Genomic DNA, 72089 nt, shown 5'->3' on the forward strand with positions numbered 1-72089 from the left:
CACCTCGGCATAGAGTCACCTTGGCATAAAGTCACCTCGGCCTAGAGTCACCTCGGCATAAAGCCACCTTGGCCTAGAGTCACCTCGGCATAGAGTCACCTCGGCACAGAATCACCTCGGCGTTGGGGCACCTTGGCATTCAATCCAGTTCGGGACTAAAGAAACGAAGTATCAGCTTGGAGCTACTAACCCGAACCGCCACGTAACGACTCCAGAAGTTTCTCCAATAGACTCCAAACCTCACGGGATCACGCCGCGTAATGGCAGGCTTAATCTTCTCCTCACCCAGACCGGGCGGAATTGATAAACTGTATTAATTGATTTGTTACTCCCCAATTAAAGCGGAAACGGATCCCCTCAGGACAAAGATCCCGAAACCGATCCGCGAAACCCGCGAGAGCTCAACTATATAAAGGCACCAACCCCAATGACATAAGGCATGCGTAATTTCTCTACTCTCTAGTTCTCCAGTTCTCAAATTCTCAAAGCATTCAGCTCACACCATAGTATACTAACTTAAGCATTTGAGCGATCTCGCCGGGTTAGCCACCCCGTGTTCTTTGATCCGCTGTCTTGCAGATTCACCTAGCTCGCTGCTTGACTGAAAACCAGATCATCCTCTAACAGGGAGTAGTCAGATCGCACTACATCAGTTTACAACCAAAGAAACTCAATTTCTAGTGTTGAATAAAGTCAATGTTAACATCTACTATATTTGGAAAGCAGGTAATGGAATATTTTTTCACATCGAAAAACCAGATCTACTATAACTTATGAATAAGTTGCCTCTTCTTTGCCTAGCATAAATGCTTTTGCCTTACCCCATTTAAATTTACCAAATATCACAAAGATTGTATCATAAGTCTTAGTTTGGGAAGATTGTAGATACAAATATGTATAATGAGAATATAAGGTTTAGAAATGCCATATAAAAAATTTTGCACTTAACATATTCGTATTTGCAATCTTCCCTAACTTACAAAACTACATATAGATGGCTCCTTTGATTTTAACATGGATAAACGTGAGATACACTTTCATCATTCATGTCCATCAATCGAGATTGTCAAAGGTAGTGGATGAAGGTGTGGGGTAAAAGGCAATTACGATATTGAAGCTTGAACACTAATGGTAGGGATTGAAATAGGGGTGATCATGGGCTGGGCTTTTCACTTATGATAAGGGCTATACTTTAGGCCCGGGCTCGGCCCGGCCAAGGGTTTCAAACTTGTAACATAAGCCTTATCCCAGGTTTACACAGTCCCGAGTTGGGCCAGGCCTGATTCTGGGCCAATGTATATAATATTTTATATTAAATGACATAATATGCATATGAATTTTTATTTTATATATTATATAATATAAAATATTACATATAATATAAATTATACATGTCATGTTATAATATTTATATATAAAATATATAATATAATGTAAAATAACATGTATACATTATACATAAAATGTATAAGTTTAAATATTTGCAGGCTGAGGCCGGGCTTGAAGTATTAAGCCCAAGCCCAGCTCTAAAATTTGCAGGCCTGATATGGGCCCGGGATCGGGTTGGTATTGAACACAAAACCTAGGCCTATGCCCGGAATTTCCGGGCCAGGCCAGGCTGGGCCTGGTTGGGCTAAAATGATCACCCCTAGATTGAAGTAGCTACATCTATAAACATAAAGTAGATACATTGGCTACTTTGATTCTACTAATTAATTTTTTTATCAAGAATAACAAAGTTCACTTGTGGATAAAATCAATCCACTAGAGTCATATTGAAAGCTTCTTAAATATTTTGACTATATACATTTTGTATATTGAAGTAATCAATTGTTTCGCCTTTTTTTGCTTTTTTTTTTTCGTTTGTAAAGATCAATTAGAAATCTTACAATGGGCCGACTCTAAATGTTCTATACTTTTGTCTATTCTAATGAAGGTAACTACTCTAATAAACACTTTGCACAATGCTTTTCTTGAAAAATGAGAAAAGTTGTTCAAAAATATTTATTATCATTTTTTGCCAATATATGAAAAACACCTTATCATTGGAAGAAACCCTAATGGATAGCTCTCAAATAATCCAGGAAAAAAATATCTTTATAAACAACTTAATCAAACAAATTTTCTGGCTTTATTAGGGGGAATACCTATTTTGCGCTAAGTTCACATTGATTATTTCAATTATTGTATTAAAATTTGAGAAAGTGAAATGTTTTAAAGCACAACACAATGCACAATAGCTTATTACAATTTAAAATGCGCAATTGCCTCTAGGCACCATATATGACAATCAAGACAGGAAAAAAAAAACATTTTTCCTGACATCTCCTTATGCATAACTCAATGTAGAAAGTGGTACAAACATTTTAATTTAACCTATGGATTTAGTAAATACATAATATTCATATATGTTTGATAGGTTGGATCCATTTTCATTCTAATTATAAATGGATAAGATCCATTCAATTTCAAATTTGAATAAAATGGAACCTATTTTGTACTTTGTGGTATGAATGGCAACAAGACAGGTTCAGAACGGGGATCATACTCCCATTCCCAACCTTAAAGGAAATTGTCTAAAAATCACAATGACTTTTCAACATTTCTCTTAAACTCACCATAAATTTTCAAAACGTTCAAAAACCCTATGCCAGTAATTTGACATTAAACAGACTTAATGAATGTTAGTAGGTTACCATTTTACCCTTTTTATATTTACCCATGTCAATAACATCATCGTCTTCATCAGGGAGGAAGAGAAAAATGATGACCGATTGTTCGGTTGTTCTCTCGATGGTGAGACATTGCAGCGATGTAGAACAGAAACAACTGCAAGGTTCAACTTGAATAGAAACATTTGCAAAGTAAATAAATACCAAACATAATAGAAGAGGAAGGAAGAGGAAAGAACAAAGACAACTAAGTAGCAAGAGACAAGAAGACATGAATGATGAAAAGTTATGAAACATGTAAAAGAGTTTAGGGTTTAGGTTACTTGTTGATGACGTACACAGAAGAAAATTGCCACAAATTTATAGTTCGTTGTTCTTTATTCGTATGGAAGCAGAGTGAGAGAGATTTTGAAATTGTGAAGGGGTTCGGATCCACTACACTTTTGTGTATGAATTTATAGTTCAACTGTTTTCTCAATGGTGAGACATTGTAGCGATGTGGCATGGCCGAAACTGTGGCAGCAAGAGATGAAAGCAATCCATCTTGACTGAAATGTTGCCTTTGCGATGCCGTTTCCGTCGTTGTTTAGTAGCATTGGGTTCCTTGACTATCTCTTTCTCTCTATTTGTCCGCTCCATTCCCTGCTACCCGATTCCTCGCCTGAGAAGCTCAGCTGCGTCCCACTGTGACGATTGCCCGTGGTCAGAGCCCCTTCTTTGTTCCAAGGGGTGGTGATGTCCATGCAGTCAGAGCCCCTTCTCTATTTGTCCACTCCGTTCCTCTTCCTCTTCGAAACCTCCTCTTCTCCTTTGTCTCACCATCCTCTTATTCTTCTTTGAAACCCCGCCTCCTCTCTCTTTGTCAAGGAACTCACCTTGAGCTTTGTTCCGATGGTAGATAAGACGACAAGGAGGAGTGCCATTAAAGCAATCTGCAACCAACCCTCCATATGAGACCCGACAAGACGACAAGGAAGACATTCGATAAAGAGACCTTTCCACGAAGATTATGGTTTTTCAGCATCATCCTATTCTAGTCTACAGGGTCACAGAGAATGGCCAACACTACTCAATGGAGGCAGCTTCTGTGCTCTCTACAATTTTGAAATATTTTTATCAAATTTTCTCTTTTCTTTTAATTTTGTTTTTAGTTGAAACCTGACTGAAATATATAATTTTGAAATATTGTTTTTAGATTTTTTAGTTTTGAAATTGGTATGATTTTCTACATTTTCTGCAATTATTGTTTGTAGATTTTTTTTAGTTGAAACACATAATTTTTGAATTAGTTTTTTATAATTTTATGTATTTTCTATATTTTCTGATTTTTTTGGTTGAAACATATTTGCGAATTTTTATTTTTTGTACCGGTTTTCTGCAAGGTTTTGCTTTTTTAGTTGAAATTCGTATTTTTATTTTTTTATCATTTTATCATTTTATGCATTTTTCTGCAATTTTTTTATTTTTGGCTGGAAATATATTTGTGATTTTTTGTGCAATTTTTAATGTTTTTACAGTTTTCTTTTATATTTTTATTTAATTATTTTATTATTTTCTAAGTTTTTTCTACAATTTCTAATGTTTTACATTAAATGTGCAAGGCAGTTAGGCACATAAGGGCATTTTAGTCATAAAAATATGTTTAATAGGGCTGAATCCTCGTTTAAGGGCAGTTTGTCATAAAAATTGTTTTTATGCTGACATGGACAACTTATGTCAATAAACACTAATGGTCTTCTAACTGATGGTGAGTTTTGGAAAATAAAAGTTTATTGACATGTGGTTTTTGGAAGTTTTAAGAAGTTATGGCGAATTTAAGAGAAATGCTAAAAGTCACGGTGAGATTTAGACAATTTCCCAAAAATAAAAAACTAAAAATATTTAGGAATTGATAATGGGCTATGCCATGACGTGTTTGTGTTTTATTGGTTGTCGCAGGAAAGTGCTGTGAGAGGTGAATTCCCTTGCATCACTTATTGACACTTGTCACTTAACTGTCGCTCTAATACCAGATTCCAATCCAACGACTAGATAACTTTTCTGCTTGCACTCAAGGCAGTCTTCACTCTTGGCTTGGTAGAGACGACCAAGGTCCGAGGGAGAGAAAGCTTCATTCGTCAAAGGCTAGCCAAGCTTACAGACTTTCAGAGGTGAGACTTGAGAGGTGGATCACGAAAAGAATGGCCGACGCCGACCATCCCCGTCTCATTCTCCACGATTTCCTCTCCCCCGGTATCTGCAAGGTTTCTTCTCTCTCTCTCTCTCTCTCTCTCTTCCTGGTTTCTATTTTCAATGCCTTGGATTTGAGTGTCTCAGGAGCTCCAGTTTATATACAAGAGCTGCAGCACTGTTGGATACAGACCCAACGTTTTCTCTACTACTCTCTCTCACCTGATCGCCACAAACTGTGGCCATCTCATCTTGCCTTTCATCTCCGTCAGAGGTATCTGTCATTGCATTAATCAAACGCTTCTACTCTTTAGCGTGCATATTAGTATTTTAGTTGATTTAAGATCTTTGAATTTTATTATCCATTTGTGGCAGAGATGCTGAAAGAGAAAGTGGAGGAGTTCTTCGGGTGTGAGTACCAGCTCTTCATTGAATTCACCGGTTTGATCAGGTTCTGGTTCTTCATCATGTTCCCTTTTTCGTTCATTTTGTTACAACTTCCAACGAGAAAACCCTAGAATCCTTGGAAATAATAAAGTAACAAACTTCTGGAGAAGCAATCGCACAAAATGAATTCATTCGATACAAATATTTGGAGGAATACATGAGAAGCCGACCTGGCCAATTTCTCCTCGTGAACAAAACAAACTATAAGAGACTTACAACTAACTCTGTTATTTATTGCCCCCCCTCAAGTTGGAGCATGTAGAGGACAGATGCCCAACTTGCGAGTTAAAGAGGAGAATTGATCAACACCCAATTCTTTTTGAGAAGATCAGCAGGCTGGTCTTTGCTTGGAAGATGATGAGTGGCAATGTCCTTCTTGGTAATATATTCTTGTATAAAATTGCAGTCTATCTCGATGTGTTTGGTACGCTTGTGATAGACTGGGTTATTGGCAATATGCAAGACCGCCTAGCTATCACAGTAGAGATGCATTGGAGTGTTAACAGAAATAGTGAGATCAGAGAGTACTCACTTTGACCATATAAATTCTGCAGTTGCAACAGCCATGGCATGGTATTCTGCATCAGCAGAAGACCGAAAAACTGTATTTTGCTTCTTAGTCTTTCATGAGAGTAGAGAATTTCCTAACATGGTGAGTGAACCCATAGTGGAATGCCTAGTTAAAGGACAAGTGGCCTACTTCAAATTGCAGAAAGCTTTGATAACCAAGTCATTTGTAGAGGAGAGGAAGATGCCATGAGATGGTGTTGCTTTAAGATAACGTAACACTCAGAAATCAGCATCCATATGTTCTTGAGTGGGTTTCTGGAAGTGTTGGCTAAGAAGGTGGAAAGAATAACTGAGTCTGGGTCTTGTGACAGTGAGATACACAAGGCAACCCACAAGCCTTCGATACTCTGTAGGATCATCCAAGAGAGGGCTAGAAGAATCACAAAACTGACTTTGTTGTTCCATAGGTGTAGAGCTGGGTCGGCATTTAGCCATTCCAGTATCCCGTAAGAGGTCAAAAAGGTACCTATGTCAACACAAGAAAATGCCAAATGGGGTATAGTAGAGAGACTGTACCTAACCTGGATATGATCCTTGGTGAGTCATGAAGAGAGGAAACTTGGCTTTTTACTCAGTTCTCTCCTGATTAGAAGAAATAACATGGCATGTATATTAGTTTTTTCTAGCTCCCAAACAAAAAGGGAAGAAGGATTTTATGAAGATTCACTAATGCTATGAGTGCAAAGAATTTGGGCATGTAGCATCTCACTACAAGAAGAAGAATTTTTGCACCTACTACAAACAGCAAGGACATATTATTGTTGAAGTTAGGATGATGGTGAGCTCCTCTCAGATGCTACTTTGTATCGACAACTTGTGAGTAGTCTTATCTACCTAACTATGACTCGGACGAATATCTCTTATGCAATTCAGCTTGTTAGCCAATTTGTTTATCCTCCTCGTCAGCCCCACTTTTCAGCTATCATTCAGATAATTCATTATGTTAAGGGAACAATATCTCATGGGTTGTTTTTGTCATCCTCTTCCTTTTTTTCTCAAAGCCTATGTTGATGCTGGTTAGTCGGGTTCTCTAATTTCTTGGAAATGCAAGAAGCAACAAGTTGTTTTCAACTCTTCAAGTTGTCTACTGAAATGGAGTATCGAGCAATGTCCTTTGTATGTAGTGAGATAGTTTGGCTCAAGGCTCTACTTCATGATATGGATATTGATCATTCATCCTCCATTCCTTTCTTTGCTGATAACATGAATGCCATGAAGATTGCGTCCAACCTTGTCTTCCATGAGCACACAAAACATATTTTGGTGGACTGCCATTTCATTAGAGACCTGCTTGCTGACCACATCTCTCTCCTAAATGTCTCATCTTCCTTGCAATTTGCAAATTTCTTTACCAAATTTATGATTGGGGCTTGACATGATTTTTTCATGGACAAATTGATGCTTGTTCCTTGACATTAGTTTGAGGGGGAGTGTAGAGAAGGGGTAGTTTTGTCTTTTTATCTTCTTTGTGTGTATATTATTAGGCGTGCATATTAGTGTAGAACCATGTACAACTCTGAATTTTGTTCTTTTGTAAGGACAATCTTGTCCATTGCCAACATTTGTCTTTCACCCCATGTTTGTAGTCTCTGCTTGGGTTCTGGTGGTCCTTTTTGACCCATTTTTTTTTTCAGGCAATCAAAGAAGCGCGGAAGGGTCATGTGGAGAGCTACAAGGGTAGCTATATTTTGGTCACTTTGGGAGGAAAGAAGCAATAGAATTTTTAAGAATGAGTAAAGATCCAAGGAGGAAATTGTAGAAAGTATAACGATTAAGGTGATTCATTGGCTGAAAACACTGGATCTGTTTACGAATGTCTTAACTGATGGCATATACAGGAATTGAGGTGCTGTGGCAGGTACTTCACCTTTCAAGCCGGGTAGTATAGGAAGTGTGGACTCCGCCAACACAACAAAGGGTGAAGCTGAACTTTGATGGAAGCTCTATAGGTAATCTGGGTCCTTCAGGTATAGGGGGTGTATTTAGAGATGGGGAAGGTAGAATAATTGCTATGTACTTGGGCCCAATAGGAGTGGGAGATTCTTTGAGTGCAGAGGTCATGGCTTTGCTTCAAGGGGTAAGATTTGCTAAACAATTAAGGCTACACCAAATTTAAATAGAAGGGGATTCGAAATTGGTAATTGGATGGATGCAATCAGGATGTTTGGGAGCCTGGATACATAGACAACTCGTAAGGGAAATATACAGTTTAACAAGGGAGGTGGATGCTTGCTTTAAGTGGATAAAAAGATCGGCTAATGGGCTAGCAGATACTTTAGCATAATAGGGGGCAGTTAGGGAGAATATGTTTTGGGCAGCTTTGTAATTCATCTTGTATTGGTTCAACACCCTATACTAGGGGTTGATGTCTTTGTTTTAAAAATCTCATTAATGAAGTTATCATTTCCAATAAAAAGATCTTATCAATTGCCAACTAATGGTGGCTCAACTGACTTGTTGGAATAGAGACCTAGAATCAAATCCCACTACCACTAGGGTTGGGGGTTAAAGGGAGGGGGATGGGCTATCCCTGTTGTGTAGCCCCATGAAGCAAAAAAAAAAAAAAAAGAATAATCTTGTCCATTCATTTTTTAACATAAATACATTTTTTCTGGGTTGGATCGACACATGTGATCAACCCTAACAACCTTGGAGTCTTCTTGTTTCTCTGTTCTCTCTATCTCTCTCTATCTGTCTGTCTGTTTCTCTCTCTCTTTTTCTCTATTTCTAGGTTAGTAGATTTATCAAGATGTATCGGTATACACTACACTCTCATGTAATTCTTTGGCCTAGGGGTGCAATTGAGCCAAGCTTAGCTGAACTTTTGCATGTCTTGGCTCGGTTTAACTAAAATACTCTTAGGCTTGAGCTTAAGTTCGAGTTCAATTCTAACTTTATTTCCTAGTTCGAGCTCAGTTTGATTTAGGGCCTGTTTGGCGCGTCTTTCCGCGTGGTCTTTCGGCTATTTACAAGCAGGGAAGACTGAAAATCGGTTTATTTCCGTTTGGCACGTGGAAGATCTAGCTGCCAAAAGACGGGACGCTGAAAAGACGCGAGAAGCCCATTTGGGCTGATTTCAGGAAGCTCCAAATGAAGCTTCTCGCATCTTTTGCGTTTTAATCTCGTGCGGAAAGACCTGAAACGACACACAGAAAGATGCGCGTCTGCCAAGCGGTCTTCGGGCTGCCCAGATCTTATGTCAAAAGCTCAATGCGTCTTTTGACTGTTAGAGCTACAAGAAGATCTTCTCAAAAAGACTTGCCAAACGGGCCCTTAATATTTAATGAGCTTGAGTGTAGCTCGAAAGCTGGAAAACGAATATTTTTTTGTATTTTATAAGTATAGTTGATATATCTTTTATAATATAGTATATTCTTATATTATATATGGAATATAAAATATATTTTGCATAAAAATATATTATAAATTATATTTTTATATTCTATAAGACAAACAAGCAACACAAGTATGAGGAAGTTCAATCAAATTATTAATGATCTTCAGAGGAAGGAGTTGCTACTTTCATACTATAAGTTCATTTGGTCCAACCTCTAGTACAATTTGTTCCAAAATTGACAGATTTTTGTTCACTTTGGATTGGGAAGAGCATTGGGGAAATCTAGTCTCAAGAGCCTTGCCTAGGGTGACTTTGGACCATTGGCCTATTTCTATTGCCAAGGAAGAGCTTAGAGGTAGAGGTCCTGCCCCATTTAGATTTGAGAATATGTAGCTTTTGTTATAATGGCTTTGTGGATAAAGTGAAGGAGTGGTGGGAAGAAAGCCATCTAAGGGTTAAGTGGAAAGGCATGTGATTCCATAGGAAACTGAAGTATTTGAAAGCCAAAATAAAAGAGTGGAACATCTAACAATTCAGGAGACTTGAAGAGAGGAAGCAAGTGCTTATTAGCCAAATTGAGGAGTTGGATTTTAAAGAAGGAAATGGGGATTTTGAACTGGGAGAGAAGGAATTGAGATGGTTTCTAAGGAAGCAATTGGAGGATGTGATATTTAAGGAGGAGATTAGTTGGAGACAAAAATCTAGACATAAGCGGATAAAGGAAGGAGACAATAATACAATTTTTTTTTTCATGCTTTGGCAAATGGTCGGAAAAGGAAGAATTTCATTTCAAGGTTGGAGGTAAATGATGCCATTATTACCCAACAAAGTGAGATTGCCAAGGCTTTGGTGGATCATTTCAAGCATATCTTCAAGAGGTCTCTAAGTGGTAGGGTGTGGCTTGATGGGCTGGAGGGGCCAAGGTTATCAGGAGATTTTAAAGTTTGGTTGGAGAGGAGTTTTGAATGGGAACAAATCAAAGAAGCTATTTTTTCTATGGATAGATCTAAAGCTCCTAAGCCTAATGGATTCACGATGGATTTTTATCAAGATTGTTGGGAAATCTTAAAAAATGATATTCAGGGAGTTTTCAATGAATTTTGTAGGAGAGGTGTGATTAATCATGGGCTAAATTCCACTTTCATTACCTTGATTTCAGAGAAGGCTGAAGTGGTTCATCCTAGAGATTTCAGACCCATTAGCATGGTTAATAGCCTGTATAAAATCATTGCAAAGGTAGGTATTATCTCGAATGATAAGGATTGTTCTTCCCACCATTGTTTCCCCAAATCAACGAGCATTTGTGAAAGACAGACAAATCATTGATCAAATCCTTATTGCTAATGAAAGTGTCGAGGAAATGAAAAAGGTGGGTAAGAAAGGCTTTGTGTGAAAGCTAAACTTGGAGAAGGCTTATGACTTGGTCGATTGGGATTGGCTAATGGTGGTTTTGAGAAATTTTAGTTTTGGTGATAGATGGTGTAAATGGATTAAGGGTTGCATCAAGACTTGTCATTACTCTATTTTGGTGAATGAGACATTTGTTGACCATTTTTCCTACCCTTAGAGGAATTAGACAAGGGGACGCACTATCACTACTTATAGTTTGTTGATGACACTATTTAGTTCTATGAAGGGGGTGACACTAGGTGGACCTGAAACTTGAAATTGGTGGTTCAATTGTTTGAGAAAATAACAAACTTAAAGGTGAATTGAATCTTGACAAGAGCTGTATTGCGGGGATTAATATGGATAAGAGGGAGATATCAGAAAGTGCTGTAGTCCTTGGGTGTGTGGTGTGTCAATTGCCTTTGACTTATTTGGGGTTACCTTTGGGTGATAATCTGAGGAGTGCTAGTTTTTGGAATCCTGTGGTTGAAAGATTTATTAAACGATTGCCTCTTGGAAGAAAAGCTATTTGTCCTTGGGGGGTAGGATCACATTGATAAAAAAAAAAAAAAAATTTGCTGCTTGCCGGTCTATTACTTATCAGTGTTCAAAATCCTTGAAGGTGAGTAGAAGTTTGGAAAAATTGACGAGGGATTTTCTATGGGAGCTAGGAGAGGAGAAGAAGGATCATAGGATTTGATGGGAGGTGGTGAATAAAGACTAGAAATTCAGTGGTTTGCCTGGGATGTTGGACTGCTGACAATAGCAACAAGAGCTTCACCCTGGAAATCCATTCATAATGTTCTTCTTGTATTCCTTCCTTACTTCAGATATAACTTGTGCTCTGGGAACTTGTTAAATTTTGGGAACATGTGTGGTTGGGTAACTCTCCATTGAAGAAACAATTTCAATCTCTTTATATTTTGTCTAACTTTAAGGATGAGCTTGTGTCTTCCTTCTTGCTGCCTCCTAGCTCGAGTTCAGGTTTGGCATGGAATTTGGGGTTTAGAAGGGGGCATAGAGATGTTGAACTTAGAAAAAAAATGTTTTTGTCTTATTGCAGTGCTTGGATGGGGTGTTCATGAACCCTTTTGAGTCTGATAGTAGGATTTGGTGTTTGGATTCTTTTGGCTCTTTTTATTGTGCTTCATTCTTTTCAGCCCTGACCCAACCCTCAGACACTTCTTTAATGCCATTTTTGGTTGAGGAGGTTTGGAACAATCCTATTCCCCTAGGGTGAGTGGTTTTTGTTGGGAAGTTTTCTTGTAAAGAATCAATACTTGTGATCTTCTCCAAAGAGACAAAAGTGGTGCCCTTCCCCTAATTGGTGTATCCTTTGTAAGGCAAATGGTGAGACTTGCTACCACTTATTAATATTCTTCCCTTTCGTTTCTATCATTTGGAAATGGTTTCCCTCTTTATTTGGGTGTAGGTGGAGCCCCCCGCCAAATGTACAAGGCTTGTTCGAGTCTACCTTTCTTAACTGGAGGAAGAGAAGGGGGAGAATTCTGTGCAGGTGTACAAGGGCAGTTGTGTGTTGGACGGTTTGGAAAGAAAGGAACCAAAGAGTCTTCTTAGATAAGGAAAGGAGTAGTGAAGCAATAATTGAGACCATTACCATAAGAGCGATTCAATGGGCAAAGACTTTGAGCAGTTTTGAAGGTGTTTCTACTGATGACTTGCTTGGAAAGTGGAAAGAGGTAGCTGATTCCTTTCTTTCAGAAGCTGTCATCAGGCTGACTTGGCTTCCACCTCCATATGGGTTTATCAAGTTGAACTTTTATGGTGGTAGTGAGGGGAATCTGGGTTTTCATGCATTGGAGGTATGTTTTGGAATGAGGAGGGAAGAATTATTACTTTCTACTCGGGCCCAATAGGCATGGGTGCATTTAGGGCTGAAATCATGGTTGTAATGGAAGGAATTCAAAGTTAGTAGTAGTAAGCTGGCTACAAAAAGATGAGAGTGGTTGGTGGAATTTTGCTAATGAAAAAAGAAAGTTTAAGTGTATTACAGAAAATATGGAAGTTAAGCTGCAGTGGGTAAAAAGAAGTGAAAATGCTTTTGTTGGTGTTATGACTAGGCAAGGGGTGGGAAGGGATTGACTTTTTTGGACTGTGTTGTAATTTGTAATTTGAGTGGTCATCTTGGAGTGAGTTAAGAGAGCTTATCTGTCTCTGTGGTGCTTCTTTGTACTTGTTTCCATAATTAATGAACTTCTTCTGTTATTGATAAAAAAATGTGTGCATTTTTGTATTTTTATATTCTATAATACATGTTAATTGAGCCAGGCTCGTGAGCTTTCGAGATGAATTTTTATTTGCCGAGCTCTAGTTCAAATAACTAATTGAGCTTACCTCAAGATTTGAACTCAATGAGATTCAAACTCGAGTCGAGCCTAATTGAACTTGAACCCAGACTTTTTTTTTTTTGTTTTTGATCAGCAAAGGAGAATTTTATTTGAAATTAGAGTTAAAAAGTTTTACAACTTTGTGTATGGCACTAGAGCTCCTACACTATTACATATTTCTGTCCCTTTTTACATTGCAGCCCAAAACAATTGTTGCCTCAAAGCCCCTTGTTTAGCAAGATAATCAACTAGCCCATTTGCATTCCTTCTAACCCATTTGAATTCAGCCTCTACCTCCCTTGCAACCTTTTCCACTTCCCTTATCACTTGTTTGAAAGTCCACGGAGTAGTTCTAGCCCAAGAGATGATCACCTTGGAGTCCCCTTCAACCTCAATATGCCTCATTCCTAGTTGCTTAGCTATCTTCAATCCTTGTAGCAGTGCCATTAACTCAGCTCTTAGAGAGTTTCCCATGCTTGAACCCGAACTATTTGATTAGAGCTTGGTTCAATTGCAGCTCCATTCTGGCCACTGAGTTGAAGAGGCAGGCTATGACCATTGAATTGCATTTGAGCCATGCCGTGATTTCAGGAGATACTGGATTTAGTCAAGGAAGTGTGCCGTCAATGAAGGCCTATTTTTTGCCTGTAAAGCATTCTGCATGGCCCTTTCCCATGTTGGATTATTTTCTCCTGCAAGTGGACAGCAAACAAAGGATGGCACCTAGATTATCTGATGATTACAGGTAATATGACGATGAAGGATCATTCTCTGCCAGCATCACCGATCTTGTAACTCTGTCGGTGGAGGAACTGCTGTGCTTTCCCTCAGAAGCCATTCTGGGAGGAAGACGAGAGAAGCAAGGGATCACCAAAAAGGGAGCACAAGAAAAAGGGATTGCTGGAAGTTTAGTATGTCTCTGATACCATAACAAACTTCTGGAGAAGCAATCACAAGAAATGAATTCATTCAATACAAATATATAGAGGAATACATAAGAAGCTCCTGTGGCCGATTTCTCCACATGAACAAAACAAACTATAACAACTATGTTATTTATTAATAAGTGCTGTTTTGGATTCGAGATTTAGGAAAACACATCAAAATTGAGTTAGGTTTTCTATGGACCTGTTAATACTATGGAAATTGTCTGCCTAAGTTTCAATATTGATGTATTTTTTTTGGGATCCAAGTTGTGAGTACAACATCATGATTGAGCAATAATGTCAACCTAATACAAGGCGAGATACCATAATGTCAAGCTAGGCACATCATGATCGAGCAATCATGCTCTCAGCCATAAACAAGAAGATAGTAGCATAAATTACAGAACACTCGTACAGCCAGAAACCAAATCATCAGAATGGCTTCACTAAAACAATTTGTTCAGGAATCAAAACACAATATTTCATTCTACAGAAAATTTCCCAAAAAATCCACTAGTAAGATTGGATTCTGATTATCACTTGTTGAATTGGAAGGTATGGCCCATAAGTGGAAGCAAAAAGAAAAAAGAACCTAGAATGGAACACAACAATCTGTCATTTAACCTTAAGGTAATAATAGATTTCAGTATAAGCAATTGAAATATGCATACTTGCAACCATGACTCGAACCTACATGCTTCGTTCCTTTCTCCTTTTATGTCTAGGTATTATAACTGAATCTTCTCTTGGTTCTTTATAATGTGACTATGAGGATCCTCTTTGTGAGAGTTTATATATAAGTGCCAAGAGTAAACTTAAGGCAATGCTAAGAAATGATTGGCATAGATTGTTCACCCATCAAAAACAATATGATTCTAGGCCTATGCAGTTGAACCAATCAAAATCCCATACTAACTTTTTATCTATAGATTAGACTTGTTTATCAAACTTTGTTATAGAAGATGATTGGTCATTGTAAATCATACATCATTTAATCTATGGTTGATTGACATGCAAATGTTTTCTACTTGGGTTTTAAGTCTAGTAACCTAGCAATATGAAATTATATTATAAAAAAGAATTGAAATTATACTGCTAAAGAAATTATTGAGGGAATAAAAGGCTAATTTGTTGGATCCACTACAGCCTTGATTATGACTTATGAGCTTATTTATCCATTTTTTTTTTATTTATAATTTTTGATCCTAGTATTGGAGTACATCAGTTCATTTTTTCTTGATCAGTAACTGTGCAACATTTTATTAATAATTAGAAAAATTGTACATTACAACCATTTCCTCGGATAGGGCTGCAAATGGTATCTGATTGTCCTGTTTGAATTAGGATTTAATCCTATTAAAGGTGATCTGAATTTGATCCATTTTTAATTGGATCAAATATGGATCCGCCCCTATTCAATCTGAAGTAATCCAATTAAATTCTATTACAATATATATACTCATATATACTTAAAAATTAAAATTTATATTATATCTATTAGTAAAGTTGGTCTGAATGTTGTATTTTCTTTAAATTATCATAGGTTCAATTTTCATAGAAGTCATTTTTAACTTATTTTGTTTATAAAATATAATGAAGTCATTTTTAGTTCCTTTTATTAATAATATATAGTATTTTGATCATTTTTAATATAATTTATTTATACTATTTAATATCCGATTATAATTCAAATTTGATTCGAATCTGATAGATATCCGATGGATATGGCTTGATTCAAATTTGAATATAAATGAATCAAATCTACCTATATCTGATTCAATCTGATCCTTTTGCAGCCTTATCCTTGGATAAGTAGTGAGTGCTACCTCTTCCAAAGATATAATAATGATTATAGATTATAGTAGAGCCCAATGCAAAGAATCCCCATTGACTCCATGTTTGGCGAAAGAATTAGCCAGACATTTAGCTGATCATTGCACCCATTGTATTGTTACAACATGTTCCTAGTCAACCATTTGATTTTTTTTTTTGGCTCATTTCTGTACTGGAGTACATTACTTCTTTCCAAAAATGTCTGGCACTATCAATTTCAGGAACAGTGTTTGAAATTGGAAGATGATTTTTGGTTTGTGCTATGTCTTGTCTTCTCAAATCTTTGGGATATTTGTGGTAAATTATAAAATAAATGAACATAAAAAGTAGGGGGTTAATGACTTGATAGACCAACATGAGTTCGAGGAGGAAAGACAAAAAAAGAGAGAATTGAATCTCATTTGACTATATTGATAAAAAAAATCTCATTTGACTATTTTGGGATGAAGAAGAATTTTGAAAATCAGGTGAAGGAAAAGGTAAGGTGAACAATCAAGGAAATTAGAAAGCTATTACAAAGGAAGGCGAAGATTCTTTTCTACTGTTACAAGATGCTAGGACATTTCAAGATGGATTGTTCTTAGGTGCACGAAGTTGTTGAGCCAAGAAAAGTTAAGGATGTGTATGTTTTGAAGACACCATAGAAGGAAAAGCCATTGAATATTAGGGTCATAATTTTGGCAGATTAATTGGTTTATTTTGATATTAATGTAGAGGCTTGATGTAAAGGAAGTTTCATCTTTTACTCTTGTTACTAGGGTGTTCTTTCACTAAGGTGCAAACTTTATTTAGAGTGTGCAGTGACGTATGACTGTTTCTTTCTTCCTCAGTTGATCTGTTCTATCCTTTCCCTTTTCTCTGTTTTCTGTCCAATCTTCTAATTATTCTGTATGCTGTTAATTTTCCAAGTTGGTATAATAGCACCTGATCCTCTCCATCCACTTATAATGATTTATAGAAGATGAACAGTATCTGTTGATGTTAGCAGGCTAAGAGATGACATCAACAGGGTTGTAGAAGGCCTCTAACAAATGGGAAAAAGAATCCTAGCATCTGCCCACTTGATTGCAAATAAGTGCATCATAGAAGACTGTGAATTGACTTATTGACTATTTTTGCACTCTTTCAACAATCTTTCAAGTTAACCATTTTTTCCCACTTAAATGCATGTTACTGTGAAAATTTTAAGAAATTCTCATGCAACATAATTCACTCAATCAGATGATTGAGTTATTATTGTTTTTTTGGTAAGGCCCATTCAGGGAATCATATAGATCATCATCATCGTCACCATCATCATCATCCATGCCTTAAGCTTAATTCAGGGAATCTTGTAGATTGTTTCCCTTAATTACATCCCTGTAAGAAAGCAGAGAACACCTTTTGATTTTGACTTAGAGAAATGAATGTATGGAACAAAAAAGAAAAGAGAACTCTTGAAAAGAAAATTCCATTTGCATTTCTTTACATACTTCAAGTATACAAAAATGAGAAATAAAGAGATACAATCGAGAAACTTAATAACATTACATTTCTCTCTCTTTTTTGATACAAAGAGAATTTCTTTCTCACTCCTTTCTTCTTCACAATAAGCTGTAAAAAAATCAGACAAAAGTCTGATTGTAGACAGACTTAATATTTTGGATTTTGCATACGAGAAGGGAACTGTAGTCAGTCAAATTGAATATTTGACTGTAGACAATTTTTATCCCCTTTCTTCAGCTACATTTGAAGGGAACCATAATCAACCTTTGGGAATAAGACTGTAGATGGCTTAATCCCTAACCTGTCTTGACAAGACCATAATCAACCAAGTAGAAGCACATAGTTGTAGATGGTTTCTTTTCCTCTACTTCCTTTCTTTGAAGTAAAACAAAAGAGAGTAGGGGTGCAAGTTGGGTGGGTTGGGCCAGGTTTTAGCTCAACCTAGGTCCAACCCTAAGATTTAGGCCTAAAGACCAAGCCTGGCCCGAGCTTGAGTTTAGCTCAAATTATCTAACCCGATCCCAGCCTGCACTAAAATTTGGTGCACTCAAGTTGGGCTCAGGCCCAGGCCTGGCTTGGGTTGGTCAATCAACTCACACTAAAAATTGATATACATGTATGAATATATGCATGTGTATATGGTTTATTAAAAACATTATGCATATATGCATGTATGCATGTATGCATGCAAATATGTGTCTGTAATCTATATATGCATACATACATGTATATAACTGGGCCAGGCTTGGGCTGGGTTTGGTCTACCTAAGGGATAGGCCTGAGCCCAGCCTGAAAAATTAAAAGCTTGAATTTTTGGGCCCAAGCCATGCCCAAGGACTGAAAATCCAAGCCCAACCTGTGTAAAATTGCGGGCTAGATTGGTACAGGCTTGGGTTGGGCTTACTCAAGTTGCACCCCTAAAAGAGAGGAGAAGGATATATATTATGAATGTAGAAGACACATATAGGAGGTCTTTGCAGAGAGGACTTCCCTTCACTTACTTGTGTTAGTGAGATTTCCCTTTCTCTTTCCTGTCTTCCCCTTCTTTTTTTACAAGAACTTTTTTCTTCTCTCTTTACTTTAGCTTTTCTTAAGAATCTCTAGGAGTGGTATGCTTTGAGACACAATTTTCTGAAAAGACCTTTGGTTTCCCTCTAAGGAGCTTAAATAGGGAGTGTGTTTAGTTATGCAACTACCTCCTCCCCCTAGCTAAAGGACACTTGGCCTTCCCACTTAAAGAGAGGGATCCCCCATATGGGGCACCTCATTTAGTCTTGACGATTTTAGCTAGCACACTATCCAACCCACTTATTTGGGTTATAAACTATTTTAGCTAGCCTCTACTTGCTAGATGCTTCTTCCTCTTAGATGTCTTCTTCAAGTGGTCTTATTAGTTAGAGTTAGAATCTTAGCATTGTCAAGGTGCATCTATGAAATGTTAGGCTTGGTCATTTCAATTTTTAGTCATTGGAGATATATATTTTTTTTCTAGAGTTTTCTTCATCAGTGCCTATGATGATTTTATAACATGATGTTTGTCAATTATCCAAACATAGTTGAACATCTTTCTTACCAAGTAATAAACAAAAAGCTTTTCTTCTTTTCTAAAGTGCACATTTACCAAGTAAGAGTATAAGCGTTTCTCCTTTTTCTATTGTTAATTTTGACGTTTGTGGTCTCTCTCCGTTGTGTTTAGTCATTGGAGATATATTTTTTTTTCTAGAGTTTTCTTCATCAGTGTCTATGATGATTTTATAACATGATGTTTGTCGATTATCCAAACATAGTAGAACATCTTCCTTACCAAGTAATAGAAAAAGGTTTTCCTTCTTTCCTAAAGTGCACATTTACCAAGTAAATGTGGAGATTATAAAAAACTTTTATGCTATGATTCACAATCAATTTGATTCAACAATGGAACCAAATACTTTGCTAAGCAAGGAGTTCACAAGGAACAACTGTTTTGGGCAAAACTGTAAGATGGGCTAGGAACAAATGAATGGGTTGCTGGCTTTTTTTTTTGATCAATAACACTTTCATTAATTCATCAATAGAAGATTTACAAAAGGAAGACAAACATGCTTATCTTCCAAGAGCAACAAAGAACCTCAAGAAAAGGAAAAAAGAAAGAGAAAAGAAAGAAAACACACTAAAGTTACAGCTTGGCCCAAAAAAGTGAATCCCTTTCTGCCCCTTGTTTAGCTAAACCGTCAGCTAGGGAATTAGCCGATCTTTTAACCCAACGTATCTTAACTTCCATCGCCCGCACCAGCCACTTGAATTTCCTCCTCTCATTATTGTACTTCCATAAGCCATTGTGATCTTTAAGCAGCCACCCTATCACCACCTCTGAATTCCCTTCAATTAAGAGTTTCCTGATGTTCAATTCCTTAGCTTTTTTTGGACTCCTTCCATAACTGCAAAGATCTCAGCTCTAAGGGAGTCACCCACTCCAATTGGGCCTGAGAACATGGCAGAAATGACCCCATTTCCATCCCTAAAAACACCCCCAATCCCCGATTGTCCCGGATTTCCCTTGCTACACCCATCAAAGTTTAGTTTCATGAATCCACTAGGTGGAGGGGTCCAAGCCACACTCATTACTGACTTAGTTTGTGTGCAACTTGCAATTTCACCCCACTTCCTCAACATGTCATCCACAGTGTAATCTGTGAAAAGCTCCAAAGATTTCAGCCACTGTACCGCCCTAATATGAATGATAGCCCTCAGATCTACTACTCCTCTCTGAGCTTCTGAGAATATCCTGGAGTTTCTTTCTTCCCAAAGTGTCCAACATACTGCAGCCCTTAGTCCTCTCCACATTGTCCTTCCCCTTTTTATCTGCCACCTGAAAAAAGAAGGGGAAAAAAGGCCTTGCAAGTCTGATGGGGGGGTTCCAGCAACAACCAAATAGGGACAAAGCCCATTCCCAATTTGACCTCGCAAAATGGCAAGACACCAGTAGGTGAAGACCAGTCTCCCCATCCGCTTTACAGAGAACACACCACTGAGGTGACAAACAAGTAATGGGTTGCTGACTTTAACCAGCTTTGCTTTGTACATTTTAATTTTATAAATGAAAGAAACTTCTAATTGCTGATCCAAAAAAAAAAGTAACCAAATGCTTTGAAAATGATCTTAGCAGTTTTTTTTAATAACAACATGGTGTTCTCTATCCCCCAATTCCGGACAGCCCTGGGTTACCTAGGCTGCTGCCATCAAAGTTTAATTTAATAACACCTCCAGGAGGCTTCCACTCCACCAAAGGCTTAGATCTCACAGCAGAACTTTTGGCAATTTTCTCCCAATTCCTTTATAGATCATCAAAGGTAAAAGGTTGAAACAGGTCCAGTGACTTTGCCCAACTTATAGCCTTATATTTTGGTCCTATTGGTTTGGGAGATTCAGTTAATGTAGAAATCCAAGCTGCTCTAAAAGGAGTAGAGATTTCTAAGGAGCTGGGGATGGAACACTTAATCATTGAAGGTGACTAAAAGAGCCAGAGGCTGCAGCCTGGTTCTACAGAGGGACTTTGAGAAGGTTCAGATGGTTAACATCAAACATATCGGTCACAGCTCAGTGGGAAAGAAGATCGGCAGATGGGTTGGTAGATTCTTTAGCTAAATAAGGGGTACATAGGAATCAGCTTTTTTGGGCTCAGCTGTAAGCTTTATGATATAGTTTAGAGGTGGCACCTCACACCTCTTTGTGGGATTTTGTAATGTATCCTTTGCATTCTTTTTAAAAAAATCATTATTGTCTATAAAAAAAACATGGTGTTATCTATCATAGTTCTCTATGTTTAGTAGAATGTAAGAACTGGTATTATATGGTAGTCATTCATGGTTTGCTTTTTCTATGAAGGTTCCTCATTACTATCAGGTATAATAGGTACTTATTATAAGTTTATAACTTAATTAACCAAATCCCATCTATTGTTTATCAACTTCAAGTTACTTGTTTCTTTAAGTTTTCCTTTTTTTTGATCAGCATTAAATTTTTGTAATTATCATCCCATTTCTGTTCCTCTTCAGGTATTATGGCCTATGTGTTTTATACATGTTGGGGCCCTTATCCTTATTTATTGAAGTTGTACCCCAAAGCCATTAGGGTGTCTCCTTGGGATATGCTTTAACTAGAAAAGCTACCCAAAAAAAAACTAGAAAAGCTACAAATTTCTAGATCTTGGCTACTAGGAAACATTATGTTACCATGAATATACTTTCTTTGAACAATTGTTCTCTAGGGCTTCTCTTTAGCACTGTTACCCAAGGTTCAAAATTTCATCATGTATTGGGGTGTATTGGGTTTATCGTATTGTACTGGCCACACCCCAATATAATAGGTGTTTGGGTTTTTTGATTTTTTAGGGGGTAGGCAATCCTAAGACCGACCTTGTGAGGTTTTGGAAAAAAACCTAAAAAAGGGGATCATGTGGTCCAAAGTATTGGGGTGTCTTGATACTTTGAACATTGCTGTTACCTTGATATGGCAAGGATACGGCTGGATATGGTATTGATTATGAAGTTAACTCTAAGATTTGAAGTATTTGACACAATATGACAACCTTATGGGGTATCCAGGTGTCATAGTTCTTTAGAGGAGAATGGTTTGGAAGTGTCACCCTATCCCTGTTTCTCTTCTTGTTCCTCACTTTGTTTCTGTCTCTTCTGGTAGTTATAGTTCTCCTGAAATTCAATCTCCTCAAGAGTTGAAGGTGTATACTAGGCACTTCAAGAAGGGAAAGGAAGTGGCAGCCATATCTTGTCTTCCTTAGCAGTTAGCAGTTGAAGTCTTTGTGCCAAATCCTACCCCATCGATCCTTTTAGTGTTGAGCTTCTTGATTTAGATATTGTTATTGCTCTTAAGAAAGCATATAGGAAATGTACTAGGCATCTTATTTCTCAGTTTATTTTATGTTCTCGTTTGTTTCCATATTGGGCTTTCATTACTTATATTTTTATCAAGGCTCTCGCTGAACTTGAATGGAAGGTAGCTATTATAGATGATATTACAACTCTAGTGAAGAATAAGTGAACAACACATGAGAGCTGGTAGAGATCCCCAAAGGATAGGAATTAGTAGGGTGCAAGTAGGCCTTTCATAGTGAAATATAAAAGTTGATGGTCCATATATATATATATAAGCAAGGCTGGTAGATTGATCTCCACTTTACACTTGTTGCTGATGTTCTTAGTAGATTGATTTCCAAAGCAGATGTGGAGGGCCAAATAAAGGGTTGGAGAATAGGGAGGAGAGGCATTTCAGTAACTCACCTTCAGTTTGCTGATGATATTGTTATTTTCTGTGAAGGGAATGATTTAAGCAAGGCTGACAACCTTAATAATTTAATAAGAGCCTTTGAGCTTGCCTCCAACTTGAGGATAAACTTTGATAAAATTTGTGTGGCTAGAGTAAATATGGAGGATTGGGAGATAGAATCCATTGTAGGGTGTTTAGGTTGCACCACCTCTTCTTGTCCTTTGACTTACTTAGTTCTCTCCTTAGGAGCTAACCCTAAAGAAAGTAGTTTCTGGGCTCCTATTGTGGAGAAATTTGATAAATGCTTGGCGGTCTGGAAAAAGAACTACATCTCAATAGGGGGTAGGGTGACTGATTAGGGCCACACTTGCCACACTTGCCAACCTACTTCCTTTTAGTTTTCAGGATTCCCCCAAGGGAGGCTAAGAAACTGGAAAAGGTAATGGGGGACTTTTTGTGGGAACCAAGAGAGGTGAAAAAGGACCATCTAGTTAGATGGGAGATAGTTAATAAACCTAAGGAACAAAGGGGCCTAGGGATAGGGAACATAGTGCAGAAGAATGAAGCCCTCCTAGGGAAGTGGTTATGGAGATGGATGACCTCGGGAGAGAGAGAGATTATGGCATGAGGTGGTGTCTAGTATTCATGGCTGCTGAGTAAATGGTTGGGATGCCGGGATATCTCGTCGAGCTACCCTTACAACACCTTGGAAGGCTATACATGGTATTCTCCCTCGCTTCCTTAGGTTTATCAAGTATGATGCTTGCTCTGGTGATTCTATTTGGTTTTGGGAGGATGTTTGGGTGGGTAATCAACCCCTCAAAGATCAGTTCCCCTTGCTTTACTCTTTCTCTCTCCGTTAACAAAAATGAGCCAATTGCAAATTTTCTTTTGAACCCATTTATTCCCATGTCTTTAAACTGGACTTTGGATTTCGTAGGGGATTAAGGGATGGTGAGTTGATTTGTGTCACTGAGCTACTTCATTTACTTGAGTCAGTCTTTTTGGACTCCACACCTTTTGATCAAAGAGTTTGGACTCCTCTTCCAAAAGGTACCTTTACTTGTGCTTCTTTTCTAAAATCCCTCAGTTCCAACCCTAATTCTCGAGTGTTCCCCTTTAACGAAGTTTGGGCGCAACCTATTCCTCCGAAAATTGCTGTATTCTGCTGGGAAGTCTACTACGGGAAAATCAATACTTTGGAAAACTTGCAGAAAAAGAGACCCTTTCTTTGTCTTTCCCCGAATTGGTGTTCCTTGTGTAAGGCCCAAAATGAGGACTGTTTCTATTTACTGATCTCCTGCTCCTTTGCTACAGCCTTATGGAGTTGGAGCCTTAGTTTATTTGGAGGTAGGTGGTCTCCGTCATCTGATGTGAGTTTGTTATTTAACCCATCTATTTTTGTATGGCACACTAGAGGAGGCAAGTTCATGTGGAAATGTATCAGGGCAGCCACCTTATGGACTCTCTGGGAGGAAAGGAATGCAAGAGTCTTCTTAGAGAAGGAAAGAAGCTTGGATGAAGTGAAGGACTGTATTCTAACAAGAGCAATACATTGGCTGAAAACCTTGGATATATTTGCTGATTTCTCTTTTGATGACCTGTCGAAGAATTGGTTAGTAATAGCTAATACTTCTACAAAGAAGAATAGAAGTTTGTTAGAATGGGATCCGCCTCCAGAAGGTGTCATCAAGTTAAATTTTGATGGGAGCAGCCAAGGTAACCTTGGGCCTTCAGGTATAGGGGGTGTCTTGAGGAATAAGGGTAGCAACATCATCTTCTTATTCTTAGGACTGGTGGGAGTGGGGGGCTCTACAAGGGCAGAAATACTAGCTGCTGTACAAGGAATTCAGATCGCTAACCAGCTTGGGGTGGAACATCTCCTAGTTGAAGGGGACTCTCAGGTGGTAACAAGGTGGCTTCTAAACCCGGATGCTACTATTTGGGGCTACAAAGACATCATCAAAAAAGTAAGGTGGTTAACCAGTAATATGAGAGTTGAGGTAAAATGGGTAACCAGGTCAGCTAATACTATGGCTGATTCTTTGGCCAAACAAGGGGTTTCCAGGGAGGATCTTTTTTGTGCTACATTGTAACTTGTTCTAGTATATTGGAAAGTTGTACTTAACTAGCTTGGAGAGGTTGCATCTTGTGCCTCTCCTTGGGGACATTGTACTATTTATCATTGATGATTAATAAATTTCTTTCAATTATAAAAAAAAAGCAAGGCTGGTAGTAAATGGATACACTCAAATGTATTGGATTGATTATACAAAGACTTTCATGCCAGTGGCAAAGATTAGCTTTGTATGGGTATTACTTTCTATTGTTGCTAATCAGTCTTGGTCTTTGTATCAATTAGATGTTAAGAATGCTTTTTACATGGGACTTGCAAGAAGTGTATATGTTGCTCCCAATAAAAAAGTTGACATGTTGCTTCCTCTTTGTCTTATACCTCGAGAACATGAAGGCAAGGTGTATGCTATATACTTAAAGGGGATGTTTGGTATCATTACCATTTTCTTAGACAATGACCAAACCTTGGAATTTCGTAAAGTAACTTTGGGTTCTGTGCATATTCTATATTCCTATTTGGTGCCAGCTAGACACCATTAGGTGCCACATAGGCAAAAAGGTGAAAACGTTGTTTCCATTGCGAAAAATGTCAAAATGATGCTTTCTCCAAAAAATTGCTTTCACAGAATCCAAGGCATTCAATGTTGCTTGAAATGGCTTGAAAACACTCAACCAAACAAGAAAAAGTGAGGGAGAGAGCAAAATGCCTACATGGTGCTTACATAGCGGAAATGCCTTGGAAAAATGACTTTGGTGCCAAACACCTTTGAAATCTATGGGCTGAAATAATTATCCAGAGCTTGGATAATTGGAAAGAATCTGTTTGCATACTAATTGGTTGTAGGGTTTGTTTAACACGATTCTTGTATTGTTTTGGGAAATACATTCTTGAGTGCTTTGATATAGAAATGGGCTAGTAATTCATAAGAGAGTTTGTCTTTCCATTTAGATATTTGTTGGGTTGTTAAATCCAAGTTTTGATTGCTTTTCTTGATATAGATTTTTGGACTTTGTGATTAATATAGGCAAATGTGGTTTTCAAACTTAGAGTGGCGACTTGACTCAAACTTTCCTTACCTAACCAAATTTTGTTTTCTTTCATATATATATAGACACACACACACATACATACATATAAATCAAACTGATAACCAAGTGGCAGTTTGTTGGATGCATTTACAGTTTAATTTCAAATCGTTATATTATAGGATTTAAAACCCGGGGTTAAAGATATTTTCGAGTGATGATTGAAAGCAGGTCAAATGATATATAATTATATATCATATATAGTGAGCCTAAAACCATTCAATTATTCATAAAAAGCACCAAACTGACCAAACCACCCAAATCGGCCTGACTTAAGCTGATATGGTCGGTTTCCAAAGTTTTTCGGTCGGTTTTTGTTCATTAATATCCATTAACCAACTGGTTGGTCTGGTTTCACTTCATAAGTATATAAACTGACAATAATCTGAACCAGATCAATTATATTTAGTGTATTAATAGTCTAGTATTAGTAGACAAAAAGTAGCATGCCAGGGAAAGCGTAAAGCTGTATCAACAATAATAGTCTTGGTATTAGTAGGCAAAAAGTAGTATTAGTAGTTGACAACAGTGTTTTAAAACGTGGAGGCGTGATGCAAGGCGTTCCACTACCTAGAGGCACGAGGCATAGTTCAGAATGTAAGAGGCGTAAGCCTCCTGAACACTAGGAGGCGTAAGCCTCCTTAAGGTGTGCATGAGATGCATGAGGCATACACCTCTTGAAAAAAACGTATGAGGCACACGCCTCTTTCACCTGAGGCTTATGCCTCAGAGGTGTTAGCGCCTCTGGCATGCGCCTCAGGGCATTTTGGGGGTGCCTTGCCATGAGGCGCACCTCCAGGCGTACACCTCTCATGCCTTTTAAAACACTGGTCAACAGTCAAAAATTATTCTTCAACCAAAAATAAAAAAGCTGTAGCATGTGAGGGAGAAAAAGAAATTCAAATTGTCAAATGTCATTCCTATTTCATTTAAAGTGTAAAGCTTAGCATAGGCATAGACTGTTAGTGTCAATAGTCAATAGGTTACAGGCTGTTAGGCTCATTTTTCCAGTCAATAAGCTTTGTCAACAGTTGGTTGGGTTTAAACCGACCAAACCAAGAAACTGGCTACTCATTTTTCAAGTCAGTTTTTATGTTGGATTTTGATTATTTTAACCGTGTACTACTGGGATTAGATTGTTTTTGATGGGTGAACAATCTTGGCTGTCTATTTCTTAGAGTTGTCCTAAGTTCACTTGTTGGCACTTTTATATAAGCTGTTATGAAGACAAGATCTACATTATCACATTTAAAGGAGCTAAGAGAGGGTCTGGGTATAATCCCTAGATACAGAAAAAGGAGAAAGGTTCAAAGCATGTGCCATTCAATCATGGCTGTAGTTTGCATCTTTTGTTTGCTTGTAATTGATTCTATCATTACCATTGAGGTTAAATAAGAGGTTGCTGTGATTTGTTCTAGGTTTTTTTTTTGTTATTGCTTTGTTTGCAGATCATGGCTTCAGATCCAACAATTTGAATCTGGGTTTTATGACAACTTCGTTTAGAGGTACTCTTCCTGTGATAATGTGTACTTTGATTTGAACTTACCATTTAAGGTTTTGTACTATTACCTGGTTTCTGGGCCTGTGTTACTTGCAATCTTATATTACATTCTACTGTGAATCAGTTGGACTAAAGGAGCGAGCATTGGGTGGCACAGTGATGATAATAGGCCTTATCTAAAACAACGTGACTTTGCGGTGTGTACATAAATTTTTGAAGATATTTCACATGCTAGAGCTGCTTAGTTTTGTGTTTTGGCATATAATTGGACCACCATTTTAACTGAAATAAGAAGTATGCCGATTTTGCTAGACCTCTTCTTTCATGCCTATGTAGTTGTCTTCATGATGTTTTGATCTCCTGGTCCCAGCTTTTATGTATTTCATGACATGCATGCTTTGGATCTAGCTATTGGCCTATTGAAAAGAAAGAGAAACCTTAGTTCACACGATGAGTCTTGTGCCAAGTATGAGATGTACCTCTTGCAGCTGAATTCAATTTTATATTCAAATTTCTTGATCTTTGGTATTCAAATTCCTCTAAATTTCTTTGTTTTCCCCTTCCTTTTTCTTATTTGAGCTTCTAGACTCTTTGATCTCAATATATTTTTTGTTATGGATTGCATCTTTCTTGTTAGTAATTTTTTTCACTATTTCTATTCATATGGCTGGGCTTAATTAGCAATTGGTAATGGCATGAATATCTTATTTTGATTGCTTTTCCTACTTTCATTGGTTTCGGCACAATTTTGGCTGTATAGGATTGGATTCTACATATCAAAGTTGGATAATTTCCAAACTTCCAGATAGAAGCTCCTTGTATTGGCATGGGAATATGGCATTAGACATGGCAGAGTGTTTCTTATTCTTTTAGGCATGTTGCTTGTCCAAAATTTAAGCATCTATTGACTTTTCTGAAGAAATAACAGAAATATACCTCCTCTCATTGGGTAGAAATGGACATTTCTCTATGAAATACATGACATACTTTTTTGTTGATAATTGAAAATTTGGATTCATTAATGTGGAGGGAAGGGAGTTGGAGTCTATTGCTGCCTGCTTAGAATGCCCTATTTCTTCTTGGCCTTTGACCTATCTAGGACTTCCCCTAGGTGCAAATCCAAAGGAAAGTAGGTTTTGGAACCCAGTGGTAGAGAAGTTTGAAAAAAATCTAGTGACTTGGAAAAATAACTATATCTCTCTGGGGGGTAGAATAACTTTGATTAGGGCCACACTCGCAAACTTACCCATCTACTTTTTGTCTGTTTTTAGGATACCTGTTAGGGAAGCCAAAAAATAGAAAAGTTGATGAGGGATTTTTTGTGGGAGCCAGGTGTAGAGAAAAATGATCATTTGATTAGATGGGAGGTGGTGAGTTGAAGCAAGGAACAAGGGGGCTTAGGGTTAGGGAACCTGGTAAATAAGAATGAAGCTCTTCTGGGCAAGTGGTTATGGAGGTGGCCTCTGGAAAGAGAGAGATTGTAGCACGAGGTGGTGGCTAATACCCATGGCTGTTCTGAATCTGGTTGGGATGCTGGGGTATCTCGACGGGCCACACTCACTACACCTTGGAAGGCGATTTTTGGCATCTCTAAAATTTCTCAAGTTCGTAAGGTATGATGTCTGCAATGGTAATTCTGTGCTTTTTTGGGATGATGTTTGGGTGGGCAACCAACCATTAAAAGACCTCTTTCCCTTCCTTTTTTTCTATTTCCCTCTATAAAAAGGAGCCTGTTTCAAGGTTTCTTTCTCCTCCTATTCTCCCATTGTCTCTTAACTGGGATTTTGGGTTCTGTAGAGGGTTGAGGGATGAGGAATTGGTTTCTGCCTCTGAGCTCTTACTTTTACTTGATTCTGTTTGTTTGGACCCTCCTAAACTAGATAGAAGAATTTGGTCTTTGACCTCAAGTGCCTTCTTTTGTTCTTCCTTCTTTAAGTCCCTATGCCCTACTCCTTCCCCTTTGTTGTTCCCAGTTAAAGAAGTATTGTCAAGGCCAATTCCACCTAAAATTGCTGGTTGTTGTTAGGAAGTGTATTATGGTAAAATTAATACTGTGTACAATGTACAGAAAAAGAGACCTTATTCATGCTTGTCCCTCAATTGGTGCATTTTATGTAAAGTGCAAAATGAGGACTGTTGGCACCTACTGATTTCTTGCTCTCTTACAATAAATATTTGGAATTGGGTTTTTATGCTGTTTTGGGTACAAGTGGAACCTGCCTCTTAAAGTAAATCTGCTTTTTCATCTACTCCTTCCCCTTTGTTGTTCCCAGTTAAAGAAGTATGGTCAAGAAGTATGTTCCCAGTTAAGGAACTTGTCCCCCAATTGGTGCATTTTATGTAAAGTGCAGAATGAGGACTGTTATCACCTACTGATTTCTTGCTCTTTTACAGTAAATATTTGGAATTGGGTTTTTATGTTGTTTTGGGTATAGGTGGAACCTACCTCCTGAAGTAAATCTGCTTTTTGATCCGTCTTTTTTTGGTTGGCCAACAAAGAGAGGGAAAGTAATGTGAAAATGTATTAGGGCAGCCCTCTTATGGACCAGTTGGGAGGAAAGAAATGCTAGAATTTTCTAGGAGAAGGAGAGAAGCATTGCTGAAATAAAGGATTTTATACTGACAAGGGCAACTCTTTGGCTAAAAACTACTGATCTCTTTGTGGATTGCTCTAGTGATGACCTTAGAAGGAGTTGGGCAGCAGTCGCCTCCACCTCATCCAAGAAAAATAGAACACGAGCAAGTTGGTTACCCCCTCCAGAAGGAGTTGTAAAGTTGAACTCTGATAGGAGCAGTCAAGGTAATCCAGGACCTTCGGGTATAGGAGGGATCTTGAGGAATAAGGATGGCAACATTCTGTCCTTATTCTCAGGTCCAATGGGTTATGGAGACTCTACAAGGGCTGAGATATTAGCTGTGGTACAAGGACAACAGATTTCCAACCAACTTGGAGTGACTAATTTGATAGTTGAAGGAGACTCAAAGGTGATAGTTGGATGGATGTTGGACCCAGAAACTGCTGTTTGGGGATATAGGGGCATCATCAAAAAAGTCAAATGGCTTACGAGAACCATGTCAGTTAGCTTTTAGTGGGTTGGTAGATCGGTAAATGCTTTGGCAGATTCTTTAGCTAAACAAGGGGCTTCAAGGGATTCTCTGTTTTTGGCTATTTTGTAACTGTAATCTGAAAAGAGTTGGGTTTGGAACCACCTTTAAAGGGAGGTAACACCTCGTGCCTCCTCTTAGGGTGCTTCATGCTTGTACTATTTCTATCTCTATTTAATAAAATACTATTCATTCATAAAAAAAAAACTTGGATTCATTAAACAAACATAATAGAACTTTACAAGCTTCTTTACAGTGGATTAACTTCCAAAGTCTTCACATGATAGAGTGCAACTTCTGTATGTAGATTGGTGGGTTGGGTCCTGTAAGGGTTGCTATTTAACCAAGACCTATAACTTAGAAGAAACAAATCAAGATAAGGAAAAACCTTCCTCCTGCAATTAAAAATGTTACTTGTCTCATGTGCATGCATTGTGAAAGTAGTCAAGTTATTTACAGCATTTCACAGGTTTCTTATGCATGTGCAAACTGGAGGTGAGAGTCAACCACCTGGTCCTTAAATTACATTTTCAGCATGACATATTAGGTAAGCAAGAGTTCAAGAAGCCAAGAAGCCAGATGGGTTGCTATTTAACCAAGACCTATAACTTAGAAGAAACAAATCAAGATAAGGAAAAACCTTCCTCCTGCAATTAAAAATGTTACTTGTCTCATGTGCATGCATTGTGAAAGTAGTCAAGTTATTTACAGCATTTCACAGGTTTCTTATGCATGTGCAAACTGGAGGTGAGAGTCAACCACCTGGTCCTTAAATTACATTTTCAGCATGACATATTAGGTAAGCAAGAGTTCAAGAAGCCAAGAAGCCAGATGGGTTGCTATTTAACCAAGACCTATAACTTAGAAGAAACAAATCAAGATAAGGAAAAACCTTCCTCCTGCAATTAAAAATGTTACTTGTCTCATGTGCATGCATTGTGAAAGTAGTCAAGTTATTTACAGCATTTCACAGGTTTCTTATGCTTGTGCAAACTGGAGGTGAGAGTCAACCACCTGGTCCTTAAATCACATTTTCAGCATGACATATTAGGTAAGCAAGAGTTCAAGGTTGTCCTCATAAGACAGAAGACAACCTTGTCTAATTCCTTTAGAGCATCCAAGAAGCCAGATGGGGATCCATGCACAAAGACAAAAGAAAAAAAAAGAGCCAAGTACAGCCAGCCCCTAATGCACCTACACCATGCATGATCAAATCCTCTAAAACGAATTGTGTATAGAGGATGTTGTGGTTCAACCTCTTGTATCCATTTACTGCATGTGAATACCCATATTTGCAACTAGCAAGCCACCCCTGGCTTAGCCACATGACAAAGTCAGCTTCCCTGAACCAGTGTTATCAAAGTGTCAACTAGTTGACCAACTAGTCAGTTTCTTGCTAGACCAACTCCATCACTAACTAGATCAATAGCCTTGATGTAGTCGCCTGGGACCAAGGTTAAAAGTATTGATACTATATGCCCTGGTTCAGGATCTGTAAACATGTTAGTCTATGACTTGTGCCTCCAGTTGGGGGGTATTGATTGTAAATTTATTTGTTTTTTGCTTTATCTAATGAAATTTCTATACTCATTGAGAGATTAGCAAGTATGGGGCAGTCTCAGAGCTCTTCCTGCAAAGAAAACACATGTTAGGGGACGAACTCCATATTGGCCTTTTTCTTTGAATAACATTGTCATTTATGTAGTGTTACTTGTTCAGTATTGTGTCTTAGGGTCAATGCGGTCTTTTTTCCAGTCTATGTTTTCCCTAATATAATAAGATGAGGGGCTAGTGCCTACTCACTTTTTTGGCTCCCAAACTTTCTCTTCTCTTGTCTTTCTTCCTTGAAACTGAATCAGACAACATGGTATCAGAGAAGGGTTTCTGATTATACTGATTGACTCTTTCACTCTTTCCCCTTCTCCTTTGATCTGCAGATTAATAAACATGTCAAGGAAGTGATCTGAAATTTCAGAAGTTTCCAAGCTAGGCCACAAATGATCACCCCTGCTGTTAACTCTCTTTTTTTCATACTTGCAGTTGTTTGCTATGGTTTTCTTGAGTCTTATATGTGCAATCTTTCTTCTTCCAACAATCTATTAAGTGTTATTACAAAGTCAATGTTTTCAATAATTTACTCCAAATTCTTTAGACTTTTCAAATATCTCCGAAAAATTAGTGAAACATCCCAAAATTTCCTCATTTCTTCATGGATAAACATCCATTGATATTGAGATTAGAAACCATGGTTCGAATGGAAGTGGTCTATTTATAAATTTTGTGCTTATCTACATATAACATCCTCTTATGCATATCTATGCTTCTATGAGACAATACAATATCTCAAATTGTGTCAATCTAATAGACTATCTTGTTCAAGTGGTCTCTAATTCTTTATTTACACTGAAATAGTTTTCTTGTGTCTGAGGGTAAAAGGTAGTCTGCTATTTGAATACTCATGGAAAGGATTTCAAAGGTGGACTTTTCCACTTTCAAGATGGGGAACCTTCAACCATTGTTCCCATGGCTGGAGTAAGTGGCAATTTGTTAGTATATGTTCTGCTGTATACATGTTAGAGAGTATGCTGGGTCACTAATTATTATGTCTTGGTATTATATCAGGATGTTGTGATGTACACAGCTGACAGTCAGAATATTCATTCCGTTGACGAGGTAGTTTCTGTAGATTCATTCATCTCATCCATCTAGAATATGCATTTATATTTTTGAAGTGGCACCTTTTTAATTGTGGGGTATGATAACCTGATACCATCTATAAGTGGGTTTTGTATTGTTTTGAAAACTTTATTTTATTGCATGTCATAGAGGCAATGAAATTGCCTAAGTGGAAGGAGGTTATGGCCTAGAAGATGAAACACCCTCATCAAAACATTTAACATGGGAATTCATTCACTTGCCTCAAGGCAAGCAATGATCAGTTATAAAAGGTTATGTAATGTGAAGTACAGCATATGGATAGTTCAATTGAAAGATGCAAATCTTGAAATGTGGCAAAGGTATACACATAAACCTACAACATTGATTATTAGGGTACCTTTGCTTTGGTGGCTAAGATGAACTCTATTCGGGTAATTCTATCTCTAGTAGCCCACTACTCTTGACCTTTAATATCAATTGGATGGTAAAAATTAAAGAAAAAACTTTCCTCAATTGTAATTTAGAAGAGGTGTATGTCAAATTGCCACTTTGTGTGACTCTCTTAGATAGTCAAGGGAAAGCATGCAGACTCAAGAAACCCATCTATGGCATTAATCAATCTCCTAGGGTATGGTCTGATAGATTCAGAGGATCTGTCCAAAAGATTTAGTTTTGTATATTCTCATGCTGATCAAACTCTCTTAATAAAGTGGGTAAAGGTTCTCTTACCATGTTGATAGTGCACATAGATGACATAGTGGTTAAAGGGGATAGTCTTACTGACCTCACTATATTGAAGGCATCACTGCATTAGAGATTGAGATAATGGAAAATTATTTTTTGGTATCAAGGTAGCATGGTCTAAGAAAGAGATATTTGTCTCACAAAGAAAGTGTCTTAGGTCTTTTTGAGGAAACAAGGAGGCTGGGGCCAGACTAGCTAAGACTCAGATAGATCCAAACCATAAGTTGGGGGCTAAGTATGGGGAAGTTCTCCTTGATACAGAAATGTATCAGACCTTGGTGGGTTGGCTACTGTACCTTTGCTTCACTCACTTAGATATTTCCTATACCTTAAGTGTGTCAGCCAATTCATATACCAGCCTAGGACCTCCCATATGCAAGCAGTAGATAGGATCTTAATTTACTTGAAAGGCAGTACGGACAAGGGACTGCTGTATTTCAACAACCATGGTCATCTTAACTCTTGAGGTAGAAGTTTATACTGATGTTGATTGAGCTGGATCCATAGAGGATGGGGGGATCTATTTCTAGCTACTCTACTTTTGTTGATGGCAATATTGCTTCATAGAGAATAGAAGGCAGAGGTATAAGAATACGTGTAACCAATTTTGGGTTGGTAGAAATGTATACCAAGGATGTCAAAGATCCTTCCAATCCGGCAAGCCTAGGGTTTCCAGGAGGAGCTGCCATCCAACAAACTGTTTCTTGACCTCCTAGCAACAGGTGGGAATGGGGTAGCTCTATCAAGATTAACAACAGGAGATGAGTGTAGGATTTTTTGGATGTCTTCCATAGGAGATTCCTTAAAATTGTTTGGCACTAAGCCTTGTTAAATTCCTAATTATTATTATATTTTGATTGGAAACGGTAACTTCATTAAAGAGAGTTCAAAGCCCAACTGTCAACCCCAAAAATAGGGTGTTGACCCAAACTACAATTTAATTACAACACTGCTCAAAACATGTTCTCCCTAACAGTCCCTTGTTTTGCTAATGTATCCGCTAACCCATTAGCTGACCTTCTTGTCCACTTGAAAAACACACCAATCTCCCTTGTTATGCCAAGTATTTCCCTTATCAACTGTCTATGTTGCCAGGCTCCCAAGCAACCTGACTGCATCCATCCAATTAGCAACTTAGAATCTCCTTCTATTTCAATTTGATGCAACCCCAGCTGTTTGGCATATCCTACACCTTGAAGCAAAGTGATCACCTCTACTCTCAAGGAAAATCTCTCACTCCTATTGGTCCCGAAAGCATAACTATTTTTGTTCCTTATCCATCTCTAAATGCTCCTAATTATGAACAAATTATTTCTTACATTTTAAGTATATTAGAAAATAATCATTATGAAGATAAAAAGATTAATATGAAGCCTTGTATTTGATTTCATTTAGAGTAAAAGAGGGGATGGGAGAAATATTCTCAATACTCTGCCTATGCATGCTATTTCTTTTGGTAGTAAAATAAAAGGAATTTTATTAAGAAAGAATAAAGTATAATAAAGGTGATAAGATATCACCCACTAAAAACAAGCAAAAGACCCAAGAGAAAAACCAAACTCCCAAACCCAAAAACAGAAGAAAGGATAAATTTGACTTCAGAACCTCAGAATATTAACCCCCAAACTCGCTTCCAAAACAAAACACCCTCACTAACCGGTACAACAATGCCCATCAAACAGAAAATTTCCCTCAGTAGAGAACTCAAGACTGTCAATAATTATATCAAGAGTTTTTGGTGTCCAAAGGATACTGTAGTTCTAGCTCCTGAAACATTCTTCTAGTGTATTCTTCCCCTCCTAAAACCAATAAGCTCAACTGCTTGCTCACTTGGACACCAGTTTCCACCGTCTTTTCCACATCCACCTTTTTCTGAACTTTTCAAACTGTCAAATTCCACTTCTTCTTCCTCTTCAGCTTCATCAACTTCTTCCAACCATCCTCTTCCTCCGACAGCACCCCTTCTCTTGACAAAACCTCTTCAGTGGGGACTTCTAAATTATCAACCTCAACACCGCTGACTGGAGGGCAGCTTGATAAATCCTCAGCAATAGTGTCTCTGATCAAGTAGGCTTTGTTCTTCACTAGGGGTGGCAGTGAGCCGAGCTTTTCACGAGCTGCTCGAGCTCGGCTCGGCTCGGTTTCAGCCGAGCTCGAGCCCAATTCAGTGGCTCAATTATTAAACGAGCCGAGCTCGAGCCTACTAGAGCTTGGCTTGTGAGGCTCGTGAGCCGGCTAGAATATATATATATATAATAAAATTATTATAGTTATTAATTATTATAATTCTTAATTTTTAAATATAAAATAAAAAAATTATATATATAATTTTTATTTTATAAAATATTTTTATAAAATATAAAACGAGCTGAACAGAGCCTTCTAGAATAGTCTCGAGCCGAGCTTGAGCTTGGTACTATTTGGCTCGGCTCAGCTCGAATCCACCCCTATTCTTCACCTTTTACCTTCTATAGACTCTCTTGAATTGCTACTTGGGCCTGCACTTATGAGTTCATCTTTCAACCTAGAGAATACCTTGGTGATGTGAATTAGATGCCTAGTGTTGTTGTTCTTCGTCTTCTTAGAAATTACTGATAAATTCAGAAGGGATTTATGTTGTTTTAATGCCCCAAGTTTCCTTGTTCCCTGCACTTTCCTTCCAAGATCTCTGCCTAATTTCCCCACTATGACTTCTGAGAAAACTACCTCTTCTTTCTCAGACTCCTTACCAGCTTGAGAAACTACAATGTCTCCCTCAAAACTTTCAGAACTCTGCTCTGAGTTCAAAGAACCATCCGAAAGGGAAGTAGCGCCATTCTTTCGCGAGCACACTTCTGCCGTAGTAACTTGACTTTCTTGCACTAACTCTTCCTCAACCATAATCAAGGGAGAACCAGGCTCTTTCTCTCTGCCACAATCAGGCTGCAAATTCTCTTGTTCCACTCCCTCTGAAGTTGTGAGAAAGCTCTGGCTCTATTCTTTCCCACGGAAAACATACACAGAAACTAGACCAGATTCATTGCTTCTGTCCATCACTTCTATCTCTTGAATAGGGCCTTTCAAAAGAGGACAAACCTGTCCAAGATTCATATTGATGACACTCTTTTCTTGATTAAATTTTGTTACCACCCAGTCCCAAACCTCATTGACCTTCCTATTTTTCAAACCATTGCTTTTGGATTCCCCCTAGTAATCAGTTTTCTGCGGCCTAAGGAATTCCTGGAACTCAATCACAGGGATGTTGCTCTTCCTGAAACGGTGTGTCTCCATTTTCTTTCCAATGGGATCCTCACAATGAGAAGAGGATAGGTCATAAGATGGGTTTACCGAAACAGCACTGCTTAAGTTGGCCACGTGATTTGTAAAAGAGATATCTGGGACAGTCTCCAATCCCTTCGGCCCAATCCTTACCTGCCCAGGAGACTTGAGAGATCTATTACAAGTAGAGGGGGCCATACATGTTGTCATGTATATTAAAATGAAGCCATAATAACATCATAGAGATTCCATTGAAAATGATGAAGACCATCTACAACACCTGTTAGAAAAAGTGATCTGTTACATGTAGATGAAATGATTTAAGAACCCATAAGTTAATGATGGATAGGACACTGAACAGAACAGAATGGAAAAACTGGATTCATTTAGCTGACCCCATATGGTGGGGACTTGAGAGAAGGCTTTCATGATGATGATATTCCATTGAAAATGATTGGTAGGAACATTTTTATTTGATGATGGAATAATCTAACCACCTTTTCTTTGATAAATAAGAACAATTCTAATTTATGGTTGTAGAGGATACCCAAAGACATACTGTGAAGGATCAAGAAAGCTGAGTTACTAACATTGGGAGAAGCTTCTGTAGAGAGGCCAACTTTTATTTGTTATTGTTCTCATTACTGTTGTTGTCTTTCCAGACAAGCCATTATTTTCTGGCTTATAAGTTCTTGTTTTCTTATCCTTCTACAGATTACTGAGGGTGAAAGACTTACTTTAACATTGTGGTTTAGCCGGGACAGTTACCATGATGAGGATGTCAAACTTATTTCACTTCTCTCTCAGAATTTCTTGAACAGTAAAGAAGTTGAACTTGGTTGGTACTTGCCTTTACCTGCTTCTAGTGACATGTACTGGTTTTCCCCAGACACTGGTTCTCGTCACAAGTCAGGATTTGATATAAGCTGTGCAAGAGCACACATTCTTGGATTTACATTTTATTCTTCTGATGATAAGATTGGCTCCTCGTCATCAGATTCATCTCATGATCTTTCAGAGCTACTTATGAAGCCACTATGTTTAGGTAGGGAAGAAGAATTGCTTGAGAAGGAATTTGACAACAGTTTGCATGCATTGCAGGTATTCTATTTTCTGAACCCTAAATTACAAACTTTCTCATGGAATATTATATGCTTTCTTTAATATCATACATGGTAATGTTCATGGAAATAGGCCCGATTTTATGTTGAAAAATGCCATTACAGTTCTCTGATCATTGACTTGATTATAATATGTCACTAGTTTATAAGTTTTGATTGCAGTATATAATTATTATCTCATGATGCAGTAAAATGGATTCAAGGGGATTAGAGTTATGGGCATATCTTTAAATTTATGTGTTCCGAAAGCCTTTAATTATAAAAGCTTAATGGTCTGAGACCAGGATCATATAAAGATTACAAAACAGATATCAATTGATGAGTTAAATGATATTTTTCTTTTGAAGTTTCTGTTATCTTTTTAGACTTCCACTTGAATGATAAATTGCATTTATTCCAAGAACTAGAATTCGGGAATTAATTTGAAAAATGTAATACATAATCTCACAATTGTATTGTGCATTGCAGTATTTAGAAAATTGTAAGTGTAGTGACCTTTTAGTATTGCTTGAAAAGCAGTGTCATTAGAGTCTCTCAGAGTTGATTTTTTTTGATAGGCAACCATAAAAGTTATTTTATTAGAGTGGAAAGAATATAAAATGCATGTTACAAGGTACAAAGAAACTGATATGTTTCTCAACAAAATCCCCTTTTCTGTAGGCTAGGCCCTTAGTTTACAATTCCCCCATACAACTGGTCTTTATGAGCACCCTGTTTAGCTAGTGCATCTGCTAACCCATTAGCCAATCTCTCAACCTATTGATCACTTGCTGCCATTTCCTCTATCAGCCTCAAAAACTTTCTCATGTTATTAATATGCTTCCAAGATCCTTCTTGCTGTTTCTTATCCACCCTGCCACCATCTTTGAATCACCTTCCACTGCTAGGCTACCAAAGTTGGAACTTGGAAGTTCTTACCATTTGTATCCCTTGCAAGGATTGCCAAGATTTCTGCTCTTGTGTAGTCTCCAACACCTGTAGGCCCAGAATAGAAATATTGTATATGTCCCAGCACAATTTCTGAAAACTCCCCCTATGCCTTAGATGCTTGGATTACCAAGACTGCAGCCATCAAAGTTGAGTTTGATTTAGCTGTGTAGAAGTGGGCTCCACACATCTGATGCTAAAGGCCTTACTGATGCTTGGGTTACCAAGACTGCAGCCATCAAAGTTGAGTTTGATTTAGCCGTGTAGAAGTGGGCTCCACACAACTGATGCTAAAGGCCTTACTAAGATGAGCTTCCAATTACCTGCCAGGTGCCAGCCTCTTACAGTATCATGAAAAGAAACTTGTCTACTGTTTTCACCCAGGGATAACCCGTATACAGTTATTTTCGATTAGTGCTTCCCTAGATAAGCATTTGCCTTGGAAAATTCTTGAATTTGTTTCTTGTGAAATGTCCACAAAACCACAGCCCTAGAAGGTAACGTGGGAAGCTCTCCTTTTTCTTGCTTTCCTATTTTCCTTTCTTCTGTAATTTTGAAACCCTTGAAGTTGCTCATGGGTGGTTATTCTCCAACCACTTATTGTTGCGTTATTGTCCTATTTTATCAGTCTTTCATTGATGATTAATTCAGTGAGATCTAACCCACTTATTGTTTCATTAATATTTTCTCTTATATCTTTGGAGATGGTTGAAGTGGACTTCAAGAGGGTTTGTTTTGTGGAATAATATGCCCTTTGGAGCAGAATATACTCTTGGGTTTTAGTACATAGAAATTTTAGGGACACCCTTTATATATATATATATATATATTTCATTTATGATTCTCTGTTTTGTGAGTAGAAAAAGGAAATGATTGTATGGTCATTATATGGTTGGCACAGCTTCTTGCTGTGGCTGGTCTTGTATTTTTACTCCTTTTTTAAGACAACACTTTACTTTCTTCAAAAAAAAAAAAAAAGTTTTGTTGCATAAGATCAGCTCTTGGATATACAGAAAAAATCTAGTGTGTGCTGGTATTTAATCCCTCAGACTTGGATCTCCAAACCAAATGTTCTATGCTGTTCCAGCCCAGTGTTTTCAACCCATTGTTGACCTGATCGGTTGAACCATTTGAACCACACCCTGCTTTGATTCCGGGTTTGGTTCTGTTGAAACCCGCTGTTTGGTAAAAAAGCGTTGACTTGGTAGAAAACTGTCTGACTCGGGTGGTTCAACCGTTGACCCATTCAACCTGGTCACCGGGTCGCAGGTTGCACACTCAATGTATGTGCAAACTTCCGGAGGCCATAAAATCTTGCACTCCGATGTCCGACTGGGGTGATCTTTTTTTTTTTTTTTTTGATTTTGGGTAACTTTTTGAGATCTATGCATCCCAAGGCGCCAATGGTGCCTTGCCCCGCCAGTTCCTTTAAAAATAGAGGCTTTTTGTTGGAAGGTCTTTCATGGAAAAATCAACACTCGGGATCTGCTACAAAAGAGAAGGAAAAATGTTTGTTTATCCCCGAACTGGTGCACACTCTGCAAAGAAAATGGTGAGACTGCCTATCACATTTTCATCTCCTACCCCTTTGCTACCTTTATTTGGGACCGGTTCTTTGATTTCTTTGGATGCAGGTGGGCTCTTCCTACAAGCTTAGCTAGTCTGTTTACAGGTGAAACCTTTAGGTGGCCAAGGAAAAGAGGAAGAATTTTATGGAGATGCACCAGGGCTGCAGTGTTATGGACAGTTTGGGAAGAAATAAATGCAAGAATATTCAAGGAAGAGGAGAGATATGTGGAGGACACACTAGAATGTGTTCTCTTAAGGGTGATTCTGTGGGTTAAGTCCTTGGACTTGTTCTCATCTTTTTCTTTGATGACATAAGGAGGAATTGGAGGGAAGTGGCTTCTTCATCTACGTGTAAACCAAGGAGAGTTAAGATATGGGAGCCTCCACCAGAAAATTTTATAAAACTCAATTTTGATGGGAGCTGCCTTGGTAATCCAGGTCCCTCAGGTATAGGAGGGGTTTTTACTTTTTAGGGACAAAGATGGAATCATCTTATCTCTTTTCTCAGGTCCTAGTGCTCAAGGTGACTCCATTAGAGCTGAACTATCTGCTGTTCTGTGTGGGGCACAATTAGCAAAAAGTCTAAGGCTTAGAAGGTTGGTTGTTGAAGGGTATGCTCAAGTGGTGATAAGCTGGTTAGAGAATGAAAAGAAAGCAGCCTTGACCTACCGAGAAGTGGTGAAGAAGATTAAGTGGCTCTTAAGGGATATGACAGTATGTTTTCATTGGGTTCCTAGGGATGCTAATGGGATGGCTGATTCATTAGCCAAACAGGGAGTTGTCATGGAACAATTATTCTGGGCTCAATTGTATTAACTTTGATCACTTAGGGGCAGTCAGTCATACCCCACTTGTTCATCTCTGTACATTTTTATTTATATTAATGAAATTATACCTGCTAATTATCAAAAAAAAATTTTGTGCCTTGCCCTGCTATTTTCAACAAAAAAACCCTTTTTGGGGCTTCAAATTGCAATTTTTAACATTTCTTTCACAAATAAAAAATAAAAAAATGTCGGTTGTCTAGATATAAGAAACATATTGCGAATGTTGGAAATATTGTAAAAATTATAGACATGGTGGAAACATTGTAAAATATGCAAAATATAGAATGATATTTTATGAAATGATAAAAAAAGCATAAGAACACCTTTTTAAATTATTATCTTGTTCCAAATCATTAAACAAAGCTAAGAAACTAAGGTTATAGAGAAAAGAATACATTCTGGAGTTGCCCTGTAAACCTTAAGATTCAGATCTTCATGATATAATGATTTGAAACAAAATTTAAACTCATAAAAAATGTAAACGGTTATAATAGATCAACCAAAAAATCTAATACACACAAAAAAAAAACTTCATGTTTGAAATGAATATTGAGCTAGTCCAAAGTGGTAATCATATAAGTTAGGTGGGCAATAACATTGTTAATTCACATATCTACAATATTGTCACCAATCTATGCTATAATACTATCTCTTATACTCCACATAGTGCCGGTAGTGTTCATTGGGGAATATGTTGATTCCAGTAAAATTTCATGCCTCTAACCATGGAAGTGGAAATGGAAATATGTTGTGGAAACTATCTCTTATACTTCACATAGTGCTGGTGTGTTCATTGGGGAATGTGTCATTTCCGGTAAAATTTTGTCTCATGGTCTAACCTATTTGACCTAGACAGTCAAACCGGTGACGTGTGACCTGGAGTCAAAAGCGGGTCAGCCTCCAGGTCGGTTTTTAGAACATTGCATTACCCTAAAGCTAATGAAAACTTGTCAACCAATGTGTTAAAAGGCCACATGTTATCATGTGAGAGATCTGTAACAAATTCAATGATTCATTTATCTTTTTGACACAATAGCAAGGACACAGATCTTATTATAAGTCCTCTACTATTTCAGTAAGAGAGGAGATATTTTTCTTATGAACAATCTCTCTCTCTCTCTCTCTCTCTCACACACACACACACACACACACACATAGACATACGCCCCCTTTAAGCTAGAAGCTCCCTTTGTGTCCACAAATTTATGTCACCTCCTTGACAAGCAACTTTAATGTTACTAGTTCCCAATCATCTGACTTTTGTCAAAGCCTCATCTCAATGTTGGAAGACAAATCAGAACAAAATCTGGAACACATTGATGGAAGTTCTACTAGGAAAAGCTAAGGACAGTACTAGGTGGACTTTAAGTCCCAAAGTAAATAAACTTGGATTAGGTGAATAAACATTGGACTGAATTTGATGGTAAGACCTAGGAACAGAAACCTTGCAGACAGGAAAGGGAAAATAGAGCTTTTGAAGTTGACAAGCTGTAGAGGAAGAAAAATCAATTTAATCTTTTGTCCAATGTTGTTGGAAAGACTTGTGCAAAGTTACGAAGTCCCTGATTTCAGGCCTCACCTGTTGCTTCTACTATGGACAATCATACAACAGTAGAGCCTTTTAGGTTTAGACCTTGCAATGGAAGCCTTTTTCTTGTAGCCTAGTACCTTCTTTCTCTTCTGTCTCGACCAATTATTACCAAGAAGAGTTATGATTGGAACTCTTTGGCAATTAAACAATTTATGTCCAGTTTGGGCCTGTATCCTTAAGAAATTTCAGGGTTTTTCTTTTAAGAATTTCAGGGATCAGGGGAGGCAGATTGTTCTTGGTTTGAATCCTGGATCTTTAGGCTCAGTTTGGAAGGAGTACAAATACAAATACATAGAGTGCAAAACCTTGTATTTTTTATGTATTTGTATTGTGCATATTTGTATTTATAGTCCTTCCAAACTGAGCCATAAGTTCTGCCTTTTTGGATTGTAGTTATTAATGTCGACTATGTAGGGGTATTTTTGTCTTTATGCTTATGTTTAAGTTGCTGATGTGTAAGGTTATATTAGATCTTATGTCCCTCACTTAAGTAGGGGCACATGTGTCTTTTCCAGATTAATAGTAATATAAAAACAAATCTAGCCGAATGGGAGAGTTGACTTTTCTCTCTTGTTCGAACCAGAACTTTCTCTCCCTCTCTTCTCTTCCCTTCTCCTTCTTCTTCTTATTCTCTCTCTTTCTCTCTTTCTTTTACTTCGACTGTTATCAGTCTAACAGGATTCAAGGGCAGGCCGAATCCTAATATGGTATCAGAGTCAGGTTGAGCAAATTGGAACTGCCTAGAATTCTGTTCTTTGCGCACCCAGTCTAGGGTTTTCTCTTGTTTTCTTCGTCATCAGTTGGAGATAAGGGAAGGGGCTGAAAAGGAGTGATCACCCTCTTCCCTTGGAGGTTTCTATGCCTCCAGTTGTGTTGTTCGTGGTTGGTTGCTGTGGTTTGTAAGAAGCCCTTCCCTAATCGATGAAGAGAAGAGGGCTGATTCGTGTGGTGCGGTGGGTGCCTTGTGTGGTCTGATTTTCGGGTGATTAGGTAAGAGGTTTCTATGCAATTTCTTGTTGTGAATTAAATGATAAGTTTGTTTCAGATTGTATGGTGGGAATTCAGATTGTAGTGTGTTAGGGTTTATGCAAATTTCAGTGTGATTCGAAGGGGGAGTGATCCTCAAACAATGTGGCGAGTTTTCAGGTAGTCGTGGGGTAGGGTTGTAGTGTAGAGAGTGCAGTTTTCAGCAATAATAGGTGCTGAAAACAGTGTGGTTCAGTGTGTAGTGTGGTTTAGTGTGCAGTGTGCCGAATTCAGCAATAGGAGACAACAGTGACAGTAAGACTAATGTGATGGTCCCTACTGACTACCTGAATGTTCAGATGACCTCTATTAAACTGAATGGAGAAAATTATGTACCTTGGGCTAAATTTGTAGAAGATGCATAGATTATCATATGGTTATGGAATAATATGGAACCCAAGATTAGTGTGAATTTCATGTTTCTTGATACTGCCAAGGAAGTGTGGGACCATGCTAAGAAGTTGTATTCGGGTCAAGACAACACAACTAGAATATATTAGCTGTATCAGGAATACTTTAATCTCCAATAGAGTAATCAGAGTCTTGAGGAGTACTATGCTAGTATAAGAAACATTCATAATGAGTTGAATGTTTATCACCCCCTCACTTTTGATGTCAAAATTCAACAACAACAGAGAGAACAACTAGATGTGACTCGATTTTTGGTGGGGCTGAAGTTTGAATATGAACCAATGCGGGCTCTGGTACTAGGAGGATCAGCTCTCCCTTCCTTAGAAGAGGTGTTTGCTCGACTTAGGAGGATTTCTATTGGATCTACCGAGAACTCTAGTGTTCCCAACAGATCAACTTTTGCAGTATCAAGGGGCCATGGTGTTAAAGGTGAAGCTCGGGGAGCTTAGTCTGGCCGTAGTGGTAGCAGTGGACCAGTATATGGCCATAGTGGTGGTGGTGGATCTACATATAACCGTGGTGGTGGTTGTATTGGAGGTCGAGATTCAAGGGGAGCCCGTGGCAGAGGACGTAGTTTGGGTCCAAGGAGATGTACACACTGTGGTATGGATGGACATACCATTAATTATTGCTATGATTTGCATGGTCCACCTTCAACTTGGGCCAATCATGCCATGACTAGTGATAGTAGCTTCAGATAGGAGAGTCATTCAGCTGATCAGATGCTCCCTACATCCACAGATGTTCCTGGGAAGGAGATGATGAGTATGAGAGGTTTGTCTAGGCCACATCTCAGTAGGACACGACCATTCTTGCACACTCAGGTATGGCTTGTCTGGCATCCACACCCAATCCTTGGATTATTGACTCTGGAGCCTCCGATCACATGACTGCAACTCCAGGTGTGTTTTCTTCTCTCTCTCATTGCCCAACATGACAACTTGTTACCCTTGCTGATGGTTTCACATCCTCCATTTGTGGTGTTGGTAATGTTAACATGGACCCTTTACCCTTATCCTCAGTTTTGTATGTCCCTAAATTTCCGTTTAACTTGATGTCAGCTAGTAAGTTGACAAAGTCTCTTAATTGCTCTATTGCTTTTTACCCTTCTTCATGTGTTTTTCAGGATCTCAAGATGGGGGTGAAGATTGGTGGAGGGCATGAAGCTGGTGGATTGTATTATCTTGACGGTGGTGGAAGTACATCAACAACTCTCTAGTCATCTCTTTCTCCTCTCCAGTGGCATTGTCGATTTGGTCATCCTTCGCTGAAAGTTTTAAAGTCTTTGGTTCCTTCGTTGAGTCATCTTTCTGTTTTGGATTATGAGTCATGTCAATTGGGGAAACATCATCGTGTTCCCTTTAGTCCTAGAGTTGATAACTGTATGTCGAGTCCTTTTTCTTTGGTTCATTTAGATGTTTGGGGTCCTTATAAAGTAATGTCATTCAATGGATATAAATATTTTGTCATTTTTGTTGATGATCATTCAAGGATGATGTGGCTTTATTTAATGAAAGAAAGGAGAGAATTGTTTGCCATTTCCAAAAATTTTATGCTGAAATTCGCAACCAATTTGGTGTCCACATTAAATTTTTTTGTTCCGATGATTGCAGTGAATATTTCTCTACATCATTTCAAGAAGATTTGGACTAACATGGCATTATCCATTAGACTTCATGTACCTACACCCCACAACAAAATGGGGTGGCTGAGAGAAAGAATCGTCATCTTTTGGAAACTGCTCGATCCCTCATGCACCACATGAATGTACCCGAACCTTTTTGGAGTGATGCAGTGCTTACTTCTTGCTTCCTGATTACCTGGATGCCCACGTCTATCCTTGATGGTCATTCTCCATTCACCACTTTGTTTCCTACCTTGTCTTTGTTTCCTCTTTCTCCTCGGGTTTTTGGGTGTGTTTGCTTTGTTCATAATATGGGGCCAGGAAGGGACAACTTAGATGCATGATCCATTAAGTGCATCTTCCTTGGCTATTCCCGAACTCAGAAAGGGTATAAGTGTTATCATCCTAGCTTTCAACGTTCCTTTATGTGTGTTGTTACTTTCTTTGAGTCTACTCCGTTTTTCTTGGGGTTCGGTGATATTTCTTCCTCCTCATCACCTCCTCCCCTTCCTCTTCTAGTTGCGGATTCTGTTCCTCTTGTTCCAGCTATGACCAAGTCCTTGCCTCCGGTGCCACCACCTATTGAACGGCCACCTATTCGTCAAGTGTATACACATCGCTAACATGTATCGGCTCCTCTTCCAGCTTCACATCGCCGACAGATCCGACAGTTGTCCCCACACCAGCCCCAACCCTAATATCTGATCTTGATCTTCCCATTGTCTTGCGGAAAGGTAAATGCAGTTGTACCCTTCATCCTATTTCCAATTATGTTTCTCTCTCTCATCTTTCTGCTTCCCATCGCCAATTTATCTCCTCGTTATCCTCTATTGTTGTCCCTAAGGATGTCCAAGAAGCCCTTGCCTCTCTAGGGTGGCGCCGTGCAATGGAAGAAGAACTCTCAGCTCTAACTCATAATCATACATGGGACCTCACCACTCTTCCTCTTGGTAAGCAGGTTGTCGGTTGTAAGTGGGTTTATACTATTAAGTACTTACCTTATGGTAGTGTAGAGAGGCTAAAAGCTAGACTGGTTGCCAAAGGGTACTCCCAAACCTATGGTATTGACTACATAGAGACCTTCTCCCCGATTGCTAAGAATGGTTTAGTTCGTGTTGTGATTTCTCTTGCTGCTATGTGTGATTGACCCCTCTATCAGCTTGATATCAAGAATGCTTTCTTGCATGGTGATTTGCTTGAGGAGGTCTATATGGAGCAACCACCAGGGTTTGTTGCTCAGGGGGAGGATGGTAAGGTGTGCCGACTAAAGAAGGCCATTTATGAGCTTAAACAGTCTCCTCAAGCATGGTTTGGTAGGTTCAGTGAGGTGGTAAAGAAGTTTGGTATGAAACAGTGCGAAGTTGATCATTCAGTCTTCAGTCATGACTCTCAGGCTGGGAAGATCCTATTGGTGGTGTATGTAGATGATATTGTTATTACCGGGAATGATAAAGTGGAAATTGATAGGTTGAAAACCTTTCTGTAGGAACATTTTTAGACAAAGGACCTTGGTAAGCTAAAATATTTCTTGGGGATAGAAGTAGCAATGTCTAAGCATGGTATTAACTTGTGTAAGAGGAAATATGTCCTTGATTTGCTGGAAGAAACAGGTTTATTAGGTGCTAAACCAGCTGAAACACCTACGGAAATAAACACTAAGCTGAGCAGTGATATGGGTGAAGAGTTTGAAGACCCTGGCAGATACCGGTGATTTGTAGGTAAACTGAACTACCTATCCATTACTTGGCCAGACATTTAATTTGCGGTTAGTGTGGTAAGTCAGTTCATGCAGAAACCTCGGGTTCCACATTGGGATGCAATTCTAAGGATTGTGAGGTATTTAAAGGGGGCTCCTGGTCGTGGTTTGATATACAAAAGTGGTGGAAAACTTGAAATAGAAGGATATACTGATGCTGATTGGGCCGGTTCTATATCTAATAGGAGATCTACTATAGGCTATTGTACTTTTCGTGGGGGTAATCTAGTGACATGGAAAAGTAAGAAGTAGACAGTTGTGGCAAGAAGAAGTGCAGAGGCAGAATATAGAGCTATTACACATACTACTTGTGAATTAGTGTGGCTAAGGAACCTTCTACAGGAGATGGGATACACTGTTGACACTCCAATGAAACTCTACCGTGACAATCAGGCTGCAGTTCATATTTCCTCTAATCCGGTGTTTCATGGGAGAACCAAGCACATAGAGGTTGATTGTCACTTTGTGAGAGAGTAGGTGCTGAGTGGAGTGATAGATACTGCATATGTTAACACAGGAAACTAGTGGGCAGACTTGTTTACTAAAGGGTTGAGTCGGGGAAGAGTGGACTACATATGTAACAAGCTGGGATTATATGATATATACTCACCAGCTTGAGGGGGAGTGTTAATGTCGACTATGTAGGGGTATTTTTGTCTTTATGCTTATGTTTAAGTTGCTGATGTGTAAGGTTATGGTAGATCTTATGTCCCTCACTTAAGTAAGGGCACATGTGTCTTTTCCAGATTAATAGTAATATAAAAGAAAATCTGGCCAAATGGGAGAGTTGACATTTCTCTCTTGTTCGAACCAGAACTTTCTCTCCCTCTCTTCTCTTCGCTTCTTCTTCTTCTTCTTCTTCTTCTTCTCTCTCTTTCTCTCTTTCTTTTACTTCGACTGTTATCAGTCTAACAGGATTCAAGGGCAGGCTGAATCCTAATAGTAGTCAGTCTTTTTATTTGTACAGTTTTGGAGGGAATATTTCCCTCTTTTTGAATATAATTACCATTTATCAGAAGGAAAGGGTCATCAGGATTTTGTAATTTGCTTATAAAAGGGGATTCACATATCATTATCTGCTGACTGGATAGAGAAATGGCAGGAGCATGGCATTTAAGACATCAGACTAGAGAAGCAAGGCATCTGGTACTTGTTACAGAATAGTGTTTACTTGGATTCCATGGTCTGCTAATACTCTTCTCTAACATGAAATGTTTGTATTTTATTTTTGGTGATTTCAAGAAATTTGGACCTGCAAATGGTTTGGGAAAGCATTATTTTCTAAAAATATGCACATAAAACCTGTTCTTGGTTTAGTGCTTTTCTTTTGTCCAAAAGTGAAACCAGAATTGTGTTCTTGAATATCTATCACGATTAATTTGATATTATGTTTCATAAAGCACACAACATTCAGATTTCAGATAATGGTTGGTTGAATATATTAGTTCACCATTTTTTATTATTTTTATTTATAAATTGGACCAAAGTCCAATTAAATGTGGTTAGCACGACCCACATCAGCTTTTCTTGGAGGCCCATGACTGCAAAGAAAGGAAAAAAAGAGGCCCAAACAGGTACTAACACTTAAAACAGATGTACCTTTTGATCCAGGCATCCATTTTCAACATATAATATGTCAAAATGGTCATCTTGACGGGCACTACATGCTGACAAACTAATCCTTTAGATGTATTTGCATTTTCTGTGCCAAAGTTTCAGCATTTTGGCCCCTAAATGGGCATTTTTCTAAAAACTTACCTATAATTTTCAAGGTGCAAGAAGAAGAAGAAGGCTTGGCGATTAGGTGAGGCGAGCCTCCAAGGGTGCCTTGTTGCCTAGGCATCGCCTTGACAACTATGAACTTACCTTATATTGTAAATTACACATCTTAGTCTTTTAACATATTTTGAGTCGGTGTTTGTTTAGGAAGCATTTTTCATTAAAACAAGATGTTTGGGAACGTTTAAGTCAGATTAGGAATTTTACTATTTTTAGTAGTCTTACTTGGGGGTGTCAACGGTATTCAAAAATCTGATTTCGAATTCGAGATTTGACATAATCGAATCGAATTCAGATAACTGAAATATCTAATTGGTCGAATTCGGATATGACCTGATTCGATTTGATAAATATCCGAATTCGACCGATTATTTAATTCTTATATATAATATATAAAATATTTAAATGTTTTATATAATTTATATATATAATAATTAAATTATATAAATAATTTATATATTTATATACTTTATATAAAACATATTTATTTTGCATATTTATTAATTACTTAAAATAATTAATTGGTTGAATTTGAGTCAAATTGAATATTCGAATATTTAATCGAATTCGAATTTGAATATTAATTTTCAATATCCGTCGGATATTGAATTTTCTAATCGGATTTGAATTTGGATATTACCTGATTCAATCGAATTCAATCCGTTTACACCCCTAATCTTACTACAGAAAAGTTGGGAATTGCCTATAAATATGCCATTGTACATGAATGATTTCAGTGAAATGAATACAATTTCTTTTGAGTTTTCTCTCTTTTTTTTATACCTCTCCCCTGGATGTGGTAAGCATTTTTTCGATATCTTTTGAAGGGCTACACAACGGAGGGCAACAAGAGACTTCACCAACCAGCATGGGACTTTACCAACCAGCTGGTTGGGGTAAAGTGATGTGGAGGGCAACAAGAGCAACCATCCTTTGGTCTTTGTGGGAGGAAAGGAACAACAGAATCTTCCAAGGGGTAGAAAGATCAAAAGAAAAAGTCATTGACTGCATAGCCATTACAGTTATACACTGGCTGAAAGTTACTGACTTGTTCAAAGACTTTTCAGTGGATGATATACTAAGGGGGTGGTCAGCAGTGGCAAATTCTTCAACTAGACAGTCTGTTTCAGCTTTATTGGACACCTGCAGCGCAACAATGGGTAACATTAAACTTTGATGGAAGCTCCTTGGGTAATCCAGGACCCTTTGGACTTGGGGGAGTCTTCAGAGATGGGGAGGGCAGACTGATAGCACTATATTTTGGTCCCATAGGTGTGGGAGACTCTCTGAGAGCTGAAGTTATGGCTCTACTGCAAGGCTTGAGATTGGCCAAGCAATGGGGATTTCAAAACTTTGAGGTGGAGGTAGATTCTAAACTGTTAATAGGATGGTTGTAGACAAAAAATCTGGGTGTATGGACTTTTAGACAACAAATAAGGGAAATACTTTGCTTAGCAAGGGAGGCTGGGGTAATTTGCAAATGGGGAGGTCAGCCAACTCTGTGGCTGATAGTTTGGCAAATCAGGGGGCCTTCAGGGAGAACTTTTTTTGGGCTGTATTGTGACTTTTGAACTTGATTGGGGTCAACACTCGTTTTCTGACTTCTGAGTGGTTGAAAGTGTATGATGATTAATTATTATATTTAATGAAAGTCATCATTTCCAATAAAAAACATCTTTTTTTTCGGTTTGAAAACAAGGTTGTTTCTCTGATCAAACTACAGAATATTTTCTCTTTGTTATGAGTAAAAACAAAACAAATCCAAGAATGTGTGTGTGTGTGTGTGTTTTGATGCGGTATTTTCTAGAAACATTAGAAAAAAAAAAGAAATACATGTTAGAAGCTTACTAAAAGAAACTTATGTTTTGTTATTGGAGGTGTTTTTTAGAGATGCGGGAGGAAGAATTCTGGCCATTTTCTCTGGCCCAATAGGGTTGGGTGACTCACTTAGAGCAGAAGTGCTGGTGCTCCTCCAGACTCCAGAGGCTTAGAAGGTGTTTTTTTGAAAGGTAAGATAATTTTTATTAGAAATGAACAAGCAAATAGTACATCAGCTCCCTAGCCTCACTGAGATTGGTCAGAAAAGCAGAACAGGTTACAAGCTCCAAAGGGAATGGGATCTTAACAGATCAGACACATTCTAGTTTTTGAACTCAGAATTTACAGATACCCAAGATATCGGTCTGCTAACAGCTTTCACTTTGTTACAGAAGATTCTATTGTTTCTTTTAGTCCAGATAGACCAGAGTACATCTGTAGGAACAGATTTCCATACAATCTTTCCTTTTTTCTTCAGACCTTCGACATTCCAGCAGCACATTAAGGGGTCGTTTGATTGCACTTTTCAGAGGCCTGAATCTGAAAATGCTACTTTTCAGACCTCACCCCTTGTTTGGTTTTACCTCTTAAAATTGGTCTGAATCCTATTTTCAGATCTGAAAATAATAGACCTTGGGCCGGCTCTTAATGTGCTCAGACGCGTTTCAGAGCCGGTGCGTAGTCCAAAATATCCTTACAATATTTTGGAAATGACGCGAGTTACCCCTGATAACCCCAAACCCAGAAAACCTAAACATTCGACCTCTCTCTCTCTCACTCTCTCTCTCTCTCGGTCTCTCTCTCTCCGCCCTGTCTTCCCGCTTGCAGTGGCGGCTCTCTCTCTCCCCCTATCCTCTCTCTCTCTCTCTTCCCACCACTGCCACCGCCGCTGCAAGTTGTAGTGGCGGCTCTCTCTCTCCCCCTGTCTTCTCTCTCTCTCTCTCTTCGCCCTGTCTTCCTGCCACCACCGCTGCAACTTGTAGTGGCGGCTCTCTCTCCCCCCTGTCTTCTCTCGCTCTCTCTCTCTCTCTCTCTCTCTTCGCCCTGTATTCCCGCCACCACCGTTGCAACTTGCAGCGGCGGCTCTCTCTCTCTCTCTCTCTCTCTCTCTCTCTCCCCTGTCTTCCCACCACCGCCACTGCCGCTGCAACTTGCAGCGGTGGCTATATCTCTCTCTCCACCTGTCCCCTCTCTCTTGCTCTCTCCCCGTCTTCTCTCTCTCTCTCTCTCTCCCTCCCTTGTCTTCCCACCACTGCCACCGCCGCTGCAACACGCAGCAGTGGTGGTTCGGTGAATAATAATAATATTTTTATTAATTATTAATTATTTTAATATTTTTTATTAAACATTAATTATTTTTATTAACTAGTAATTTTTAATTATTTCATTAATTTTTAAAAGTTATTTTAATTTTTGTGTGTAAATTATTAATTATTTTAATACTTTTATAGTCATTAATTATTTGTTTAATTTTAATCGTTTCATTTATTAATTAATAATTAATAATTTATTATTTTTTATTTGTATATTATTTTGAGGTTGAAAATTATTTTTTGAGATAATACAAATTGAATTCAACATTTCCGAATAGTATGTTTTAGGGGTAAAATAGTAAAATCAGTAAATTTCAGATGGTGAAGGGTTGATCCAACACAAACAAACTTATGGATTCAGATCTTCTAAAAAGTAGAAAAGCATTTATGCCTCTTTTCAGATTTCAGACACTTTTCAGATTTATCAAACGCCACCTAAGTCTCTGACTGAACTTGGCATAACCCAACTGATCCCAAGTGCATTGAGAAACTGATCCCACACCTTAGAAGTGATGGAACAGTGTAAGCTCAGGTGGTTGGTTGTTTCAGGCACCATGCCACAAAGACCACAAGACAGATCAAAGAGATGCAGTTGGATGCAAACAAAAAGTTTGGGTACTTGGTCCCTTAGACAACCTGTAACTGTAAGGGAAATATTGAACCTAACAAGGGAGCTAGGAGCACAACTTAAATGGACTAGGAGGTAAGCAAATGCTTTGGCTGAGACTTTAGCAAAGCAAGGGGTAAATCGGGAGACTTTATTCTGGGCTTGTTTGTAAGTTGATTATATGATGAGGAGTCACCTTATGTCTGTGAAGGTGACAGCCTTATTACTTCTCATGTTAAGTTTAATGAAAGTTACTGTTTCCTATAAAAAAAACGAAACTTATGTTTTATTATTTGGGGCTCTATCGGGAGCTGTGGGGGAGATGCATGCAATTATATCTCATTAAAAATATATACTGTATACTCTTTCTATCATCAATGCAATTTTTATCATTTACCAGACAAAATGATGCTCATACAAATTTAGGATACTGATATAAATCCTGATATGGCTAAACATGCATAGGGCCTTGCTGTTGTGGTTTTTGGTGGTGGTGACAGTGGCTGTAATGACAGAGAGAGCTCTATAATGCTTGTAGATCTGCTGTAATACTTTTAAGCATTTTTTGCAACCTGTTGTTCACCCAGATTGTTGACCCAGAGACAATGGCGGGTCTGTTATACCCCATACCCAGAAAATCTTAAAACACGTTGATTTGATAAAAAAACTGTCAACATGGACGGTTAAACCAGTGAAATGTTCAAACTGTTCATGGGTCATGGTTTGAAAAGATCAAGATTTTCAAATTTCAAAATCATCACTATCATCATCTAGGCCTTATCCCAAGTGTATGGTGTAGGCTAACATAAATCTTGTTTCATCATTTTGTTCTGTTTAATGCCATGTCGATTATTAAATTATGAGTGCTCAAATCATTTCTTATTACTTTGATTCATGTCCTTTTTGGTTTGACCCTAGCTCTTCTACCCCTTCAACTTGTAAGTTGTAACGTCTTTCAAATTTCATAATAAAAATTTAAATTATATTCTATATATAGATATATATACTTATTTATAAATATGTTAAATTATATATTATTGTAACATAAAGGGAGAAACAGATAGAGAAAGAAGAGATTAGAGAGAGACAGAGATGGATGATCTTTGTCACCTGTGAGAGCCAGAGACCTTGAGATTGGCGACCTAAGTAGAGCAACATTGGTGGTGGTGATGGTGACCTGGCTTTTCTTCCTTCCCTCCAATTCTCTTACTCCATCATATATCATACCAAATACCAAAAAAAATCATATATCATAGCATACATATTCATATACATACAAATATGCATATATTTAAAGATGCACTAATATCTAAGGGTTGAGATGTTTTGATGGTCTGGCCATTCAACCCAAATGGTTGAACCAGTAACCTTTCACTCTCTATGTTGAATAGGTGCTGCAGTTTTATAGCTGGAAAGCGTCTGAATATCAAGAAGCCACAGTTGGAAGAGGAAGTGGTAATGTTGTATCACTTTCCCAATTACAATTGAAGAAAAACAACAGCTTGAAGCCTATACCACTAGGTGACATCCAAATTGCAAGGACAGTTTTTGGCAGCGTGTCTTGTGACGAGGCCAGACAGTCTTCCTTCCACTGGGCAGGCTTCACTGCTGCACTTGAAGCTTGGGAGAGTTACTCCCGCAAGTTAAGGCAGGAATTGCTGATGAGCTTACCATTCTGGAGAACCCATCAATCTATCTTCTCTGTTCCCTTGATGGACCTAGAGAGTGATACTTGTACATGATCAATGTGGGTAGTGCAATGCGCCAGGATTCATTGTTACTGCCTGAACACATTGGTTGCCTTTTATTTGAGCTTTTTACAATAAAATACGCAACTTCTTTACATGGTCCAACCAATTTAGCTTTTAATAGCAGTGACTGACTGCTCCTTATTCATTGGTAGGAAGGACCTTCTGGTAAAATTTAACATTGGGATTTTGAACATTGTGCATTATATTTTTTTTAGTTTTTTTCTTTTTTCGTTTCAAAATTTCAGGGGGTATGGAAAATAAGGGTATATAACATATAAAACAAAATTAAAAATGCTTTACAAAAAATTCTTAAAATAAGTGTCACGGTGACCCTCCAATATGGTACGTATCGGCCTTTAATAACTAAATTATGAACCTTGATTTCAGCCATTTCAGGCCCCTGATCTGGAATGCCTTTTTTTGATGAATTTTAATTATTTTATTAATGTATAGTAGTCATGACCCCGTACTAAGTATGGGTCTGAATTATTTCAATTTTTTAAATATTCTATATTAAAAATTTTGATCTGTGTATTTGTAGTAGTTTTAATGGGTCTCACCATGTATGTTTTATATTCGGTTGAACATGTATTTATTAATTTAAATATTTTGAAAAAGTGAATTGAATTTTGAATTTTATTTAAAAATTTAGGGAATGTTTGGAATCGTGGCTGTTTTTCAAAAAAACAGTGCCATGTTGGATTCATATAGGTGTTTCAACAAACACCCATATATGTAAATGTTTGGTTCAGGCGTTTATTGAAAAATTGGGCATATCTCGTAAATTGGGACCCCACTGATGCATGAAACGTCAAATCAGGCGTTTATTGAAAAATTTGGTGTTTCATGCATTGGTGAACCGTTTCCCCCAATGGTTGAGTGATGTATATCCTATGTGGTGCTTACCTGTCAGCACATACATGAAAATTGGTGATAAAAATCACCTTACCAAACAGCATAATATTGCTCACTGTCTATGTAATAGAAAGTGATAGAAACGTTTTTTTATGAAAAACGGGTCTTAGAAGCACGGACGTTTTTTCTTGAAAATTGGTTCCTAAAAACGCATACACTTCCGAACATCATCACAATTAAACACTTCTAAAATACTGTTTTCTAAAAAATTAGAGCGTCATGCGTCTGAATAAGGAGGCTTCGGCCTGACTACCTTCCTTTCATACATATTTTATTAATGTATGCGTCTACTATTGGTTTATGTTACTTAAACATTATGCCCGAAATTTGGACGAAACAAGTGGTTGAATTCTCGAAATTTGGAAGAAACAAATGGGACTTGCATTTTTCATATAGGGGTTACAATTTCCTGTTGGTGACTGTTCATTTACGAAATCTTTTTACACATTTATATTTGCATCTTTACATGTGTTATCTACTTATCTTCTTCTCTTCATTGGATAATGAGGCTGCGTTTGTTTCGTTACGAAGGGGGCGGAAAAAAGAAGGATTTCTTCTGAGAAGTGGCAAAAAGTCAAAAACATTTTGTATTATTTTTTTGATGATGAAGTCAAAAACATCTCGATTCCTTTAGGTTGGAATAAATACAGCTTGAAGGACGAGGCAATGTCCATCTGGTCAGGGACTGACGGAATCAATTGCCTCAGTAATTAAAGCATGTAAGAACTAAGAAGATAACACTTCAGAATTTCAAATGGCCTCGTGTTTGAGCAGTGAAATGCGCTAAAGAACCAGCAGAGAATTCAGTTCTGGGTAAATTACATTACGAGTCGACTGCAAAAAAAACCTACCAACATGATCTGACACCAGACATCTAGTATATGGCGGGTCCTATTTTTATGGTGGGCCCCAGTCTCATGGTAAGATGTGTAGTGTTTGATCAAGTTGGTGGGCTCCCAATTCATTATATACAGCCACTCTGAATTTATGGGAGGGTGACATGACACTTAGGGCATGTTCGTAGTGTAATAATTATATTAAGAGGTATATTGGTATTGGCGAATTTTTCTTTTCTTCGAATTTTGAATACAGAGAATGTTGTTCTGAATTCTGAAAACTATCAAATGTTCATTTTGACTTTATATATGAGAGTTTTTATTTATCTTTTTGAGATATCATTGGAAAATTAAAAATTGTATGATTGCACTTTAAGAGATAAGAGGAAATGAAAAACTAATTTTCTCTTAATTAAAAGATTCATTTTAAGAGATAAAAGTTAGAGGAATCGAATAGGCCCTTAGCCCCACAATGTTGTGACAAAGATCCCCTGAATTTCAGGACTCCTGCATCAGGACTCCTGCATTTCAGGACTTGACGAATAAGATAAAACTATTAAATTGTCCATCCAAAATTCAATGCGCTAAGAGAAAAAGCTATCAAAATGATGCAAATGGGCATGATAAAGCATAGTATGTCAGGGTTTTTTTTTTGGGTTACTGTGTTTCCAAACCCTGATGAGGAAGAAATACAATTCACCATTCTCTAAGATCAATTCTTCTTAGGGAGGGAAAGATGAGAGAAATAGGTAAGAGATAGAATTTTAGACAAAATAAATTTAGTAGGAAAAATTAGCCTCAAAATAATAGAATGATAGTTTGGGGTTTCATAAATGTCTAAGCATGTACATGAGGGTGGGGACAAAAAGCTGGAATCCAGGATAGGCGTTTGGGAGTATTTTTTACAAGTGTTTATTGAAATAAACACTTAAAAGATTCCAAAAGCACCTGGGAATTTGGCAAGAAAAAGCCCAATGAGCTCTTTTTCACCCAAAAAAAGGCCCATTTCAAAGAAGCAAAAAGTTACGCTTTTCATCAACTTGCATTTGAAAGAATCGCATTTTGTCTTTCTGGCCCATGTTGGCGTACCACCTAATTATCAAAATACCTATAACATCCCCTATTTGAAAGAAGTGCCTTTTCACCAAACATTCATAAATTGCTTATTTAATAAGCACTTGTTTTAAAACCCCATTTATAACTGCCAATAATTAGCACTCCCAAACACTACCTAGGGGTCTCTATATGAAGCAACAGGGGCCCAAGTATCACTACCCAAACTCGGGTTTGCTCCCCACACCAGCCCTACAGCAAATTGCAGTCACATTGAGAACATCTCCTTGTACTTGTATGCCGTTATTCATGGGGAGATGTTCTAAATGCATGGCTGCGATGTTTTGTAGGGTGGTTGTTTGTACTTTACCTTTTTTTTGGGGGTTTTTATTGTTCAGTCCACCTCAGAAATCTTAGCCCCACCGTACAGGTGGGATGAATCTTGAGTGTGGATTGATGCCAAATTCATGGGCTGGATACGATTTATAGGGGGCTACTAGTAGACTAGGAGGGGGCTGTAATTTGTGCAGTCTACTTATCCCCCTTTTTTTTCTTTTCTTGAATAGGGTGGCTGCTTGTACTTTACCTTTTTTTCTTGAAATTTCTATGATAGTATATAGTTATTTTTGTTTTTTCCCGGTATAAAAAGGGGAATTCCTACTTTCAATAAAAATGATTATCGATAAAATTTATTATAATCACTTATGGGGCATTCTTTTTTTGGATTTTGAGAGGGGGGAAAGTTGGTCAATGGGATTTTGATTCCCAATGACCAAGAAACCCATGCTCATTTTTCAGATTTATGTGTGGACTAGTGAAAGTTTATTTTCCTGGGTATCATTTACCTAGGTAAGTGATACTCATCTCTTAGGTGGGCAAATTACTTTCCCACTTAGGGGAAAGTTGCCAATACTTGGATGGGACAAAAGTACCCCTTTTAATAATAGAATTTTTATGACTAAGATGGTCATTGCCTTATTTACATGAGAAATAAAAGAACATGGGCAAATGCACTTACCTGGGTAAGTCTTTCCTAGGAAACACTTACTCAGGTAAGTGCATTTACTTGGGTAAGTGACTTACCGAAAAGCGAACGGGGCATTAAGAGTTACAGTTGCATATATCTCATTCAAGGTGCTCTTCTGGTAAAAAAAATATCCTTTTATCTACACAAGCCAATGAGCTTGTTGTTTGGATTGCATTCTCTGTGACTTTTTTGTGACTGTGAATTCAAAATCTTTTAAAAATATCAATTTATGTAGAAGATGTTCAAAGTACCATCTACTCGGGTGGTTGTCGAGCTAGCCAAGGATGCCATGTAGCGAGTTCCATGGCCTCCCTCTTCGAATCACGTCAGCATTGTTGACCAAAATTGCATGACGGAAGAGTGAGACAGAAGGAGTGTTTCACACAGACAAGGAAGCTGACTCTACCGAGGAAAGGGAAACCCCCCGAAGACCTCGATGGATAACCTCATCCCGACAATCTCGAAAGCCTTATTCGACTAGAACACAAATGCTTGGCTATAAATAGGCACTCCCCACTTGAGTTAAAGGACTTTTAGCTCTCTACTCACTTAGTGCCCTTTCACATCATCTCTTTGGCTTGGAACTAGCATCATTCCAATCAGCTCGTCTCGACCAACCTTGTTTCCTTACTGACTTAAGCGTTGGAGTGCCTACTCGGGGAATAACTCCTCGGGCCTCTGACTCTTCCTATGGTTGCAGATCTCAGTGTGCAACTTCGTCCTTCCACTAGGGGTGTTCACAGTTCGGTTAACCGAACCATGGGCTTATTTTTGAAATCGAACTGGGGTTACCTATTTTTGGAAAACTGGTAATCGAAACTGAATCAAAGCCAACCGGTTAATCATCAGTTCAGTTTGTTGATTTTTTATTAATTATAATATATATTATAGAAAAATATATAAATATATAATAAACCACTAGAAATATATAAAAAATATTATATTTTAATAATAAATAATATATTATATATTATAAGTATATATATTTATATAATGCATATTTATTAATTTATATTGTATAGAGAATATAATATATATAATATACATAAATATATATAAAATATATATAAATATATGTATACCGGTCAGTTTGGTCAACTACCGGTTTTCTATTTTGGTTAATCGAAACCGAACCGATACCTTCAGTTTTTTTAAAATACCAAACAAACCAATTTGGTTAATCGAATTTTTGGTTAAGTTTCAGTCTGTTCGATTTTTCTTGCTTACCCCTACCTTCCATCTTGACCCCGTCCAATTGGTAGGACTATCTAACTACATGCTCAATTCGAAACACTTCGGATTACACAGCATCACCATCAACCATGGAACTACTTGGTTTCAAAGTATCGATACATATTACATCATATGTATATCATATTGGTATCAAGGATCAGTGATCACCATAAACACTGAGAGTTAGGGCATTTATAATAATTTTAAATGTTAATTTACATTCTAATATACCTATACTCTTTTGAAGGGGTTAACACAAAGCAAGGTAACCCATCCCCATCGCTTGAAGTTAATAACAATTGAACCTTAACATAAGTATCGATATTTTGAATCTTAACTGTATTGACTAAGAGAATACCAAGAAAGGAGGTGGTTACTTGTAGCGACTGTGTAAGAGATAGTTGGAATCTGATAGCTAAGTAAATTCTAGCAAAACTGATGAGGATATATAATGAAGCATCAGTCTGGAAAAATCCAACAATAGCTCAATGCTTACAATCTCATCTTCTCTCTCCAGTCGTTTCTTCCCTCTTTCTGAAGCAACAGTCACATTTTTTTTTGTTTAAAAGGTAAGAGGCATAGGAATTAGAAAACTTTGTTGAGTCAATCATCTTAAATATTGTTTAATTAATTTGTTTCGGTTTCCAAGGAAACAATTATTTCTAAGTTCCACAAATTGTCTGATTATACGATTCAGAATCGGCATTCGTACACATTGGCCATCTACCACATTCAGGGCCACATTCATTGTCATGCAATATATTTATTTAATTTGCTTTTCAAATCAAGGGAAGGAGAATATCTTAAGAGGTTGAAGACTAGAGAAATAATTTGGCTCAATCACTCTGAGACAGTCCCCTGGAATTTGCATGTCTGTAGTATATATTCCTCTTCTTCTTCTTCCCACTGTAACAATACCTCTCGATCGATGTGGAGATGGGATCTTTTGAAAGCAAAAACCGTGTGAGTACTCATTCTGAGAATGGAGAGTCCAGTTGTATATTGTGAATATTTCTAATGTTCAGTTAGATATTATGCTCTTAGGGTATTTGCATGTTTTTTTTTTCAAGAGATCTGGACTATGAGGAATCCCAACATTACACTTAGGAATATTTACTGTACTTGTATGTTATCAAAATGTTTCTTTATGTGTGGTGAGATAGAGCCAAACTGTCTGGCCTCTCAGCTGCCTTGTGCATATGTGGCAAGAGGCTTATAGATTGTGGGAGGCATCTTACAATCACAACTCAGAGAAAAGGGTTAATTAGGATTGAAAATGTTGCATGATCCGATTAAAGTCCAACTCAATTACAGCACTGGATGTCTTTACATCTTTGCTAATTTTGCTTTGTTGATAAACGTAATTATTAGGGTTGTTAATGGACCTATATTGGTCCAATCTGATCCGGTCCAACATAAGTCTATTACAGATGGACCAGGTCCAATCCAATCTAATAAATATTTTGGACTGGACCTGGTCCAATTCAATTTCTTATTTGGATTGTCCAACTTGTTCAAGTTGGTTTTAATTCATATTGCATCGAACCCAAACCTAGTACACTGACACCCCTATTCTTATCTTTTGTAAATAGACCAGATATTGGTTCAACAAAACCCATTCCAATATAAATGCATTTCAGATGGGCTCCCCTACCTAAAGGGGAAAGTTGTTATAATTTAATGAGACAAAAATGCCTTTTTAAACAGGCATCTAAAACAAAGAAGGTAAAAGATAATAAGGAAAAGAAGAAAATTTTACTTAGGCAGCAAAGAATATAGGTAAATGCACTGACCCAGGTAAGTGTTTGAAAAACACTGTTACCTGAAAACGAATTGAGTGGGGGAGCCCATGAATACCTACACCCGACTAGTGTGTCTTTTCATGGGTATGATTTTCCAAAAGTTGCATAAACTTGTTTAATGGAGTGCTTACAGTGGGGCTCCTTGCTTGGTTTTCTTGTTGTTAAGGGTTGTTCATTGATTTATTTATGGGATTTTGGTTTCCATTAAACAAGAAACCTGTGTTTTTTTTTTTTCAGATTTATGTGAGTTCATGTAGAAGTTATTTTCTCTGGGTATCACTTGCCCTTTTAATAATGATTTTTTTGACCAAAACAGCCGTTGTCTTATTCACGTGGAAAATAAAAGAATATGGTCAATACCCAGATAAGTAACTTAATGAAAAGCGAACAAGGCCTAAAAGTATTTGAGCAAAGTGATCATTTGTGCACTAGCTCTTTTCATTAATGCCATAAACTCATATCATTAATTGTTAAATTCCTTTTTGATTTGCCCTGGTCCTTTTAAGTTACAAGAGATAAGGGTGTAATTTAGGTCGGATTGGATTAAGAATTTGTTAAATTTTCAATAGGCCCAAACCTTAACCCGGGCTTGATATAGTTGAAATTCTTTATGTTGGACAACCCAACATGCAGCCCTAGTAACAGATCATGGTGGTGCCCATCTGATACCAACCCATAATCTCAAACTGATCAGACGGTTGAAAGCTTTTGTGCAAATGGCTTTGTTTGTGAAAGTGCTCCTAGCAACATTGCTCTTATTTATGTTAGGAAGGGTACACACAAATCGGTTGAATGCGTTGCTGCCTCCGCCATTTTAGGCGACATTACTTACTTTACCTAGTGCAGCCAAAGAAAGCATAAATGGAAACACTGATGCATTCAATTCTTTATGAATGAGATACATTTTTATTGTCTTTCTTTTTTGTTTGTTTACTTGGTTGATTAGTTCTACATACTCGGGTACATTGAACGAAGAATCAATTATTGGATTAGGGGACAAACAAGTTAAAAATTAATAACAAACATTGGCTTGGTATGCAGCAGCAAACACATCACAGAGGATCTCACATGTGATGTGAATAGAGGAAAACTAGTACCAACTAGTGTGGATGTAACTCCTATACTCTCAGCCCTAGACATTTTGGGTCTATGAAAATACATTAAGACATCGTGGGACATGTATTTTATGGGCCCCATCCCAAGAATGGTACAAACCCTTAATCAGGTGGCCCAGTATCAGATGACTCCTGCATCAAACAAATAAATAGTCACACTAAAAATCAATCAGATAATCAAATGACCCAAGAATGAAGTAAAGTTGCAAATTTGTGATTATTTAGCAAGCTAGTTGGGTCATTTAGTGAACCTCCCTCCATAAATGATCCAAGAATCTTCCACGTGGCAAATTAATTTGAAGCTCCAAAGGTGTCTCTTAACTCCTCTCTTTATCCTTGTGAAAAAAATTGGCATACCATGCCATTTGTGCAAAATAAGCCATGTTTTATGGATCAAGTGTTGTTTTAAAAAATGAATGTCCCAACAGTTAATATTAATAGTAAAAACTACCAGTTGGATACAAGATTAATATAGACTTTATGGAGTTGAACAGTTGCCAACCTAGTTGGTCCCTATCTTATGAACACAGATTAGATTAACAGATTTATCAACACAGACTAGATTGACTACCAGATAGCCTCCATGGGAAGAAGCAGATTTGTTTGTATAGGAAGCTTCCTCTGCTGACTGGATTAGGAAATTTTGCTATTTTGAAGTTGAGACTCTAGCCAAGGGTACACATTCCAAACAGGATTCCTAATAATTCAAAAAATCAGGTTGTTTGAAGAGATAATCTTTTCAATTTGGGTAAATTAGAAAATTAGATACCCACCCTGTACCTATGGGGGGATGATCATGACAATTTGTCCCTGAAATTTGCTTTGAGACAAAAAATCCCTATACTTGATTCCAGCACTTTTCCCTTGTTGTCACCATTCCATTAGTTAACTACATGGAATATTCTCATATGACTATCATTTCTGAGATTATACATTTTTAAAACCCTAACTATTTTTATGTTAATTTTTTTCAATCATTTCGCCCTTTTCACTTGGTTTTTCTAAAACCCTACTCTTAAATGTTCATCTCAAGTAAGGTTCAAAATATCGTATACATTTTCTGGTAGTTTTTTTTTTAATTTTTTTTTTAGTTTTTCCGAATTTGATTCAGAGGAATCGGTTTAAGGTCCATCCATTTTTTAGACCGATTGAGCCCAAAACATCAACTGTAGGGGTGTATTAGAAAGCCCTCGATATGATACGTATTAATCAATACAGTCCCATATTTTAAACCTTGATCTTAAATTTCTCTCAACAAGCTGGTAGAAAAGTTCACATCCTCTATAAAAGTGTTGATGAACAAGTAATTCTTCTTCAACACTTAACACTTTGAATGAGTGGCTGATCTTCAAATACTGAGCTTTAGAATGAGTGTATTTGCAATTATTGTCATTTTGTTGTCAGTCCATAGATTTTTAAATGGGCAATTTAGGAGGTGTTTGACAACATGGTTGGTTCATCAGTAAAAACATGTTGTCGAACACCCCTAAATAATTTCACTTTCACCATAAAACCTATTAACTCATCGGATGCGAAGCACCGGAAGCCCGAAATACTGAGGGTTTTGTCGCAATATAGAGCTTGGGATGCTATGTGTCATGACCCATAAGTATAGGGCGGGCGTTTGTAATTTACCCCTTGGATTTTCTTTGAAGGCTTTGTTCATTTTTCAAAAGGCCATTTATCTAGTTAAGTGCAATTATCCAGTTAAGTGCTTCATAGGAAATACTTACTCAGGTAATTTCACCTATTCATGTTCTTTTGATATTATCAGGTAAAGTTATATATAAACATTTTTACCCATAAAAAACTAATGTTAGAATGCGCAAATTTATCCCATTATATTTTGAAAACTTTTCCCTGATTGAAAAAGTTACTTACACCCACTTAGGAGATGGATATCACTTATTTAGCCCAAAAAAATTAACTTTTTCATGGAATCCAAAGCTTACCAAAAAACACTGTGAAGTCGGTCAATCAAAACCCCCCTCCTATATTCGAAGAAAAAAATGAATTAGGCCTAAATGTAAAATTTTAGGTTAGACTTTTTTTGATGTATATATACTCTAGGTGGGACATGAAGGGATTTCATGGCAGATACTATGAAGCTTCTTTGTAGCTTAGCTCGTGTATTTATATCTTTTATTCCAAGACATTACAACCTGATAGTGGTCCCTAAATAGTGGGCTTTGGCCTATATGGCCTATAATTAGTATAAATGGTTGACGAAAATTCCAGCCTTTACATATACTGCTGTGCCCCATTAATTGAATTAACCTTTAAATAATAACCTTGGTTTTGTGAATTTCTGATATCTGAGTATTCTTTCTATTAAGTATCTATAGCCAGTGCAGTTCCATGTGTTAGGTTGGCAATTGACATGTGTTTACAACTTTGCAGTTATGAATTGCCAACAAAACCTAGCTAGAATAGGGCTTTGGTGATTGATCAATTGGAATAAATTTACTGAAGAATTCTAGCAAAACAACTTAGTTTATGAAACTCTTGTATTCTTCTTCATATGAGACCAATGAAAAGATGAACTACAGACAAAGTTGGGTATGCATTTTCTGAGGAAGAGTTGTATTACTAATTGTTCTTATATATTGTTTGATTGGTTTAGATTCTGGTGTCTATCAAAATCAACTAACTTGATCAATTAGAGAATGGGTTGGATGGTAGTAATATTTATTTAGATTCTATGGTACAGAATCATGGTTTGAGCATACTGACACCAAGAAATGCTGTACAAATTGATGGAAACATTCACATGCAGACCACAGAACCGACAAACCGCTCATAGTGTCTGCTTTAATATTACTTTCAATTCTTGTTGCAACTTCTTATGGCTACATGGTGATTCTACTAGTACCAAAATCACTTTTATATACCTTGGAAATGATCAATTTCACTAGGCTAAGCATTTAGACTATAGCTACTGCTCTTATTTATAATTTTTAATAAAACCTTTTCTCTACTCAATAGTTTGGACTCAGTTACCGTGTATAAGTTCTACTTAGGCCGGGTTCTCTGCTCCATAAAACTTTTAACTTTGGATGAAGGTTGAGGTTCGGAGGCTTCGGGTGTTATGCCAGGGCCGAAGGTAATAAGGTAATTTTTTAGTGTTTGAAACCTATTAGTCTGTTTTGTAAATAAGAAAAGAGCACACGTCAAAGGCCTCCGGGTGTTATCGCAAGGGTGGAGGTTTTGATTGCCAAGTTAGTTGAATGCTTAATGAAGAGTTGAATCAAACAAAAAATGAGGGCTTAGAGCTTAGTCCTTGATAGTCAAGAACAGTTCTTGGGATTTTGAATATATGCTTACCTTGAGGTGAATGCTCCCTTTTATAGCTAACCTTGCCTTAGAAATAGTTGGAAAGTTGATGATGTGCATCCAAGATTCGATTTGATCGATTCTGAATATAAAACATGTACTTTATGGTATGTATGTAAAATTTTCCATAAAACCCCGTAGTTGAGAAATTATGAAACTGTAGGCTCTCCATGGTTTGACCAGTGAGTCTCATTTAACTCTCTACTCTGTTTTCATCCTGTGTCCTTACTAACCTCTGACCTGCTAATATTACCTTCCAAAAAAAATATTGTAAACTTAAGAGGTTATGATTTTTTTAGTTTAAATATGAGATAATCTTCAGCCCAATCCAATCCAACCTAATGTGGATGGGATCGGTTCAACATTTTGAGTTGGGCAAGGGTTAAACCTTGACCCAGCCCAACCTGGCCCTACTTACACCTATATTGAAGACCAAAAAAACCTGTAAAGCAGGTACCTAACCCATCTTAGAGGAATAAAGAAGAGTATTGCCAAACAACCATTTGTGTGGTTTCAGTCATTCAGTGTTTTAAAAGCCAACTGGAAAATAGGACCACTTTTTCATTCCAGTGGTGGGTCAGTGATTCAACTGTATAGATTAATTATTAATTATATCAATTAATGACATAATAGGTTATAAATAAAATATAAATAAATTGTAAAAAAACAAAAATTATACAAAAATTAGGGATAAAATTAAGTATAAAAATAAGAATTACTATTGTTAATAAAATTCTAAAAATATGGAATTAAAAGACTTGGTGAGATACCACCTCGTCTGTAGGGCCAAGAAAATTAAACCAAATCACATTAACTGGTTTACTGCATATAAAATTAAGGGTATCTGCTGCATATTAATTAAAAATATGTGATTGCAGTCCCATCACCGACCAAATTAGAAACGTTTCAACTCTGTTCCATCTAGTGATTCACGGATGCTTAAACAATCAGTACCTTCATATTTTAATCTTTGAAGGATTAACATAATCCATGCAAGTTACGTTCCAAAGAGCTCATTAAGTACAGTCTTCAGCTTGATTCTTCCCCAACATCAAGCCAGAAATTTTTCAGCTCCAACCAGCTTTCATGGCTTCATCCCTTCTCAAAACATTTCTACTCCTCTCTGCAATCTTCTGTACAAGATCATGGGCTGTTATCTCATCATCTTCTTCTTCTACTGCTACCTTAGATACTCATTTGGTTTCTATAAAATCTGTCTGCAAATCCACACCATACCCAGATGCCTGCTTCGACTCGTTGAAGCTCTCCATTTCAGTCGATATCAATATCACTCCAAACATCCTTAGCTACCTTCTTCAGACACTGCAGATTGCAATCTCAGAAGCGGGCAAGGTCTTGGATCTCTTCTCCACCATTAATGGAGACTCGGGCATTGTTGAAAAGCAACGAGGAGCCATCAGAGACTGCAAGGAGCTCCACCAAATTACAATCACTTCTCTGCAGAGATCCATGTCCTGGATCCAGTCAGACGATGCCCGTAAGCTATCTGATGCTAGAGCTTTCCTCAGTGCAGCTCTCACCAACAAGAACACCTGTTTGGAGGGTCTTGATTCTGCAACAGGTCCTCTGAAACCAGTCTTAGTCCAGTCCATCATCAGTTCTTACAAACATGTTAGTAATTCACTCTCACTTTTGCCTAAGCCTGCCCCACAGAAAATGAAAGGTGGGTCGAACAGGCGCCTCATGGGCTTCCCGGCTTGGTTGTCCCCGAGAGATCGCCGGATATTGCAGAGCTCCGGCGGAGATTACAATCCAAGCGACATAATTACAGTGGCTAAGGACGGTACCGGAAACTTCACCACCATTACTGCTGCTATTAATTTTGCTCCCAGTTACAAAAGTGACAGAATAATTATATATGTCAGAGAAGGAATTTACAAGGAAAATGTGGACATCCCAAGCTTCAAGACTAACATTGTACTCTTGGGAGATGGTGCAGATAGCACGGTAATTACAGGCAGCAGAAGCATGGGTGATGGTTGGACTACTTTCAGCTCTGCAACTCTTGGTAATGAGCCAAAATTCTTTCCACCCTTCTTTCTCTTTCAAAGTTCCTACCTTTTAATGTGCTTGTTTTAATTTCTTCTGAATGTTTGGGGATGTACTGATTCTTGTCATTTGCTTAACTTTTTCTTTTCTCTCATTTTTTTTTTCATTATTAATTGAATTCTAATTAATGTAAGGGTTTGTGCTTAGGGAAGATAAATAAAAATAAAATAAAATAAAGTAAATTCCTGGTTCATTCAACAAGTTGGACTGCAATTTACATGACTGCACGCGAAAAGTAGTTAGATTACATAATTTAGTTCTTCACACCATTATCAAGATTCAGAAGATGACATGCTAACCCTAAGTGGGTCCATTTTTTTGCTGTCCTGATTGAAGATTGTGTTCATTTTTTTTGGGCTAAGCACACTGTGCTTAAGTTTGATAAACTTGCACCATTTAATTCATTTCAGGTGTCTCCGGAAATGGGTTTCTAGCACGGGACATGGCCTTCATGAACACGGCAGGGCCCGGAAAACAGCAGGCCGTCGCCTTGCGGGTGAATGCCGACTTATCGGCAGTCTACCGGTGCAAGATTGTGGGGTACCAAGACACACTGTATGTTCATTCCTTCAGGCAATTCTATAGGGAGTCCGACATCTATGGGACTGTGGATTTCATCTGTGGAAATGCAGCTGTTGTCTTCCAGGGCTGCAACATGATAGCAAGGCTGCCCATCCCGGGGCAATTCAATGTGATCACAGCTCAGGCCAGAGACAACCCAGATATGGACACTGGGATCTCCATTCAGAACTGTTCAATTCTTGCCTCAGACGACTTATCCTCTAAATCTGGTAGTGTCAAGAGTTACCTGGGGAGGCCATGGACAACATACTCGAGGACTGTGTACATGGAATCCTACATTGACAGCCTCATTGATCCCAGTGGATGGGTTGAGTGGTCTGGTGATCAAGGATTAGATACACTGTATTATGGAGAGTATGAGAATAGTGGGCCAGGTTCAGACACTGATGGACGAGTCACCTGGCCAGGGTACCACATAATGGACTATGAGGATGCAAGGGCTTTCACCGTCTCAGAGTTCATCGCCGGCGACCAGTGGCTGGACTCAACTTCATTTCCTTATGATGATGGGGTTTGATTTTTCTTTTTTTTTTTTTTTATGGATGTGTGCAGTTCTATATATGGAAATTATTTACTGCAAATCTTTGTAACTGCATTTATTTCTCTTTGTGAACTATAACAAAATTTTCATGGTATGAAAGGAAGGAAAATATATATAGATCAAATGTTTCAGTTGGTAAAATTTCGGTCCCACCACAGAAGCAACCAGATAAGACGGGGAAATTTCTTTTGGACACATTACTGGAAAGATTCACATGAGATGCTCTCCTTTCTAGTTAGTACAAATATTCTTCAGATTTATCTCTGAATGAATTCATCTGTCTTTTATGGAGAGGAATCTAGAATGGTTCACTCCATGACATTATTATCATAAATTAATTTTTTGGGTATAATTCTGTCCACTGTTTGTGATACAAAAACACTGGAGAGAAGTCAAAAGGGGGGACAGATTTGTACCATTTACAAAGAATTGCATTAATGTCTGGTGTATTGTTCTTTTCAGAATTGCATCAACAAAAAGGTCCACAATCCACATTGGCTTGAGTTTCCTTGGCATTCTCCTCCAGCATCTTGTGTAACCCCCAACTACAATTTACAAAAGAAGCAACTGGGAAGGAGAGAGTTTCTAATACCATGGGGAAATGTGCTAGTCATCATGATATAGCCATATCATCATTTTCTTCTGGGCCATTGATTTGTTTCAGTCTTAATAACACCCATAGCCCACCCAACCCACCAAGTCATTATCTAAATCCTTTTTGTGACTAAGATCTTTGAATGGGTCAATTCGTATCTGATGTACCTCCATCCAAGTTCGATTTGCTTAGAAAAATGCCATTGGATTGATTTAGGGTTGTTATAGATTAGTTTTGGATTAGGGTTGACTACATCAGGTTGAAGGATTGCTTGGGTTAGGCTTTTGTTTGGAGGCGGAGGTTCTACTTCAATAAGGGATTGTGCTAGGTTTGATCTCAAGGCAACCTCATTGGGCCGGCCCAAATTGAACCCCAGCTTTAGGGTTGAGACTAAAGAGCAAAGGGGATCTAACTTCATTAATCCAAGTTTGATCGTTTATAAACATGGATCATCTGAGTCTGAAATAATCAGATCAAATGTTGGGTTAAATATTGTCAGGTTTTTGGGTGCCTTCAACCACTCTGGATTCACTACAAATAAGATGTTTAACAAGGACCACGAAACATGTACCAACAACTGTTAGTCGTACAAGTAAGTGTGCATTGGTTTGCATGTGTAATTTTTTATGATGATGATAGTAAATAATATGTTTCTAAAATTTTTTACATTTTTTATATTTCTATGTTTACAAAAATTATTCTTATTTATCACACTTATTTTTGTTTAATATGATGGATATACTATATTAGAGATGTGTTTGAATGTTTTCTAAATATTTTTTTTATATTTTTATATGTTTTTTATCTTTATTATTATTATTTTATTATTTAATTATGACATCAAGGGTTGACACATTTGACCATAAAGGTTGAATTGTTGGCTTGTCAACGAAAACGAATACAACTCGCTTTGGTTGGTTTTAAATTTGTATTTTATTTCTATCATCAATAAAATAATTATTCTTTATCACACTTATTTTCTTTAATATGTTAGTAACTTTGATGTTAGACAGACTAACAAGTGTGAGTAGATTATCATTTTACCGTTTGCTATATTTGGCCCATTTTTTAATATTCCAAAACTACCCCTGTTATTATTTGACCCAAAACCCATTTTTCAACTTCCTTGGAATACTTTTGAACAGCGCAATGAGAGCAAAGCGTCTCTCAACAAGTAGAAATCTTATAGGCAGTTGGGCACTTAAGTGCATTTTAGTCATAAAATATGTTTAATAAGGCTGGCTTTCCATTTAGGGGCAGTTTGGTCATGAAAATTGCATTTCTATTGCTGTGGACAACTTTTGCCAATGTACACTAAGGTGCTCTAACGGATGGTGTTTTAGAAAATAAAAACTCAATGACATGCCCTTATGGTGAGTTTAAGAGAAATGCTGGAAAGTCATGGTGAGGTTTAGACACAATTTTCCTTCGATGAAATAATAGGAGTTTTTTTTCTTTTTCTTTTTCTTTTTTGAATGAAAGCCCTTAGGCAGATTCGTTCACTCAACTCAACATTTAGTACAGGTAGAAGAAAACCCGGAGGGATAGACCAAGTGATGGTCCTAAAAATATTACAAGCCTATTTTGCAATAACATGAGTGGCTTTAATTGTATGTGTGTGGTATGAAGGAGATGGTATAAGATTGGAATTCCTTTAGAAGGTCCATACAATTTGGCTATGATAGAGAATAATTGCCAAGGTGTATCGAGGTGATCCTCCAACAGGGATTTAACCACCTTCTGGTCATTTCCTTTGATCTAGATATAAGAAACTTTCAAGTCTTTAGCCATACATAGACCTATTCATGGGTCAGGCTCGGACTTGGTTTTTATTAAAATTCCAATGAACCCGACCCGAAGCCTGAGACTGAGATAGTGTAATTGGATTTTTTTTTCACTAAATAATTGGAACTAATCGGGTATGTGGAAATTGGTTACGTTCTAGTTGTTAATTCTATTTTTCCTGCTTCAGCTAGGCGAAGTCAAAATGAGCATCATTTT

At 37.7% G+C, this 72089-nt stretch overlaps 2 protein-coding genes across 9 annotated transcripts; both read left to right on the top strand.

Moving 5' to 3' along the window:
• The first annotated feature begins 4736 nt into the window (after nt 1-4736).
• Nucleotides 4737-55078, top strand: LOC104607266 (2-oxoglutarate (2OG) and Fe(II)-dependent oxygenase superfamily protein). 8 transcript variants are annotated; one of them, XR_016085654.1, is made up of 9 exons: nt 4755-4915; nt 4989-5115; nt 5217-5292; nt 27226-27298; nt 32643-32738; nt 32829-32879; nt 37581-37967; nt 51386-51506; nt 54627-55078. XR_016085654.1 is itself a non-coding variant. In XM_010272868.3 (9 exons), the coding sequence occupies exons 1-8, from the start codon at nt 4853-4855 to the stop codon at nt 51486-51488; spliced, it is 987 nt and encodes a 328-aa protein (XP_010271170.1). In that variant the 5' UTR covers nt 4755-4852; the 3' UTR covers nt 51489-51506; nt 54627-55078. The 8 variants fall into 8 exon arrangements, 7 of the variants coding, with proteins under 7 accessions (XP_088759890.1, XP_010271170.1, XP_010271169.1 ...); XM_010272868.3 differs by having other exon boundaries at nt 51375-51506; XM_088903764.1 differs by lacking the exons at nt 51386-51506; nt 54627-55078 and adding an exon at nt 40370-50315 and having other exon boundaries at nt 4737-4904.
• Nucleotides 55079-67188: 12110 nt separating this feature from the next.
• Nucleotides 67189-69634, top strand: LOC104607265 (putative pectinesterase/pectinesterase inhibitor 12). The gene is made up of 2 exons (XM_010272866.3): nt 67189-68329; nt 68781-69634. The coding sequence occupies exons 1-2, from the start codon at nt 67387-67389 to the stop codon at nt 69467-69469; spliced, it is 1632 nt and encodes a 543-aa protein (XP_010271168.1). The 5' UTR covers nt 67189-67386; the 3' UTR covers nt 69470-69634.
• Nucleotides 69635-72089: the final 2455 nt, after the last annotated feature.

The sequence above is a fragment of the Nelumbo nucifera genome, chromosome 4 (genome assembly GCF_055504915.1).
Source record: "Nelumbo nucifera cultivar China Antique chromosome 4, China Antique-T2T, whole genome shotgun sequence".
Classification (NCBI taxonomy): Eukaryota; Viridiplantae; Streptophyta; class Magnoliopsida; order Proteales; family Nelumbonaceae; genus Nelumbo; species Nelumbo nucifera.

Excerpts from the sequence above, each read along its gene's own strand:
- LOC104607266 (XM_088903761.1), top strand. The coding sequence starts at position 4,853 with ATGGCCGACGCCGACCATCCCCGTCTCATTCTCCACGATTTCCTCTCC. Across the intron at positions 4,916-4,988 it reads TCTCCCCCGGTATCTGCAAG|GAGCTCCAGTTTATATACAA; the intron begins GTTTCTTCTCTC and ends TGAGTGTCTCAG. Across the intron at positions 32,880-37,580 it reads ATATTCATTCCGTTGACGAG|ATTACTGAGGGTGAAAGACT; the intron begins GTAGTTTCTGTA and ends ATCCTTCTACAG.
- LOC104607265 (XM_010272866.3), top strand. The coding sequence starts at position 67,387 with ATGGCTTCATCCCTTCTCAAAACATTTCTACTCCTCTCTGCAATCTTC. Across the intron at positions 68,330-68,780 it reads TTTCAGCTCTGCAACTCTTG|GTGTCTCCGGAAATGGGTTT; the intron begins GTAATGAGCCAA and ends AATTCATTTCAG.